At 39.8% G+C, this 72,089-nt stretch overlaps 1 protein-coding gene across 1 annotated transcript; it reads right to left on the bottom strand.

The window, feature by feature from the left end:
- Positions 1 to 28,082: 28,082 nt before the first annotated feature.
- LOC149028947 (E3 ubiquitin-protein ligase MIEL1-like) lies at positions 28,083 to 38,477 on the bottom strand. Its single transcript, XM_089139612.1, has 14 exons — positions 38,364 to 38,477; positions 38,196 to 38,283; positions 38,051 to 38,107; positions 37,918 to 37,950; positions 37,739 to 37,831; positions 37,574 to 37,617; positions 37,413 to 37,453; positions 36,415 to 36,497; positions 36,216 to 36,307; positions 36,043 to 36,111; positions 35,541 to 35,576; positions 33,078 to 33,137; positions 32,911 to 32,958; positions 28,083 to 28,547 (listed from the first exon to the last, which is right to left on the bottom strand). The coding sequence occupies exons 2-14, from the start codon at positions 38,196 to 38,198 to the stop codon at positions 28,484 to 28,486; spliced, it is 723 nt and encodes a 240-aa protein (XP_088995738.1). The 5' UTR covers positions 38,199 to 38,283; positions 38,364 to 38,477; the 3' UTR covers positions 28,083 to 28,483.
- Positions 38,478 to 72,089: the final 33,612 nt, after the last annotated feature.

The following is a 72,089-nucleotide window of genomic DNA, read 5'->3' as shown; positions in this document are numbered from 1 at the left end:
ACATTTGACGCTTTCGTTTTGCAAGTCATCATCAAGGAGATCTAAGGGCTGAGCAGATTGTGGACGCATCAATATCCAACATATATTCCCAACTTTATTTGGAAACTCATATTTGTGCGCTATGGTGGAGCAATTGGAACATAAGGCGCACATCCAAAAAATTTTAAGATGACAAATATTTTGCTTCTGACCATAAGTCAATTGTAATAGGGAGAATTTATGACAATCTTTTGGCCTAATGCGTATAAATGATGCTTTGTTCTCATAAACAATGGTTTAGCTATTAACTGGAGACATTTAATAAATAACTTTACCAAACCATTTTAGATATAAATATAAGCAACAGACTATTCAACTGTGATCTCAGTTGTTATACAATAATCATAAAACCTGAGATGTAAATTCACCAGCATTATCAAGACAAACTGTCTTTATTTTATAATCCATTAATTGTGCTCTCAATTTATTTATTTGAGCAAATAATCTCACAAATACCAAATTGTGAATTCATAATGAACATATATGTGATCATTTTATAGATTCATCTATTAAAATCATATATTATCTGAATGGTCCACATGATGGGTGAATGGGCCCATATATTTTACCATGTATACGTTTCAAAAACGTAGAATGTTCAATCTCAACTTTAGCTAGTGAATATCTAATAATAGGTTTTCCTTGAGAACAAGCAGCACAAGAAAATTCACTTAATTGAAGAATCTTTTGGTTCTTCAATGGATGACAATTGAATTTTCAATAATTTTTCGCATAATATTTGATTCGAGATGGTCCAACCGGTACTGCCAAATAATAAAACTATCGAAATCAATGTTCACTTGATTTACCCAAGCATGTGTTTCAACCATGCGAATATTCATGTAGTACAGATTGGGAGAAAATATCTAACACTTTTGTATAGATATTCACTTTTACCATTACTTGTAGTCTCAATCTGATAATTATTTTGGCAAAGAGCTTCGAAACTTAATAAGTTTCTTTGAGACTTATTACAAAATAATGAATTATTTATAACCAATTTGTATCCCCCAGATAATAATAGATTAGCTTTTCCAGAGCTTCCAATCAATGTTGTACTACCGATTATTATATGAACATTGGCTTCCGCATCATCAAATAAGATATATAAAACATATGCGTTATAACATATAAAAGAATATTCACATTCTTCATCAAAGTGAAATAAAATATATTGAAATATATACGAAAATCAATACAAAAAAATTATAAAGGAAAAGGATTAAATTTATAATAAACAAACATATGAGATGAGATTTGAGTGAAAAAGAATTACAAGAGTAACATAATATTAATTGTATTTTTATTTGAACTCTAGTAACATAATCAAATCTTCAATTCTTATTTTTAAAGGAGTTTGTAGCATGTAGATGTATAGTATCTGTGAGGCCATCAAAATCATCCCTTTTATAGGCAAAAATTGCTCAAGAATCATGATTTTGGAAAATCCAATTTATCTCCACATTATTTTTATTTCTTTAATCAAGGTTTGACAAAGCTAAATTAAATATTGTGGAGTACGACAAATATATGTCAAATGGTTTTCATACCACATCGATAACAAATATTATCTTCACACCTTTAATAGTTATATTGAGAATCCTTATTATTCTCTTATTCATTTCCATAATAATGACTGTAATTATTCTATCTTTTGCCTCATTTTCTTCCACAGTCATGACCATAATTATAATTTAACATTCTTTCAGGCATATCATGAATTGCTGCATTCACTTCAAGGAATGGAGGAGAACCAATAAGACGAGTTTCATGATTTTTCATTAATAGTCCATTATTATACTCAGCCACTAATAGACATGATATCATTTAGAATATTTCTTAAAACTCCTTTTACAATATTGCTATTGTAACAACAGATTTGAAGCTTGAAAATTTACTGACAAGTCTTTATCAATAATATTTTCTCCACATAATTTCAATAGAGAATTAATTTTAAAAACTACAAAACTGTATTTATTTACAGTTTCAAATCTTGCAACTTCATGTGCATCCCTAAAATTGTATTTATTTACAATTTTAAATCTTGTAACTTCATGTGCATCTGTAGAACTGTACTCACTTACAGTTTTAAATCTTACAACTTTATGTGCATTTGTAGAACTGTACTCATTTACAGTTTCAAATCTTGCAACTTCAGGTGCATTTAACAATATTTGTAATGCAAGTTTAACAACCACTATATACAATAAATAAAATCATTATTGGTTAATGACAAACCTTAGTTGTTAAGGTAACCTAATATCTTAAGTGATTCTTAGATTCAATAAAATACATATATTTTTATCACGATGCACTTACATTACAAGATGGACAAGGTAAAATCTATTGTTTACAAGAACACACAAGGAGGTCGATCATTTTTTTCACTTTGGAATAAAAAACATGATGATGTATAGTATGCTGTCTTTTTTCTCAAAACGTAATGCTTTGAGTGGAGTCGTTCATAATTACTTCGAGCAGAATCATGCTGATAACGTGTTATAAAATAAAAATAAAATATAGAATACAAAGAAGAAAGACAAGATCAGTTCAGCACTTCTATTGAGTTAGTCATTACATATTTATAATGGAACTGGTATCTTCTCTGATATGGAAATATCAGAGTCAACAAAGAATATAATATATGATTCTCATACACAATAAGATAATCTTGATATGGAAGGATATATTACCATCCAAGATAGAAGGTGTATAGAATCGAAATATTGGCTGCCAACATTGTGTAATGAGATGGTTGTGATCTTCACCAATATTGCATCCTAATGTAGTTGAGATCTTCAATTGGAAGTACAATCTCTTTGGGAGTAATCGACATCCATAAATAAATATTATTTATAACAAAAATAATAATTTTAATGGGTGTTAACATGTAGATTTTGCAAGTAGTTAATAACCTATCTAATACCAAACATTTATTAAGGGCCTGTTTGGTTACATGAATCTAGAGATTTCAAATCTCTGGATTTACAAATGGGAGATTTATACCCATTTGGTTGTGTGAATCCATGTATTCATGAAATCTAGGTATTCACCTTTTTACACTAAATACGTGAATCTGTAGATTTATGGGTATGAGGTGAAATCAATCCCTTACTATAAAAGCGCTAAACATTTGAACCATGACTTCATAGATGTTTTTTCAAGATGAATCTATAGATTTCATTCCAAATATTCAAGCTAATCAAAAAAGTTAATTTTATGAACCATGACTCCAAAAATTTGAAATCTCTAGATTTTTGAAATCTCTAGATTTTTGAAATCTCTAAACTCAAATAACCAAACAGGCCCTTAAATCATTGCCTGTATCTTGCATGCAAGAAGGTGGGAATAGAAAGAAATAGTAATAATAATGATAAACGAGAAGGATTTAACTTTATAGTGGAAGCGAGGCATTTTTCACGTCCATGCTCTACAAACTTTTATAGAGAAACCTAAATTAAATAAAGTTTTGTTCCCTTTACCAGTGTATATCTCCAGTTATAATAATATATAATTATATCATATCATATATACTATATTATAAAAGCATGAATTGAAGACTTATGACTATTTTTTCACTTTTTTTTATCCATTAATTTTATATTAGTTAAGTAATTTTCAAAATTATAATTCAATATTACTTGTATTTCCTTTTTCTACAAAGTCACATTAATTGGTCACTAAATCCAAAGTAAAATTTCATTGACATTTTCACCATTTTTTTTTTCATTGACATTATTGTACGTAAATTGTATTCTTTTCTCTTTCCTCTCTCTTGAATGCTAGTTTAAATTTAAAATATTTTCTATTAAAAGTTTAATTCGAGAATACTAAAAGTCAATTTTAAATTATTAAATCAATATGTAAACTTGCACTTTACAGTAATGGACCTATTGATCCGAATTATGAATTCAAGCCAACACGTCCATTTACACATGCGTCTATATAATGTTTCTTTAAGACTAATATTTAGTTATTACTTTGAGTTAAATTTAAAATATGATCTAAATCAAACACCGTAGCTATTTTTTAAAGTGGAAAAACTTGTCTCATGATAATGTTGTGTATTTGAGAAAAATTTCTATTTTTTTAGCATATAGAATGATGACATTTCTATAAACCATGGACAAACTATATAGAGATTTAGAAAATCCAATAATATTTAAATATAAAAATAAGTGTCATATTAGTTTTCCCAAAACTAAAATAAAATAGAACACTATCGTGCATAACGAGCAACTAACCTATTCAACTTCAATATATAGAGGGGCATAACAAAAAATTAAAAAATAAAAAAGGTATAACTTTATTAGGAGTAGCTATAAAGAGTTTGTTTTGTCATGCTTAGTTGGTGTTGTAGCCGTATCATGTTAAGTTTGTCACAATCTAAATATAAAAGGTCCATTAAACATGAATTCTTTATTTTTTTACATGAAAAGTATGAAGCTAACCTATAACCAATCTATATGATATACCACCTCACTTCATAACGTGAAAAATATAATATAATAGATTAGTCACATGTCAAATTGATTATTATTAAACTCGTGCCTTCATTGAATAGAACTCCATACATATACATCTCACTTATTCTAACATATTTTATTAAAGAAGCAAGCTATATTTATTTATCAAAGAAGCAAGCTACATTGAAATGCACTCTACATTTTAACGTTTCCCATAACAATGATAATCTATGGTGAAGGTGATGAGGGAAATTGCCACTTCTTATGTCTAAGTCTTTCAATCACAAATGAATAGAAAAGGTGGGAAACTCAACGATTTTTTGCTACCACTTCTTGCTGTGTAGTTTGAAGAATTAGTATCAATATCATATTCTTTTTTCTTTTTTTTCTTTTTTTGGTATCTGAGAATCATCCGAGCTAGCTTGCGCACAACTTGATTACATCCTCAGGGGGGATGATTGTCGTCCGCAAGGGTCAGACCCATGACCTCTCCACTGAGAAGTATGGATCTTACCACTCTACGAACCCTGCATTGACAATATCATATTCATAGTATTGGTGCCGAGCGAGTGATATCAATTCCTAACCCATCTCGTAATAACTACAGAAATAGAAGTTTTCTTTTAATAAAGTAAAATAATTTTCTCCCCCCCCCCCCCCCCCCAGTCTTGCATCAAAACAAAGTGATCCAAATGTCGTCTTTGATTTTATTTAGCTAACCAATACACACTCCGCTGGTCCACAACATTTGGGGAAGTCTCTCTTTTGATCAAATTAAACCTAGAGGTATGGAATCGACTATTGTACTATTGAATTTGATAAGTGAAGATTGGCTTCCCTTTTTTTGGTAAGATATGGAAACACAATCTTTAGCACTAAGTGTCACACGGCTCAAACCCAAATCTTCCTTACTGAAAAATAATGGAACTCAGTTCGATAGCCCTCAATTCGAGCTCTTCTGTAACACTTATATGATGAACCACCGAATGTCGTCAATAGCATATCCTCAGAGTAATGGTCAAGTGGAAGTGACGAACCAAACGTTGTTAGACGGAATCAAGAAACGACTCGAAGACAATAAAGCCTTGTGGACGGAAAAACTACAAAATGTCCTATGGGCATATCGAATGACCGTCTGAACCCCCACTGGAGAAACTCCATTCAGATTAACATATGGTTTGGAAGCGCTAGCACCGGTCAAGATAATGGCGGGAACCATTCGGGAACGAGAGTTCGAAGAACAAGCAAACGAAAAAGGTTTGTTAGAAAGCCTTGAATTATTGGATGAAATTCATGCAAGAGCAATAGCTCGAACTCAACAATATCATCGAAAGATAGCCTTTCATTACAATGCTCGAGTAAAACACCGGCAGTTCCACGTAGGAGATTTGGTTCTAAGGAACACTCTCGCTTCGAATTTATGTCATCAGAGGAAGCTAGACCCAACATGGGAAGGACCGTAAATGGTTATCAAGCAAGTAGGTTCGAGAGCTTACAGACTAAAGAATTTGGCGTCCGACCGCGAATTAGACGGATCGTGGAACGCAAAACATTTGAAGAAATATTTCTCTTGAAGTTAGGTCAACATTTCAAGAAATATTTTTCTAGTCGATCTTCAATTACTCAATGCAAATACAGATTTTTACTACCAAATCTTTTGATTGGGGACCCCTCTATAGCAGAGTACATTTTGAATCAAAAGGCTTCGGGTAACACCATATGAGACCTTCGAACAGCCCAAAATATTCTTAGGAACTTTTGGGTAAAGGCATCGGGTAGCACCGAGTGGGACCTTCGAAAGCCTTGAAAAAATTCTAAAGAAAATTTTCAGGTCTAAGGCATCGGGTAAAACTGAGTGGGACCTTTGAAAGCCTCGATGAAAATTCTAAGGAATTTTCTAAGGTCAAGGGCATCGGATTAATTACGAACAGAACCTTAAAAGCCTAGGAAGTTCAAACACTTTTTAAGGTAAAGGCATCGGGTAGCACCGAGTGGGACCTTCGAACGCCTAGAAAGAATTCTATGGAATTTACTAGGTCAAAGGCATCGGGTAAAATCAAGTGAGACCTTCAAAAATCACGAAAGTTCTTAAGAATTTTTCTGGGGTCGGGTATATCGGATGTACACCGAGTATAACCATCGAACTCTTAGAAAAAATTCCTTAGAATTCTCATGGATCTAAAGCTTCGGATAAACCCGAACGCCACCTTTAAGTGCCTGTCAGTAAGGATGAATCAAATATGGTTCAGTTCGGCCAAGTTAATTCCCCGAAGGATGAACACGCGTTATAATCACAATGATTAACACAAAATTTTCTTTGCATTCATTTAAAGGCCAGTAGGGGCCATCCTTTACAACGTTCGGGATATACAGAGTATTCTAACATTTTGAACAAGGAACATTTCTCTAAAAAGAACAAGAGCTTGACCAACGACTGGGAAGAGCATCCCGAACCTCTCGTCTAGCTTTTCCAGGATCCTTCCCCTCTGTCTGTTGAAAAAACTTCATCTTCAGTTGCTGAGGTAAGAAGGAAAAGAATATTGACGGGGAATCTTAGAGCTTATCTCCCGCAGTCTATTGGATCGTCGCGAAGGAAGGATTGATACCTTCAGGATTGACATTTGGAGCGTCTTCTTCTTCCTTGTTTTTTGTAATCTCTTCCATATTGGAGTTACAGGAGGAGAGTCATCAAGATACAACGTGGATCAGGAGCAGGCAGGTCTTCAACATCTTTAGCCCAATCGGGAGGTGGAAGCTACAATTTCGAGAAGACTTCGGGATGACAAAGAAATTGATGAGGAGCCGTATCAAAATTCGGGTTTCTCCTCGCTCGAAACCACGGATGCGTCCATCGGCAACATCAAGATCTTGGGACAAACGCTCAATCTCAATGTTTCTTACCTTGACCTCCTCCCAAAGTAGGTCCCGAAGACGTGCAGTCTCCCGATCCTTAGCCGAAGATTCTGCCCAAAGCTTGGAAAGGTCAAAATGCATTCTCCCAATCCTGTATCCTGCCTCCGCCTATTTGTGGAAGTTATCCACAGAACTCCTGAAACAAGAAATTCATTCGGGAATCAGAAACATATAAAAAGAAAGAAGAGAGTGATTTCAGTATTGAAGACTTACATCACTAGTGACTTCATGAAGGTATCGTCAGAAACAGAATCGAAAGCTTTGCATTCGGCCGGTGCTTGGGCAAGAGTCACCATTCCAGTGCTCTGTTAAAATCTCCCGTCACACGATCAGACCTTTTCAACTTCCACGAAGGTTTGTAAATCTCCTCAGCAGGTTGTGAGGGCCTCTTTGGTGCAGAAGAGGCTTGCATTTTAGTAGGAAGTTGTTCTGAAGACACTGCAACAAAGAAACAGTGTTAGCCAAATCAAAATCAGAAAGAGATAACCAGGCATAGAGATACCTAAGTTCTAAAGAACTCAGGAAAGGCTAAGGCAATCTGAAACCCTATCTACGAAAATCAAGAAAATGAAGTTCAAAAGCATTAAAGCTAACTCCTTCAAAAGTGTCTCCCTTCAAGATTCCATATGATGAAGCAGAAAACTTAAAGAAATTCTTCTGAAAAAGCGCTTAGTTTTCCAATATCAGAAGAAGACGACTTTCGTATAATAGGAAAGTTTGAAGTAAAGAAATGGATGAAGAAGGAACATTGAAGGGTTTAAATAAGCATGAAGTGGAAGGACGAAAAGACTCGTGCTAAAAGGATCGACGTCATCAAATCAGTGACGATTCGAAATCCGCAAAGATGAATGGCGGTGATTGAGTGACTTTTCAAATTTCGGAACAAGGGTTTTAAACTGGTCACATCCACACATGTGGTGATTACGGCGCCGGTTACGAAGATAGCTGGCTTGGGTAATGAACTGCCAGTTGAAGCATTTAAAGTTAGGTGACGGTTGCACTTCCCAACGAAGATTATGGCGCTAAAGGAAGGACAAAAGCTATGTTCGGGAACAACCGCAAAATTGATGTGAGTTTCCTGATCACGAAGCAGGATTATATTGATGCAAGTTTCCCGATCGCCAAAGCCTATAATTTTTTAATGGGGAACCGTATAAAGAGTGCGAATTCAAAAGACTTCGGCTTGGGCCGATCGAGTCTCAGAAAAGTGCGCCCAATCGGGAATCTTAAAAATCTACGGTTAAGCCAAGTACAACAAGCAATATCAAGACCAAAGAAGACTGTCATTTAGATCAAAGACCCAAAAAGGGATGGTCTACCTTTACCAAAAAAAAGAGAGGGGGCATCTACAAATTCGCAGAAGCATGAGGAACTTGGTCAGTGGCAGCTTCAAGAATCTATTCTTTGAGGTTCTGGGCATGGGGTTGAGCATTATCCGCCACAACTTCTTGGTCGACAGGCATTGGAGGCTCGTCATCCAAATACTCTTTAATGATCGGGCTGGTTAGATTAGCAGGCGGCGGATTGTTCTTCTCAGCAACCCAACTGGGAGTAGGCTGTTGCAGCTCCTCAAAGGTCTCCTCATAGATTATGTCCCTATGCTCTTCGATCGGGAAGGAAGGATCGGCCGTCAGAATACTCTTCCATACGTCATTGATGCCCGCCTGATAAGCAACCAGATTGTATAGGTTGAGCAACTCACTGAACGGAACGCTGTTCAAGTATCTCTGGACACAGGCTTTCCGAACCTCCGGCTTCAGATCTTCGGGGCCCTGGGGAGAAGCAACAGCTTCTAGCTTCTCTTCCTGCTCTTCCTTCTCCCGAATGAGATTTTCAATTTTGGACTCTGAGACAATGGCATTGCTTTTCAACTCCCCCTGCTCCTTTCTCATATCTTCCATTCGGGCCTTGGCAACAACAAGTTCCCCTGCGGAAGTACGAAGTCAGTCTCTCTCCTCCTCCAGTTGGGAAATTTCCCCTAGTCTCTTTTCTGCAATATCGTCACTATGCTTAGCTTTTGCGCGAAGACGACCAACCCTCATATTTGCTTCCATCTCGCGATGGAAACTCTCAATAAGAACCATGTTTCAGCAATACGAAGATAAGTTAGCAAACTACAGGAGGTTCGGCCAAAAGGAAAAGAATCAGGGCGTACCTAATATTAGAGTTCACCAGCTCATCGTCGGACATCTCGCTCAGGGCTTTCCGATCGGATGGAGTTCGAGCATTAACGGCACAGTCAATGGAAGTGTCGGTATCCAAAAGAACTGGGTACCGAAGATTCACCTTCCATTTGGGAACATAGATTTCCCCTTGATCAACTTTGCTCCTCTTAGAGGCGGCATCATCGGTCAGCTCCCTTCTCCTCTTGACAAGATTAGTATCATCATGGGTGGACTCTTCGACCACTACCGGCTCTTTCCCTTTGGCAGCATGATCCTGCCTTGTCGTCAGAAGCCCCTTCGGGGGAGTTACCCCTTTTGGGACAGCAACAGAGGAAGCCCCCTTCGGGGAAGGAGCTCCCTCTGGAACATCTTTTCTCCCCTTTCGGGGAACTCTCTCCTCGGTGGCGGCCTGTGAAATCCAGCCCAAACCTAGCCAGGTCACCCTATCTGTTTTGGGTAAAGTAGGGTTTGTTTAAATGTTGACTTTGAAGTTGGACCGTGATTTCAGTTTTGTTTAATGTTGATTTTGAAGTTTGACCATGATTTCAGTTTTACTATCTTTGAAAATCTTAGGAAGCCATATCAGACTTTTCTCTTAGGGTTGATCCAATGTCCCAAAATGAGGGATGATGTCTTTGTGGGCCATCTCAGTAGAAGATATGGTGTTTGACCCAAAACCCATGGATATTGATGATGGTGTTTCCTTATGGAAACCTTAATTGATTTGGTATTGAACTACTCACTAGTGAAGAAGAACTTGGTTGGTGGACCTAAAGCTTAGTTGGACCTGGTTTGAAGACATCCCTCCATGCTAGGTAAGTAGTATGATGCGTTGAAAGAAGCCCATCCAAAAATATTGAAGTTAGGCCCATTAAATCCCTATTTTTGAACAAGCTGTCTAGGCAGTGGCATTTTGGTAATTTTCTTTTTTGAAGGTTTTTAAAAGCTTTATTTCTTTTAATTTCGTGGTAAACAATCCCACTAGGTTTCTAACTCTCTATGGAACGTGGAAAGGACCTTAGAACTTCCTCTTTGGCAACCAATCAATCAACAGGGTCAGTTTGGTCAGTTTGGTGAAATCCTAGTAATTCTTGGACTCTGTGTGCTATTTAAAGAGGGGGAACTCCATGTTTTCCAATCACAATCTGTTCTAAGCCTTTGGAGAACGTGGGAAGAGCCCTAGATCCTCTCCTTCGAATCCAAGGAAGACCCTCAAGCATCTGTTCAGATTTCTTCATCGGTTTCTCTTCTAAAAGGTTAATATTCAATTCGCTTCTTCTTTAATTCATTCTTTCTTCTCTACTTCTGATATTCTGATTATGAGAAGCGTATTACACTGCTGTAATGACCTCTTCTCTAATTATTTTAGCCCTAGAGTGAATCCCCCAATTCACTCTATGTTCTTGAAGCCATATGGCGATGATTCTTGAATTTGATTCCACCAACAATCTTGATGATACTTTCCATGAATTTTCTACCTATCTTTATGATTGTGGGGAAGGTCTCATACTATTACCATGACCTTCCCTTGTGTCTTCATGATTGAGGAGTTGATCCTTGTTTTTCCTTGGAACAATTGGCAACCCTTCTATTTTCTATTAATTCATTGAATCCTCCTCAAGACTTTCTTTATTATGAATTCTTTATCTTTATTCCCTAGGGTGAATCCTTATTCTCCCTAGTCTTCCCATGAGATATTAGGATTTCTTTCCTTTGAATTTATTTACATTCTTTTCTCTCATTAGTACACCCTTCCTATTTCCATTCTTGATTTTGAAATATTAATGAGATGTTCCTTTATCTCTCTTGAGTTGTTTTTTTTGAGAGTTTATTATGGGTAACTCTCATGGGAGGTAACCAACTCTTATGAGAGGTAACCATATCTGAGACCCTAATGTTCTTTTATCTGTTGGAAACTTCCCAACACCTTTTCAGATTGTGCATTCTTTGTTTCTCTTTTCCTAGGGTGAATCTTGATTACCCCTAGCCTTTCCATGAGAGCCATCAGTTTTGTTCTGAATCTGCGCACCGAAGAGGGGTGAATTAGTTGAAATACCTAATGAACTCCTGTGCTCAATCCGTATATATTTTCCGAAACTAGACTTCTTAATGGACTTCCCAGGAGAAAACCCCACTCAATTTGACCCCATATAGCCCTCGAAATCCCTGTCCGAAGTTACTGAACTATGTCTGTCAAATCCTGCTTGCGCATCAAAGAAGATGAGCTTAGTTTGTGGACCTAATGAACTCCAATTCTTGATCTGAAAGTATTTCTGGAAACTAGACTTCTTGATTGACTCGTAGAAGAAAACCTCACTCAATTTGACCCTGTATAGCCTTCCGAATCCCTGTTTGAACCTTGCTGTTCTGATTGGTCGATTCATTGGTCGATTGGACCAACAGACCAATCAATCGACCAATGGTGTCTGAATTTACCAATTTGGTCCTGTCTCTTCTATTTAAGTCTAATCTCGGGAATACTCCGCCTCCTATGCCTCCTAAGCCTCTGGAATGAGTTAGAACCCTAATCTAATCAATTCCCTTGCATTCCTTGGTGATCTCTCACAAGACTTGAAGTAATCTTCTTCCTCCTGCAGCAGAGGTATGTCTACTCTCTTTTCTTTCTTCTCCATCTCTGATTTTCTTTCTTTAATCTGTTCTTGGCTGAGATCAGAAAGAAGATGATGCACTCTTGCAACCATCCACTCCATGATCTCATCTTGTTCCTTAAGATCTATGATCATCATCATGATCTCAACCCCAGCCAGTTGAATTCTTGAAACCCTAACCTTGTGTGATCATCCGGAGAACCTTTGGTAACCTCCCATGTGAAGGAAACCTCATGGGTAATGTGGAGGTTGATCTAAATTCAATATTCTTTAATTCTTCTTGTTGTAATTGGCCAATCATCAATTCCCTCCCTTCTGTGATCTTAACCTTTTTATGGGAACCATAAGGGTGAAACCCTAATTTCTTGGGTTAGATCAAGAACCCATCTTTTGACCATGATTATCTTCCCATAATGTTTCTATTAACCTAAACAAGATTTTCTTATTATGTTCTTGATTGCAACCGTTCCCTTTCTTCCTGTGATCTTAACCTTTTTATGAGAGCCATAAAGGTTGAAACCCTAATTTCTTGGGTTAAATCAAGAACCCATCTTTTTGCCATGACTTGATGATTTTATCTTCCCATATGATTCTAATACATCCTAGGAAGTTCCCCTTCGAATTTCGGATCAATCCGACTTCAAACGAAGAAGTTATGGCCAAAACAGTTTTCACTATTCCGTACTGACTCGATTGGTCGACTCATTGGTCGACTGGGTCAACAGACCAAGGCAATCGACCAATGAAGTCAGTAGCTTCAATTTTCGCTCGATTTGATTCGTTTTCTCTCTGATCTTTTAGGTATCTTTCCTAATGTTGTATCTATGCTTGTTAGGGGTTCATTTGCCATGTTTGGTGTCTCTCTCTTTGATCTTTGGATTATCTTCAGCGATAATCAGGTAAGGACAGTTAATTCCTTAACTACATAGATTGCTTGTTCTCTGGTTTCTACTTTATGAAACTATGAGATTACCTACTGTTATTGTACTTTAATTCTGATCTCCTACTGTGGGAACAGTAGCACTTGTTTATATTGTCTTTTTATTATTCATGATATATGAGTTACTGATTATTGCCTAATCTGATTTCTGCTTTTACATTCTCTTTTATATGATGAACTACTGGTTGTGTATGTCGTGACTGTTCTGAGAATGTGTTTGCTTAAGTTTGGTTTGGGATTGGGGAGTGTCCTTTTGACACTTCTGTCCTTGGACATTATCGGAAATAGTATGGGATGTTTCCGGGGTTGCCCATCGACGCTTTCCCGAATCAATGATTGTCATACCTAGGGATGTCTAGCAGTGTTTGGCTAGGATACACCCCTGTTATATCAGACCCGATTCGGAAGGGCATTGAGACCGAACGACCCGTGGTAGCAATGGGGATTCACGGGCGCTCAAGACCGGTGAAATGATCCGTGAGGGGACAGGAATCACATTGTGGGGGCCATTTATTGGAGGGTTGCATATGGCTGGACTTGGGCTCATGGGCGCTCGAGACCGGTGAGTTATATCCGTGAGAGGACATGAGAGCTTCCCGTTTACCATATGTGGATAACCAATAGGGTTGATGAGTCCGGTGAGTAATATCCGTGACTCTAGTGTGAAGGATACCGGAAAGGATCCCGAGAGGGGAGGAATGGAAGTATCTGGAACTGACTTGATGTAACTGACTAGATGACTTGCATTGGGCTAGGCTTTTCCCTGACATGCGCCGGTACTTATGCCAAATGGTTGTGAGAGAGTGTGTTGACTTAACCCTCTACCATGGTTTGTCCGAGAGGGATGCCTGGACCCACTACCAACAGGAGCCGTATGCGCGACCTTCCCAAAGAAGTACGGTGCTATGACTTAAAGCATGTCTGCCATAGAGACCAGCATACATAGAGTTTAGATGCATACATACATTACTTGTTTCATATTGCATTGCATCTTGTTATGGTTTGCTTCCATTTTATTTATGTTGTTATGGATTAACTTGCCTTACTGAGTTTCTTTCGAAACTCATTCCTTTTTTTGTACAATCTGTTGTTAGACTTCTCTACAGGTTTGGATTTCTTTGACGGCCCGTATGAGGAAGCGCAAGGTGAAGAAGATGAAGACTGAAGAACAAGAAGAGCTGACTGAAGATGTGGATTAGATTTCCTTTGTTTCTTCTGGACTTATCTTTTACTTTACTTGTATTAGCTTAGAGCTTTATTTAGATTTCGATCTACCTTCCGCATGTGTTTGTAGGGTATATTTCCGCTATACTCTACAATTGTCTTTTGATTTGGTATCTTGTTATTCCGCACTCTGATATTCTATAGTGGTCCTTCTGAGATCCTTTCTTGACTTTTATTATAAATTACTTGAACATTATGATTTGTTCTTGCTTTTGATTATGTTATTGTGCGAAATGGATATGATCGTTCCTAAACTTGATCTTTTGGGTTGTGGATCACTCCCTCGGGTATGCCAGTTAGGGTACCGGCTGGGCGGATGTGACACGGCCAAACTCTTTTGAGCCATCGATCTGATAGCATTATAGTTAAACTTGGGAGGCACTGCAGGTCAGCAGAAGATCAAGGTCATTATAAGGACGATAAGTACATGAACAAATGAAAAGAAATTAAAGCTTGCGGGCGCTCACCATGTCTCAAACCCCAGCGGTGAAGAACAACTTTGTACTCCATGGCATATCCATGGATTTCTGAGCTCCAGGAGATGGCCTTGATGGTTCGAACGGCTTCATTATCGCGGTCGGAAAGAAAGGAATGACAATTTATTTGGGTAAAGGAATCCCGAGTGCTCCATGTCATCGGGAATTTAACTCGGGAACCCTACGAAAAACAAACTTTTCCCGCCATCCTTTGTTATTAGAAGGGCAGGTACCTTCGGCGAGGATTCCTCCTTGCCAGTTCAAGTCAATCTTCGGGCGCTTGGAAAGGAATACCCACCCGGAAGGATTCGACTTTCTTAGGGTACAAAAATGGAAAAAAACATTTAGAGAAGGGATAACCCTAGCTCATGACAGAGCCCCAGGTAACCAATTATATGCCTCTAGCTATTCGGGAGGAGCATACCAGGGCAAATACTCCAGTGGTTGACAATTTTGGCGATTACGGGAGAGAAAAAAGGAAGTCGAACTCCACTTTTGAAAGAATCGAGGTAAAGAGAGAACTCCCCCGGAGGATTGGAGTTGACCCTTTCATCCAAGTTCGGGGCATGGAGAGCACAAGAACGCGGAATTGAATATTCGGAATAAATATTTTCGAGGTGTGCTGAACGAACCTCAGAAATGATGTCTGAGGGACTGATGGAAGGTCTTTTTGACGGACGAGAACTCTCTGTTGTCGTCTTCTTAGGAGCTTTCCTCTTCTTTGAGGAAGACCTTTTTGTGATAGGGGCGTTGCCAGGTGGGTCTCTAGGGCTGGCTGGAACCGATTGCAACTAGTGTTCGGTCACCCTATGGTCCCGATCACCGGAGAGTTCAACAGAAGCCGTAGGAGTTCCCTTTTCGGCATATTCCTCACCCTCTACCAAGCAATCTACAGAATCGCTTTCCTCTGAAGTCTTACCACTACCCACTTTTTGACAGAAAGGGATAGACAGAATAACAAAGGATAAACTGTGTGAATTCAAAAAAGAGAACAGAAAGATGTGACAAAAGAAAGAGAAGTAAAACTTACTTGTAATCTTGAGGAAATTAGGACAGGGCTTGAATCGCACAGGCTGAAACAGAGGACTTGCAAGAACACAAGTTGGAAAGCTTAAAGGCAAATGTTTTCTGACGCAAGAGAGCGGAGAAGTGAAAAAAAGGAAATGAGGCATGAGGAACTTTTTATAGATTCAAAATACGAATGAACAAGCGAGATTGAATTTGATCGACAGACAGGGGCATGCATCGATTCGAGGGAAAAGATATAACGATTTGCAAAACATCAGTGGTCTGTAATCACTGACGGTTCAAAAACCTTCGCCATGATGATAAAAACTCGAGACACGACGGTTTGGACGACAGGATGTGATGTACGCATCTCCCTGACAGCCACGTGGCACATTATGCACAAGCAACGAGGGATCAGAACGGTTCGATGGCACCTCGCTGGAAAAAGATGTTAGGAGCATTAAATACCAAGATATTTCATATTCACTCATGATCGGTGAAGATACCAAACTAGACCAAACATTCCACGGCGTTGCTCGAACGCTTGGCCTGCGAGGCAAATGATACGAGGAAAATTGCACTGAACCTTTGGACTAGGTTCACAATCTTTGTCCTGGTTAGACCATAACTGGGACCCACCAAAACCTAATTTAATAAGCTTATGGGCACCGCACTTCTGTTACCAGTCCGGTACGACCTCCCGAACATTGCGGTAGACGAAGCTAACTTGTAGGAGGCAATTATCGGCAGAGCGATGAGGGAATCGTGCCAAAATTGGTAGCTATTTGCGTCCCCGAATATCTAGGAAGAAACCCTATGATCGGACGGCCACCGAAAGAGATTGAGACTTCACTCAACGGTCGAGAATGGGAGGTAAGGTCTATATAAACAAGTGATCAATTCACTCTAGAGAGATCTGAATCGTTTTCTAATTACATATTCATTCTTATGCTCTGCAACCAACCAGAGCCTTCGTGATCAGTCCAGTTATTGACTTAAGCTTCGGAGGTGACCTCCCGATCCCCACGGTTAGGCCACGTCTAACTCTTTTTTGCAGGCCATAACCAGGAGAGCCGGAGGCTTAACAGAATTTGGACGTATCAATATGAAACAGTTATGCTGGTCTTCTAGTTATCTATCACAAAAGGAATGTTAAGAGCCAACCTCTATCTCATGGAACTATCCCCCACTGACTCTACCGAATTGCTGGTTACCTCTCATGGATTCGGCCCTTGCTTGGAAATCCACAACAAATAGCGTTCTCTCCTAATTACAGTCATCACTCGACCACCACAGCTCACCCAACTTCTTTGCTCCAACCAGATAGGGCCATGACATGAGAAATGCTAGCCAAGAAAGGGTCATCTACTCATCATGCATGCTGCTTAAGTTATTGGACACTAATCCGCATGGAGCACCTCTGAAAACCCTCTTAGATTGAGTACCTTAGGGACGCCTCATGGATTTGACCCTTGCTTTTGAAAACCCCTCAGTAAACATAAATGGTATGTTGGTCCTACCTGCTTGTTGCCCCTAACAGCGTGCATGGCGCCGCTTTGGGAGCACCACACTCATAACTCACACCACTTATTGTCATCTCAAATCACTCATAACGTACACTCATGGAAAGTTATTTCGGCGAAATATCGCCGAAATTCGCTGGTTTCGCCCCCTGGCGAAATGAAACCAGGGGGCAAAACAAGATTGATACTTTCTCGTCGAGATATCGATGACATCTCGTAATTTGGGCGACTTCCGGCAATAATCTATAGATATTCTGGTGCTGAAATTGCTTCTTCTCTTCTCCGGCAACGATGGATCGATGCCATTTATTAACTCCAACACACAAAACAAGAAAGAAAAACAAAACACTATGCTCCAACGATAGGCAGAGGAGAGAATAGAAAGAAGAAGAACAGAAGACGAGAAGAGAAGAAGAGAAAGAGGAACGCAGACTTCAAATTCACCATATTCACCTTAGCCATCGTCATAAACGCCGTTGATGCATCTTATGCCAGTTCCCTTTTCAGATCTTCATCCATGGAGTCTCGAATTGCGAAGCACTCTTGAGGAGTGTGACTGGAGCATAACTGCGTGATGGAGAAGGCAAGAGAAAGTAGAGGTGCAGGTTTTCGTTTTGCCATTTTCCTGTTGTCCTTGATCTGGATGTGGTGTCACCGTCCATGAATCGTCCCTGAACCAATAAACCCTAGTCTTGAGTTTTCACTCTGGCAGGTTAATCTTGAATAGATAAAACGTTTCAGCAAACATTTAATGCTTGAAAAATGACAAACGATGAAATAGCCAAGTGCATGGCCATAAAAGTGCCACATAAACAACTTGCATATCTCAAAAAAAAACCATCTTTTATAGTTGTATGATTTGTATCACTGTATGACTTGTATAATTTAGTGAAATTCTCCACTATATCTACGAATTTTCGGCGAACTTTCGCCGGTTTGCTAGGTTCGCTCCTTAGCGAACCGGCGAAAGTTATCAAACTTTCGTTCCATGCGTACACTCATGCATAAACAGAAATAGAAGTCCGCACTAGCTAGGTTTTCCAACACATAACCCTATTAATTAGTAAGGGTGTCGATTCGGTACGGTATTGGTAATTCGGTATGGTACGGTACGGTACGGTTTTGGGTTTGAAAACCTCATGCCGTTTTTGTACCGTACCGAATTTATACGGTATGGTATGAAAACGATATTTTAAAAACAGTACGGTATGAAAACGATAATAATTCGGTATGAAAAAATGGCACGGTTCGGTATATGGTTCGGTTTTGTTACGGTATGAAAATCGGTATGTTTTTAGGGTTTGGCATAAGAGTCATCTATGGTGGGTTTTTTTTTTCTTTCCTTCACCTGATGAATATTTGACTTATGTCTCAGTCGTTATTACATTATTATAGAGATCAAGATCAAAACTTCTAGTATGAGATTTAAGAGTGTATTGTTCGAATCATCACAATCTTATCACACTGCTGGCAGCAATTTCAGCAAATAGCTTGACTTGAGCCAAACAAAGCTGGGAAAGGTTGAAAATCTGCAATTTGATAAAACAAAACTAATTTCATCACCTGTCATTAATTGCATGTATATATGCTAACATTGAGAGAATTGTAAGAGGATCTATTATTTCCCCCCCTCGGTATTTGCTTGCATTTGTTGAAAGTCATTTGAGCATTCATATTTTCTGATTTCCCAGAAGAAGAAGAAAAGAAAAGAGAGAAGAAACCCTCCAATCAACATAAAAAAGATACCCACTTACAAATAAAAGAAATTTGCAATAAATATTGGCTGCTCCTTGCCAAACAGAAATGAGTACTACTCTATTATCCTTCATCTTGGAAATAACTTCTCCAATCCCACCCTCAATTCTCAAATATATACGGAGTTGAGAGTTTGATTGTATACATATGTACATGCTTTGCATCTTGAGCTTCCTCTCTATGCCTCAGCCTAAAGCCTATACTCCAAAAGAATGAACAATCACAGGGTAAAAGACAAATTTTTTTCATTTCCAATAGAAAAGAAAAGATTATAGCTTTTGGGTACCTTCACTTCCCTAAAATTGATTGCTTACAAATCGGAATGTGCAAACAATAATGATAATAACAGATCAAATAATAGTTTGATCAATGCAAAACCAAAACCAAAAATATTAATTAGCAGGCTACCCAAAAATCATTCAAATAGAAAACATGGGTTACACATAAATTAGGTATGGTATACCAAACACCATGAAACAGAGTATGGCAAAAATATGTTACATGTTAGTAAGAATAATACTTTTTCGGATTAGGCATGGTTGAAACCAATGATCCTACAATCATTTTGCCATAACACACAATTTTCTGTATCAAGAACCGAGTTGTAAACACAATTTCCTGTGGCAAAAACAGAATACAATTACCACCATCAGAGGATTCCTGTGGCAAAAACAGAATACAAGTAACACCACGAAAATCCTCTCAGATATTTCATCAAACGTCTGCCATGCAAGTGAGTCAATCAAAATCGAACACCTCGCAACTGCTTCAAGCCTTCAAAAATTGGCATTCTAAATATCAAATGTGTTAATCAAATACCACATGCTTCAAGCCAGATCACAGGGAAGTTGCTAGACATCAAACAAGTGTTAATTAACGCTGGGAACAATTCATTAACCCAAAAATATTAATTAGCTTACTGCTCTGTTCGTTGAACTCCACTAGTTGCAGGCTTGCTTGCAGTTGCTACTGCTTACGAGATGGAGCTTACCCAGCCAGATGGAGCTTCGAAGAAGGATGAACAAGTGGCGATTTGCTACTGCTTACCCAGGTCCCAGACGCGAGATGGTAAGAACGAAGGAAGAACAGATTTGTAGAAAATAAAAAGAAATCAGAGTAGAAGAAGAAACTAAACAAGAAGGAAGGAAGAACGAGAGAATCAAGAACTAGAGTAGAGTCTCACCTTGCAGGCTCGCACGATCGCACCTCTTGGCTCTTGCTCTCAGTCCCGCCCCCAACGGCTGCTCTCTGCTCTTCGAAGTTCGAATTTTACGACTTACGAACAAAGCAAGTTACAAGCCAATTTTAGGGTTTATCTATTATCATGGGTATACGGTATGCGGTATACGGTTTAACAGTACGGTATACGGTACATACCGTCGGTATGGTACCGTATACCGAAACCGTACCGTACCGAATTACCAAATTTGGTTTCGGTACAAACCGTACCGAATTTGGAAACGGTACGGTGCGGTGCGGTTTAAACGGTTCGGTACGGTGCGGTAATACGGTTTCGGTACCGAATTGACACCCTTATTAATTAGTAGGGTTGTAGCATGTCGGGGTTCACCTAGCCATGCATACCAATTTTGCTTCAGTAGTGCCTCATAAATGTGCTTGACCGTGCAGCCAGCCGTCCGATCTAATCGGACGGTTGGCATCATCCTCTCATTAAAATAATCAATTTATATCAAAACCCACCTCATAAAGCTTGTTTTCTCAGTTCGCTTCGGTCTGGTGCAAACCCAGCGGTCCGTCTGGGCGGTTCGAGTGGGTTAGTATAAGCTGGGTTAATACGTTTTCATAATATACTACACATCCAAACCCTATACGTATATACTACACATCCAAACCCTATACGTATATACTACACATCCAAACCCTATACGTATATACAATCCAAAATAGTATATACGATTTCAAATTTTGAAATCAAAATATACGATTTTTCAAAATATTTTGAAAAACACAAAACCCAAACTATTCAGCTCCAAACCTCATTTCGTGATATCGATAGAAGCTCTAACGCATCTTGGAGAAGAAGAAAAAGAAGAGGTTGAACAAGAATCCAACTCGTTCCAGCATTTTTCGTGTTACACCTGATTTCGATCACCTCTTGAAGAAGAAGAAGCAGTAGCAGTTTGAAGAAGAAAACGCCCTAATTTCGTTTAGGACCCTGATTTCAAAGAAAGCTACGATTCTTGAGGAACTTTGAGTGCTTTTTTTTTTTCCGTTTTCGTTTTCTTTTTCTTGATGGTTGTTGCTTTTCTTGGTAGTATCGATCTCTGATTCTGCATCTCCTTCCTTAGTTAGTTTCCATCACTTTTTTGGTCATCTTCGGTGGTTCTTGCCTTCTCTTTTTTTTTTTTTTTTTTTTTTTCTTTTGGATCCTCTCATGGCTTCCTCACCTACGATCTCTGGTTGTGCATCTCCTTCCTCATCTATGGTGGCTCGGCAGCAACTTGCTGCCGCTTTAACTTCATATTGCAAATTTGGATTGCCAGTGTGTGGAAATAGAACTGAAACATGATTACTTTCCAAATTAAATCAAGATGCTTCGTATCGGAGTGTCAACACCTTTACTTAAGAGCACATACAGTACAACAGAATATTGTAGGAGTCATTACCTCAACGGAGGTTTGGCAGCACCTTGCTGCTTTTATGTTAATGTGTAAATATATTACTCAGTTACTCTACTTAATGATCGGGCAACTAAATTTCTTTTCTATGTTGATTCATCTCCTGGAGGTAGCTGAGTTTCACGAACTTTTATGGCTGGCAGTGTGAAACGGAGCCAGATCAATTTAATACTTACCTGCAAGTTTGATTTTTCATGATTATTGATTTGAGGGCCTCAGTGCTCAAAGACTGATGTTCTTGATGCTTGTTACAGAATATCTGTTTGATTTTTCTACTCATAGCACTCTTTTCGTCTAAAGTTATTGCATATTAACTTGATCTCAACCTATGCAGTTTGGAGCAAGCTAATGGATTAGCTTTCCGTTTTGTCATTGACGATCCAAAGATGCAAAAGAGATAAGCAGATCTTGAGGAGGAGATAAAAAGATACAGTGATTTTCTGCTTATAGATGTTGAAGGAGACTACTTAAATCTGCCAAATAAAACGTGAGACTTGAAACTCTTTGAGACTGCTCTTAGTTTTTCAAATTTGTTACTTGCGATCTTTTTTCTTCTTTTTTTTCTTTTTCTTTTTTTAATATATTTTATTCTAATTTTTCGTCTTCTCATTTTCATATTTATTGTAGATTGGCATTTTTCAAAGCAACCTATGATCAATTTGAAGCAGATTATTATGTCAAAGTTCGTGATGACATCTATTTACGACTAGGTAAGTGCCACTTATGCTTTGCAGATTGCATTTAACTGATTAGTTTGTTCATTAAGTTTTTGTTGAGGTCTATGCCTAGTAAGTTGCATATCTCGAAAGAATCACAGTGGCTTTAACTTCTTTTTCATTTACCCTCACCTAGTCGGTGATAGGCACTGCATATAGGTGTGCAATAATTTGCATGGTGTAAAGAAATAAACATATAGGTGTTACTTTGAAGGAGTATTAGTTGTGCTTACTATACAAGATGCTTAAATTGGTGTAGGATTGGAATGATTGCTTGGCTGATTGAGTAGTAAGTTTTACTTATATTGGAGTATTAATTCCATCTAAAAAATGGGATCCTTTGCTTATAATTGGGGAGTATTAATTCTGTTTTAATGATATTGCTTAGTTGCATCAGTCAAAGAGTAAGGAGCATTTGTTAGTTCTTCTAAGATTTGATCGGTAATGTTGAAGAGTTGATTAGACAGCAGAATGAATACCGAGTTCAATTTGCAGATCTTGGCTGAGAAGCTCTCTAAGCTGAATGAACAACTCTCAGCAGAGCATTGAAAGTATCCTTTACTTCTTTATTATCTTTTCTTCTTGATGTCATAAATGTTAGCACTGCAGGATTTGTTAATCTAGCTATTGATCAGGTGTCTGTAGCTAGGGATATTGGGGCACTTACTAATTGCTTAAAGTTATTGAGTTTATGCAGAGTTAAGCATGTCTTCTTCTTGTCATAACCTGGCTTCTATTTTCAAATAATGCTGAGTATAGTTGCATATAAATGTGCTCCAACTGTTTCTCTTGCTAAACAGCTACTTGTATTTCCAATTTCATATTTGGTATGTTTCTCCAGCTGTTGCACATCTCTCTCTCTCTCTCTCTCTCTCTCTCTCTCTCTCTCTCTCTCTCTCTCTCTCTCTCTCTCTATATATATATATATATATATATATATATATATATATATATATATATATATATATATATATATATATTTACACACACACACTGTATCTAGACCTATTATTGTCGCTTCCCTTGGGCAAGTGTGGAATCTGCATGCAGAAAGACTATATCCTTCATACTTTTTAAAAAAATAAATAAAGGGCAGTCAAGGTATTATGCCTGTGGTAGATTCATAATGCCACAAGGTGATAGTTGTCTGGATGTTTTTGGATGCTTTATGCTGTGCTTTGATGGAAAATGAAGCGTCAAGTTATTGAAGTATAATTTTTCTTCATCTGGTGTTTTGATATGGTTTTTGTTGCCATTTTATTTCTTCGGTGCACTGCCACTGCCAATACATATTACCTGGATGATGAGCTTCACGGAAGTTTTTCTAGTTATGTAATGGTGTTTAAGCTGGAAATGTTAAATTGTAGTGATATGCACATCTGGGGTCATATGTACCCTCCCAGCAACTTCAGTTAGTAGTGTCAAGTAGGGAGGGCTTGATGTAGCCTCCGCTGAACGAGGGACATTAACCAAGATCTCTTAAAACAGAACTAACTCAATTGGGTAACAAGAATAAGGGTTCTTGAAATTTTGGTTTGTGTAGGGCTGAAAAGAAAGGAACTTCAGATAGCTTGTTGGCTTTAGGATTTTTGTAACGTGTAACGTGTGTTGGGTATGTTTAGTGAGCTGGTGTAAGAAGTTTGCGACCAATTCAAATATTTAGGGGATAGGTTTCTTGAACACACAATATCTTTGGGGAAAATTTTTTGGGGGTAAATTTCCTGCTTGATGGATCAGGCGTTCCAGTGGGTGTATGTAGGTAAGACTTGGATTGAACCTACGTGGTGATGCATGGAGATGGCCCCCAAAGTTAATGAGGGATCTGCTGGCTGGATTGAGAGAGATCTAGATCCTTGAAATGGGTTTGTTGATGGTCAAACCCAAGTGGGACCTGCTGATTTTGAGGGTTTTAGTAGGGAAAAAAAAGGCTCAAGTGGGATTTGAGTGTAGGGGGTTTATGGATCCAGGTCAAAACTGATGGTTAACTTGATGAGTAATGCGGTTGCAGCCTGGTTCCATCGCAGGGGTTGTCGGCATCAAGAAACATAAGAAAGGGGTAAGCATGAGCTTGGTCAACAATTAACCTTATTAGTGTATTGGTTAGTTACAGCTTTATACGTGAATCATATTGTTCTATATCATATCAGTGAGGGTCAAAATAGATACATATGAGATCAATGGTTAATACTTATCTGTACTTTTAAGACTCAGCTTATGTCTTCTTTTTTTGTCTCCCCTAAGTTGCTAATGACTAGTGGTCACCTGAAATATTTAGTAATATAATTAAAGAACCACTAACAAATAGCTATTATATCTCTTCATTGCCTTGTTAATTCTTTTCTTGGGTAATACCTTACTCCACAACGGGCTGCTTGTAGATTGGACTCTATTAGGTCTTTTATTACCACAGTACAACCTGTAGGTTTCTCTATCTTCTGACACAGGTTTACTAATGCAAATTCTGTGGGACAGTATTGAGAGATATGTGGTTTTCATTCCCAACGACCTTGGTTATCGCCTATGCCCTCATATTTTTTTTCTTTTTATTTGGATGAAGCCTTCCTTTCATATCGACGGCTATAGTATCAGTGATTTCTGTTAACGCATACCTTCTTATAAGATGCTATCTTTATCATATTATCATATTGACTGTATGCAAAGACTCATTTCAACTGAATTTATTGTGGGCATAAAAAAATTATGCATTTAGTTGCATCTCTGAACTAGTGCTGCTTTCTCCATTTGTTAACATTTTGACTTGAAAAATCATGATTTGATATGCAGATATTCACCGATTATGCATTTGGTTGCATCTCACACAAGTAAGTTTTTCATGCTTGATCATCGTATTTTTTTTCCCTTAAGCAAAAGTTAGATCTCCTTTGTATTTTTCTTTATCCAGTTTTTTGTCTTTCCAACTCGAAAATCTTAAAAACTGGAGTTCTGGCCTTTCGGGGCCTGGTCTAACATGGTTATGTGATAATTTGGATACATGGCAAGATCCTTGTCCAATATTCCTCATGAAAGTTCTGGCTAATCAACTGCAACTGCTAATTAAGTGCAATTTCAATACTGTACAACAACGATATAGACTTACTAGTTATCACAACTAAATGGGCAGTTTGTATATATTCTAGGAGACCCACCAATGAATAATGGCTTCTTCATTTTAAAGTTGTTCTTCATTGAGCTATAATGTTTTAAGCTAGTGCCTGTTTGATCTTGGTCTCTTTTCCTTTTCTATTTTCTCTCCATTCTACAAGTGGTAGAAGATATCCTGTTCAAAGCAATGCATTAGAATGTTTTCAATATACAAGAATTCAGTGGAGTGTCCTAATTCTCATTGGAGCATTTACAATGAGGAGCTTATTTAATAAATTATGAAAACTGAGTATACAAAACATTGATAACATCCATTTTTGGCTAACAAAAATTGGTTTTCCAGCAGGGGAGCAACAGAGGTGGTGAGAATGTTCTTGATGATATTGTGGCATTTAATAATTTGCTTGTGTCACTAAGCAAACATCCTGAAGCTGAAAGTTTTGCTCCAACGAAATGGTTGGACCTATTTCTTTAATATGTAGACATGTTATTTCAGACTTACTGGAGCTTTCTATTCCTTATGTGTACTAACAATTCAGTACTAGTTTCCTTGTTTCTCTGCGATAGGTGGTGCATTTGATGGTGACAGAAATATGGATGACTTGAAGCTCCTTTACAGAGCTTATGTGGTAGAATATTTGTCAAGTGGACAGAAACATTTGGTGGTGCATTCTGTGCCCAGAATCGTCGAGGCGTTGAATGACACTCCATGAAAGGCATCACTGCTGATGCTTCTATGCATTTTGTTGTTAGCCCCTGAGTTGATGTAGGAGCCATATTATGTTCACGAAATCTCCTCACTGACTGATTATATTCTTTTATATCCCGGAATTTATTGTAAATAAATTCGCTTACTTAATATACTCCCTCTTTCCATCCAACTTATTCCATCCAAAAAGAAAAGAAAAAGAGAATCATTTCATTTACCACTTTGGTTGGTTGCGAGGAATTCATCGAATACTACAAAAAGCAACTAGGACTTCCTATTGACCTCCAAATGGTAGGTTCCTGTATGAGATCTACTAAATCCAACTAATTATCAGACAAACTTTATTGTTGTAACTACTTGAACTTTTAAGGATCATATCCAAGGCAAAGCACCCTGCTGGGCCTCCAGAGCTGATTACTTGAATTCAAAGAGTATTAGGATTGCAAAAACACAAAGGGAATTAACCACAGATACATAGGAACAGTGACAAGTCTTAACCTAACATTAAACGTAATGAGATATGGTTGGTTGAGTTTCTCTCCCCAAACGGAATGGAGGAACTACATTTAAGGAGGTTGTGGTTTGTTATAGGTTGAACTGGTGTTTGGAAATTCCTGTGCATGGAAGTGAAGAAATTGTGCAAAAAAGGCCGGTGACTACCTCATCTGATTTCAGAACAGATCACCTTTCTTTTCTATTTTAATTGCAATAAAAATCTGTAAACCAAATAATTGAATCTTGTACTTAGAATGATCACGCAATTTTCTTTCAATGGAAATAAAGTATGAATGCAGTTGTGAAACCGAATTCACGAATGCGGTGTGTTATTGTTTCAAACACATGAACGAGGAAATGGAAAATTTTAAAAACTTGGTAAAACGGAATGCTTCCGTTCTGAAGCCACTTGAAACGGAACCATTCCGTTTCATCAGGTTGATCACATAGAGGAAACGGGTTGGTTCCGTTTAAAAAGGAACCATTCCGTTTCCTCTATGTGATCAGCCTGATGAAACGGAATGGTTCCGTTTCAAAAGGATCCAACCCATTTCTGTTTAAATGATCACTCCGATGAAATGGGTTGGTTCCGTTTAAAAAGGAACCATTCCGCTTCGTCTCTGTGATGACTCAGATGAAACGGGTTGGTTCCGTTTAAAAAGGAACCATTCCGTTTTGTGTCTGTGATCACTCTGATGAAACGGGTTGGTTCCGTTTAAAAAGGAACCAACCCGTTTTGTCTCTATGATGACTCTGATGAAACGGGTTGGTTCCGTTTAAAAAGGAACCATTCCGTTTCGTCTATGTGATCACTCTGAGAAACGGGTTGGTTCCGTTTAAAAATGAACTATTTCGTTTCGTCTCTGTGATGACTCTGATGAAATGGGTTGGTTCCGTTTAAAAAAGAATCATTCCGTTTCGTCTCTGTGATCACTCTGAGAAACGGGTTGGTTCCCTTTAAAAAAGAACCATTCCGTTTCCGTTTAAAAATGAACCATTCCGTTGCATCAGAGCTTGCATACATGTTTGTGCATTCATACATACCAAATCTTCATATCTTTTCCAATTTTGGTAAATTGGAATAACCACTTTACATACCAAGTCTTTCTTTCATCAGACTGTTATGGTCACTGAAATTTTAAAATGAAGACTTACAATAATGTGTATGGGAATTAGTATCACTATCCATATACAAATATTCAATAATGTTTCAATATGAAGCTGATGTTTCAATTATTTATTTCATCAGACTATAATTGACACATGGAAAATAGATATGACAAATTATATAATTGAATGTGTACAATATCATATATTATAGGTAAAATTGTTTTGACAAGTACTTACAACCCTTGAAATACAATGTGATCAGTCTTTCACATAGATACAGTACATTTTGTTAAAATAAAATTTCAATAATACCCAACCACTTTACTCTTGTCCTCTTGTCATGTTACAATACTGACTTTGAACGTAGGGCGTTTACATTGTCCTCTACTATTGACATTGTCATACGACGTTGAAGCTCTACAATGGACGTACGTTGCTGCTTCACTACCACACATCTCATCTACCCAAATAAAAGAATGTGGATGCCTTACACCATTTGGGCACCTATAAAATCTCCGACCTGGATTTTTGTTATGTTTGAAGTCAGCAGCAACATCCTCCCTTGCCCACAGTAGCATAATGGAGTGGGTTGCTTCATACTTGTAGATGACCCGTCTTCACAATAGCATCCACCCATTCCGGATAAATGATCACACAACTGCACCAAATTCACAGGTCCACAGGCACATTATTGAGTCAAATATGGAGATTTACAATTCTAACCCCTTTCTTAAGACAAAGTTTTATGATCAAGTATGTCAAAATAAAACAAAACAAATATGATCAAACAATACAAACTGCCAAAGATCATCGAAAGTCTTCAACCAATATCCTTCAATCAGTGCAATGATACAGATAATGTTGGGATAATTTTTTAATTAAAAAAAAAAAATTGGTTCCAAAAAGCCAAATTCAATTTTACAAATGAAGATCCAATTCCATCAATCCGAGAGCATTAAACAAATATTAACTGATGCTTGTGTTCTAACAATTCTATGGTACTCTGTGTTGTCATGGATATGCATCTTTCTAACAACAATAAAAAATGAATACCTTTATTACAGCATTTCCCACTTCAAAAGGTTCTATTAATGCTCAAACCTTGTGTTCACCAAGATCGTGTGGTTATGTACTCAGTAGGGTCTACAGAATTGGAGAAGAACTATCAAGCAAATCTCCTTATTGAGCTTGCAAATGGTAGGATTCAGGCACATCCCATAGGAAACCTCTTACTGTTGTGGGACATGTAAGAAGTTCTTATATTTGTTGTTGTTAATGATGTCAGTACCCTAGGATGGTTGGGAAATCATCTCTCTACTTTTAATCCTCTGAATATTTAAAGGAGACTATAAGAGGCCATACATGGGGCAGATATGACCATGCAGAAATTGAAAGTAAGGTAAAAGTTGAAACAAGTGAAGTAATCAGACTAGCTAATAACCAATGCTAATGCATTTCTAACTCCATTTTAACTGTTCAAGAGATGGACAAAAGGAAAGGAACTAAATTCACATCTTGAAAGTCCAGTCAAAATTTTTCCCAACAAAACATAAACCAACCAAATGACCAAATCTTAACTCGATATGAAATTGGACAGCTTTCTTTCCTCCTGTATGCAAGCATGTGAATCAGAGAAGCCTGACCTTCTGTCCTGATTTGCCAAGTAAACACCCTCTCACCCCCTTTTTCTATTTTTTCATGAAGTCATCATCAGTTTGCTAGTAACAAGACCCATGTCCATGCTTGTTGATTCATATTGACATTGGAAGGTTAATGTAAGTTTCCTATGGTTTGCCTATAGCTTGGAAGCTCTCCTCAAAGTGACTGTATTATTATTTCCTATTCATTATTGTTACTGTATTGATTAAATGGTATTGTATGAACCTCCTATGCATATCTATTTCTTTTCCCCCAACATCTTCTGAAGGACAACCCCACCCACCCCCAAAGGTCTAGTGAGAAGAAAAAAAAGTGAATAACAAATAAAAAAATCCCAATAGAAATAAAAACTAGGAGACCCTGCATATGAATATTATTATGCATATCATATTTGAGATAGATAACCATGAACATGGACTAGAGCAGAAACTGATTCATTCCTTTTTCATATCAAATATGATATGCATAACAATATTTGTTGTTGCAACCAAGTCTGCCCTGGTTCATTCTTTTTTCCTTTTCTTGTATAGTAGCCAAGTGCCATTGGATGAATGAAAATGGTGTTCCTATTTTATCAATGGATGATTCATGTGATAAATAAAGCAAATTAAACCCTGTTGCTGGGGAAAACTGAGATCTAATTCAATTATTTCTTTCACTGAAGAACAATAGAAGCATTAACCATTGTATTTGTTCAACCCAGCAAATGGTGAAAGATATAGAATAAAAATAATTATACTCAAGCATTTTTTACCTCTGATTTGTAGCAGTTGAACACTGATTGAAAGAAGCTTAATATCCTAACACAATATGAGGTGAAAAACCTAACAAACAGATAAAACTGAAAACAACCGGAAGGTGGATATTCTTCACTACCCTTCTCTGTTCTTCATATAAGGACTAACAAATCATAATATTAACTCCACTAACCCCATACCAAGTTCATAGGTACTCCAGAATTAATGGAATTAAAATAAAAGAAGTTGCAAGCACCTTCCAAGAGAATCAAATTGGGGTACTGGATAATCAGGAAGAAATTATCAAACACAGTGAGACAAGGACAAACGAACTATGAACCAAGGAAGCCCCCCGCAAAATCAGCCTTTCAAAATTATGAAGGAGGAGTTTTCGTAGCTTCACTTTTCTAAAACAATTTAGTTCAGATAACCCTCAATCAGATCTATACCACCACAACATTAGAAAAAACAACTTTTAAGGGTTCGGGATGGGAATGCATCCTAAGAGTCATATACAAGAAATAGCCCTCGAATCTCTTTATAGCTTAGATAGAATCATAGAACCACACTAACCCAATCCAGAAACAGTACGGGTGTTCATATGGGAATGTTGATGGACTAAATTGGCTAAAGAAGTCCAACATCAACCAAGAAAATTTCTTAGGAATATACAATGCCAAGAAAATATAAGGAATAACAGCAAGGAGAAGAAGACAGAGATGAAGCACAGCTTGCACCTCTGATTTGCTCGAGGAAATAACTCGTTTTGTGCCTTCGGCCCAAGGCTTATGCTCCAAAACCCTCCAAGAGAAAATACATCAGATAAATAGAAGACAAAATCTGAAAAATAAAAGATGAAGAACAACACCTTCGGCAAGAAAAATCGAAGATTTTGGGGGAAAAGAAATCACCTTCGACCAACACTTTTGACAAAAAAATGTCGCTCCAAAACCAGAAGAACGAAGCACCTTCCACCAACAACTTCTCCTTCGATCCTCCGAAACTCTATGGTGATAAAAAATAAAAAAAACTCAAACAAAGTAGAAGAAATGTTGAACAACAACATCAAGAACAGAACTCACCTTCAAGAGTCGAGCCGAAGATTGTTCGTGTGCTTGTCAAGAGAGAAGACTATTCGAGAGAGAAGTTGCCTTTCGAGCGTCGTTCGACTCGTTCCGTCAAACGTGAATCCGCTCATCCAAGGGTTTTTATACGCAGACTTCATTCCACTCATTTCACCTCAAACCCAAAGAATCAACTCATTCAAGTTTTTACCTTATATTTTGAAATGGCTGGATTCATGAACCGCCCCATGTTTTCCAACCAAATGGGGACAAAAAACCCATTCATGAATCCATGGATTTGAAATCCCTGGATTCACACAACCAAACAGGCCCTTAATCAATAAATCAAAATATCCCTTGTGTCTGGATCTGATATAGGCATATACCTAAATAGAAAAAAATTAGCAAAAATAAACATTTATAAGACAGTCTAAGCAACTTATGTTCAATTAAGGGAAAAAATTGGCAAGTTATATCCAAAAGTACAATAGCATTAGCACTGGTAATGCAATCTTGAGTTGGCAAACTCTAAGGCCTGAGATGCCTTCTTCTACAGTTAGGCCTTTCCACCAAAATGGCGAAAGCTTTTGGTTTGTATACTTGAACAATGTATCTAAACTAAGGCCAGCTATTCAATCTTACATATGTAAATGGGAGTATGTTCGACCCTGTTCTCTACCCTCAGTCAAAGTTGTGCATGCTGCGTGCAAGCGCTGGAGCCATGTTGTTGTGCCCATTTCCTAACAGCTTGAGCTTCTGAGATAAGCATAGTTGTCAAAAGGCATTTCCTGGACTACCTAGTCAACCAAACACCTTGCCTTGGTGGTGTCAACTTACTTTTTTCCCCTCCCAACACCTTGGTTTGCCTAAGTGTTGTGCAAATGGTTGTCACACAGTATTAGAGCCATTGGACCCACTGTTGAACATGGATCACCCAAAACAAGGGCTACACATGCCATGTGTAGTTGTGTACTCACCTTTAAAGAGGGCAACAAGTGAGAAGTTTTTCCCCGATTGGAAAACTTCGGGAGCTTGAATGACTTCATGCACTAGTTGGACATCTCTACCTCATAGCTTAAGGTCTTGAGTTGGATACTTGAACAATTAGAACCAATAAAAATTCATAGACACACACACACAAAAAGATGTCTATTTAACCAAAGGAGTCTTATGTAAAATTTCTACTCGAAACATTTTAGACCGAAAGACCATAAAAAATAATATGACCTATGTAATCATACATTCAAAGTAGCAGCATAAGGCCACAAGACCTTTAAACAAGGTCTGGAAACTCGTCTCAACTTGCCATCTCAATTAAGTCAGGATTATTAAAATCTTGAGATCTCATCAATGTCTCAAGGAGTTGGTGTCTTTTTTCTTTTTTTTTCCCCTCTCTCTCTTCCTTAGATGCATCAATTAAGTTTATATGTTTTATATAAACTTGTTGATGTTTCAATGATCAACTGGGCATGGCAGGTTATAAAACTTTAAGTGAAGCTTGATCTAATATTAAGAAAGATGTTCTCATCAACCATGTTATCAGTTAAATAGAAAGACTTACAAGCAAAGCGCATATTGCATTTTCCCTTCATCAAGTCCTTGTGGGGCCCTACAGTAATGAGAAATTACTACAAAATGAGAAGATTATTTAAGAGATTTCAATTGTATAGGTCATCAAACCCTATAAGAACCACTGAATTCAGTAATTGTATATGCCTTGTGGATTACCTTGTATAAAAGCAAGAAGCAACATTCAAGCCCAACTTTGCATTAGGATCAAATGAAAACCTGCCACAATGTGAAAGGTCATACAAAAGTTTGGAAACTTCACTGAGATTTATATAAAACATATCCCAAGAAAAGCTGATTAGGAATTAGATGCTTTTCAAGAGGGGAAAAAAAACAGAAGGTTAAAATGATTAGGAACTTATCTTGTACTCTCCAATCACACACTCACATCACAATTGCAGTTTTGTTAGAATGAAACTCTATAAAAGGAAATGTTAGAGAACTACCACAGGAAATAATTTACTCATGATCTACTTTGATTGATTTTCCCTACTTCAATATCTTTTGTTTTAAGGATCATGTCAGCCTCATCAAAGAATTGGAGGAAGATATAATGGAGTTAATCTGGGCCCTGGTTTGACTAGAGAGGAGCATATGATAGATTGAGTATAAGCATGGTTCAGAATCTAGGTTTCTAACAGCCATAAGCTGAGCTCTAGTCATGTACGCTCAGTTGAGAATTCAGTTTAGTTGGATTGGTGTTGTCCAATCATCACCTTGACGATGGGAAGCCTAGAGGGTCCTCAATCAACCAAACTCTTCATTAGTTTGAATAACACTATGTTCAAGTTCAGATTCGATTGTAAGCAATCCAAATTTCTACTTCAAAACCTCCAAATCCCTAAAACTACCCTCCCTTTTACTGTTTTCCTTTTCTGAAATGTTAGTTCACCAAAACCTTATAGCATCCCAAATTCACCAGTAGAATCCATTCAAATCTCAACTTAAACCCATGGAATCAATGACCCTCTCATAAACATTGGGTTTCTTCAGCATCATACAGGCCATGGAGATGGTTTGCCACATATATCTTGGCAAATAAGGTCCAGGTCTCTTTGCATTTGACCTGTGTGTTTGGCCAGCAGGTCACAAGGCTTTCAAAGCAGGGAGAATGCTTGCTAGAAGGTGTGCGCCTCAGGAAGATGCCAGTAGAACAGTTATAGTAGTTTTCATCTTAGTTACTTCCAGAGGAGAAACACTGTTCACATGCATGCGAGTGCCTGGGTTTCTTTTACATCAAAGATAACCATTTTAAATCTGGCTTGGTCAAATTATCTTTTTTTTTTCCTCTACTAACATATTTACACATTTGTTTTCCTTTTCCTAATCTCTGTTTATTTCAGTTATAACACCAATGCTGCAACCCCAGTGACTACCCAACTTCTCATCTTCTCAGTTCACTCTGCCGCACCTCACTCCTTCTGCAAACCCACAACCCTACTGAACCTGCCCTGCCCATGTATTGAGATTGTCTGCTACAAGAAAAGAGGAAGGGAAAAAGAGGGAACAGACAAGCCGGTATCAGCATTCTAGCCTCTGTTTTTCTGCAAACGTTCCCAATCCATTACCATCATCCATGAAAACTTGAATCCTAACATGGGGTAAGGCAGGTAATTGAGGTCATTACAGGTATGGTGTGTAGCAGCAGTAAGGTTTAGGATCATGGGGGTGGAGAAAGGCTATGTAGCCAGATCGAGAGAGGAGTGGGAGTTTGGGGTTGAAGTGGGGCAAAGATCGTAGCAACGGTGGACTGAAGAAGGAAGAAAGGAAGGGTAGACAGAGAGGGTGCGGTGTGGTGTGGGTTGGGTCACAGCAAGGGTTAGGGGAGTTGCGTTCAGTTTGGTACTTAGTTTGTAACAGGGGTGGGTGGCTGAGGTTGAAGGAAGGGCGACCAAGGATGGTGATTAGAGGAAGAAGAAGAAAAGAAAAGAAGAGAAATCTGAAGACTATGATTCATTTTAGATACCCTAAACATAATATGTGAAATGTCAGGTACCTTATGATGCAAACTTAGATTGATAAGGAACCAAGGGCCAATGCTGCAGCACCTCAAATCAGAACCAACTCGAAATTTGGGAACTATGGCTAGGCGTCGTGAGGTTTAAAGTTTTCAGATTTCCAGGTTTAACGATGGAATTGGGGCTGGGTTTGGATTAAATTCTAGGAGAGCGGGAAAGGGTTGTGCTCACTGAAAATCAGCCAAAACTGACAGACAAAATTTAATATCTGAAAATTGGGCCTTCCCAAGAGGCACTTGTAAGATCTGTTCTAACGAAAGTCACTTCTCTTGTTATTACCTGGTATGTGTAAGAAAGCAGAGTAACAAACCTCAGAATTGCCAGTCAAATGAGAAAATGAAAGGAATCAGCATCAGTGCCACTAATCTAGAGTGGTCGTGCTGATTTTCATCCAAAAAAGCCGATTTAATTCAATTCCGACGTTCTAAACCATGTTATAAAGGGTGATGTCTTCAGTGCATCACCATATAAATATAGCACAATATTTTCTTGTTGGTACATCTCTAAATTAAGATGAATAATATATCCATATGGAGCAGGATATCAAGGTATTCAAAACTGGCATCCAAGCTTGCATGATAAAATAATAGCAGGAAGTAGGCACCTTTCTGTTCCGATAATCTTCGGGCATGATGGTAGCCTGAACATGAAAAGGTGGCAATTTTACAGAAAGTTAGTATACACATTAAATTGCGCAACAACCCCAAATATCAAATGCCCCATAAAAGAAACCTTCAGCTAATCTGTTAAGATAATGAACAAGAAAAAAACAGGAGGTTTAACCTACACAACCAGAAGTGAAATATAAATAAACCCTAATCCAGACTAGATGTTTAAAATGTCCTACACTCCACAACAACCATTCCAAACTTCACATTTCCTGAGTACATGATGGATGTTAAATACAATAGCATATCCCTGTTGATTTTTAAAATGAAATGCAACCAAAACTATATATTAATAAAAAGGTTCTAATTGACCACAAGTTTAAAGTTAAATAAGTTTGGAGAAGATTATTAATGATTCTGTCAACCATATACCAACACAGAAAATATGTCTAACCTTCCAATATTTTACAAAAGCTAAAATAATCAAGAAACACATACCTCCCATCCATTTTACTCCAGACACTAGACATGTCAGTGATCGACTTTGAGCATATGGGGCAACAATATCTGGTTGGCAATCACAAAGCTACTTAGAGCCTAATTGTACAAGTCATAATGTCACCATTAATCAGGCGTTCATGAAACTAAATCAAAATATTACTAGAACTTACTGGTTATGCTTTTGCATCTCATAACAACATTCACTGTGCATCGTGTGGCCACACTTCATAACTGTAGTTTCTTTCAGCGAGTCAAAAAGATACTGCCACATAATGCACCACAGCTAAAAGTAAAAATGACTTGAAATTTTCAATCAAGGGGGAAAAAAATTTAATCAAGGGAAAAAAGTGAGTAGATAAGGACTCAAACCTCACAACAGATAGGACACTGGTGTTGCATAGAGTTCTCCAGACACAAGTGATTATCGCGTAGACTAACCGCATAGCAAGAACCTGTTTGTCCAAAATATATTAAGATAGGGAACCTGAAAGTTACATAAGAGGATTACACAATACACAAAGTGAATCCAGGAGTAATGACAATGATTTGTAGTAGCTGGGCTGAACTTGATATACTTGGGCATGGAGAGCCTTGGTCTGTTGTCACTGTCAGCAGACTAACTTTTGCTTAGTCAATGGATAAAAATAACTTGCTGAACCTAGTCAGAGTACCCACAGAAAATGTAAGATGCAAACTTATAGTTCAATTGGAAGTTGAAGACTTGGCAGTTTTGGTCTTAAACCTTGATAAAAGATGAGATTGGTAGGTGTGCTTGATATTTCTATCTATTCTAAACACATGAAAAAAAGTTTGGAAGCATACTAATAGATATAGACTCAGTAGATGTAATTCCTATTAGTAAAGCACAGCACAGAAACAGACGAGCTAAAACTGCTACTGTTTGTTAATCAATCATCCCAAGCTCTAGGGAGCTAGAACTATCACCTAAATAGTCATCAACTTTCAGCAATCCTGAATCCAACAATAAACACTAATGGATAGAACAAACTGTGAAATATTTAGAGAAAGGGAGAGGATGGATGTGCTAGCACCCTATGGATGTGTCACTCTCTTCCTTTGAAATGACTCCTTTTACCCCTCAAAAGGGGGGGGGGGGTTGGGGGAGATGATCATAAATTGGGTGCTACAATGCTGGACACTGCTAAGCTACCCAGCGTTTTCCCTTAGAAAAGTTAAGAAGGGATGCTTTCTTTTGTCTTTAATAGTGCTTTTTCTCAACAGAATCGGTCGAGTTGAGGAAAAAGAAAAACCCATGAAAACTTTATAGCATCCTGACTTTCCATTTACAGTAACAAAGAAAGCTAAGGAAAAAAGTGATGGTTAAGGGAGACTCCAGTGATGCATACCACACTTCTTGCAGTGAAAGAAATTTTCGCGGCCACCAACTCTGTCCAAGTTATCAAAGACATAGATTAGTATCCAACTTGGCTACTGGAAAGAACATCAAAAACTGGAATTGGGAGAGGGTGGAAGAGCAAAAGGTAGTTGGACGTGGCTAGTTATTCACCTGCAAATCCCACATTCATCACAATGGAACTGCTTTTTGCTAGTCTGCCACAAAAGGAAATGAAAATTATCAGATTAGCTAGACAAACACAATGGGTTCTAAGTGAGCCAAAACAGTTAAAAATAGGGAACAAAAATCATAAAGCAGGATAAGAAAACCACTAACTCTCACATCATCATCGAAGAACTTGCAGACTTCACAGAAGTATTCGCCCATATTGACACCAAAGTTAGAACAGACCCTAGCAACCTGAGGCATCTAGAATCTAACTATTAATGTCAGAGAACAACAGAAAAGAACCAGCGTAATGAAACTATAAGCTCAAATGCAACAGCGGACCTCACCTTCTGCTCAGTGTCGCAAACTAGGCAAACAACCTAAAAAAGAATTTACCCACCATTCGTCATCAGCTAAAGCTCCTATTAAACATGAACGCGACAAAATTGAATTAAATGGGACTCGGGAGTCTTTAATTACTTGCTGAACATGTTGCCTAACAAGTTCGTGGCGATCTTGGGGGTCTTTGAGAGTGCTCTGATGAGACCAAAGAGAGAATGTTCGTAACGATTTCGAAGAGCGAAAGATAAGAAGTATAGTAATTACTAATTAAAGAGTTTCTGACCATATCCTCGTTGTGACAGTGACGGCAAGAGAAGACCTTGTTGCAGCAGGGAGCACGAATCTAGCATCTCCTCCGATAATGTTTGCATCTGAATGATCCAAAACCAAAGATATCAATACATGAATCAATAAAATGTTAAAAAGAGCGAGACGGAGAAAGAGAGGGTACCCATATCACATCTTCCCGAAATCCAGACGTTGATTGGGAGTGGCTTGCATTGTTGAGACGGAACGAAGAGCAGAGAGAGAATCTGGGTAAGTAATGGTAATGGTAATTGTGGGAAGGAAGGAAGCAAAGTTGCTTGTGGTAGGTTTTTTATCCAAATCTATATTATCTATATATTAAGTTTCAAAATTAGTTTTTGCATTTCTTTTATTTAATTGTTTTGTTTGTGTGTGGACCCTTGAGGTAAGGGTGGTAATGAGGCACCATGAGGTAAAGGTGGTAATGAGACACCATGAGTAAAGGAGGCCCTTCATAACATTGGTCATGGGTCTTAAAGGTCTTGATCACATGGTGACGAGGTAGGCTTACTTAAATGGTGGAATTACTCAAATTCTACCTCTTGACCTTCATTTCTCATTTCAATTTCATGACCATTCATGGCCATTACCATGAGTGGGGTTAAGGTCTTTGAATGGGTTAAAGCCTATTCATTCCAAAGAAGGGAATATGAGAGTTGCTTCCCCAAGTAGTGGGGAGGTTAGGTCAAGGGGGTTTATTCACATTAGTGGAGGAGGGACAAACCATTGATTCTCCATTAGTGGAGAATTGATTCTCCCCTTGTGAGGAGGTGTGGTTTGGGCTTATATAAACCCAACCCTTCCTTGCATATTGGGTGCAATTGAGACACTCCTCACTCACATTATTTGTTTACAAAGTTCATTTCTTTCTTGAGTTGTCTAAGTGTTGTGCTCTAGCTTTTGGCTACTTGAAGGGATTAGAAGAACTACCTCATCTTCTAGTTGGAGGTTGCTTTATCTTGGAGGTGGTGGTGCGAAGAACCCTTGGTAGTAGGGTGCATCAATTACCTTAAAGACAGCATCAAGGTGTGACTCAACCTCATCGATCGGTGGTTCGTTCGGTTGCAACTACAAGCTCTTCGATTTGCTAAAGATCTTTATCTCTCAATTGTATTGCAATTTCATTTTTGTATGTTTGAAGAATTTGTAATACAATTACCCCCAACAACTTATTTGGGAAGATGGGAGAGGGAAACTCTCAAAAGGGTGGAGGCCCCTAATGTTTCTTCGTCATAAACTCAAGCTTGAGAAGCAGGAACCCTAAAATCGAAGAACTGTTCTAACCGTTTCTTGCACCAACAGCTTCTTCAACCTCCTGGCTCCTGCTTCTTCTTCTTCTTCTCCAGATGCATCAGAGTCGAAATCACGAAATGAGGGTTAGGCGGTTCCAGATTGGATTTTGTGTTTTTCAAAATATTTTGAAAATCTAAACTCAAACCACTGGTTTTTGAATTTATATATACTTGTATTATGTATGTTGTGTTTTTAAAAAGTATTAACTAATTGGTATGTAATACCAATACTTTACTAATCCATTCACTCGAACCGCTGGGTCGTTCATTGAACCGAACCGTCAGCAAAAAACAAGGAATAAAGGTGGGTTTTGAATATTTTAATGGGAGGATGACGGCTGGCTGCACGGTCAAGCGCATTAATGAGGCAATACTGAAGCAAAATTGCATGCATACTACATGAGATGTATGCATTATGCCCAATGTGTAAGGATGTTCATGCCAATGCTTATAGTCACGTCATTATAAATGTGCCAACTATATATGTCAATGTATATTTTAGTTCAATATTAGCTCATATATATATATATATATATATATAATCTCTAGATTTCGTAACTATGATCATGCTTCAAATATGTGCTGAATTACATGAGTAACATAATACGGAATCACACTTAAGTCTTTAAGCCACGCCATGTCCAAACTCTCACCACCATGATTCCAATAAATGTGTGAACATGTTAAGATGATCATTGATCGACTTCAAATCATTCAACTCACAATGCATATCTAATATAGGGATATAAAAGAATGCAAATCTTCAAGTCTAACATACAATCTCCTCCCCTCACCTTGGTATTGGAATGTAACTTACCTGGTTTGGTGTGTGGCTCTCCGGGAAACCCCTCCAATCTAGCTAGTCTGCCAACTCCTAGAAATGACATATAAGTGTTGGACTACATGTTAGGTCCCTTTTCTTTGCTTAATTTGCATCTCCTTTTACAAATTCAGCAATAGCTGCTCATCCATTGGAGGACGCCCAATGGATTGGCGATCAGCCGGACAATCAACTACCATGCCTGCTGCCCATATTTGAATCTAGAAATTGTGGGTTTAGTTCCCTAAGCTCCAATGGGCTTCCCTTTGATTTATACAACACTACTCCTAGTTCTGAACATGTGTTTTCCCCACAATTGAATAAAAATCCATTAGTTTACATGATTGAACACTGATATGGAGAGTTTATGATCAGACCGGGTTCATACCTGGTCCGACCCTCGACCCCGGTCGAGACGGAGAAAACCGAATCGCTCCCGAGCGAACCGGATTCGGAAGATGGCTTGCTGAAGAAGAAAGCTTATTCGGCTGCAAGCGTGCCCTAATCTTACTTATGGATTAGGGTAATCACCCTAATGATGGCAGACTCAAACTGACGGCTGCGGATAATCATTATCGAAGGGAAACGACTTGAAAAGCCATGGTGACTAGATCAGCAGCCGCTGCACAACGCAATTCCGGTGTTCAGATACCTGGAGTGAATAATCCAGATATTCCCCAGGAAAGCCAAAATCCTATCGAAGTGGATGATGGCCAGGGAGGACGTAATCCTCCTCCTGATACAATCCAAGATCAATTGGATCAGGTAAAGATTCAACTCTTGGAGGTGAGCCAAGCACTCCGCATGCTCACCAGACGAGTAGTTTTACCACAAGAGCCTGATCAACGCGATTCAGGGAGACGTGCATTGCCACGTGACCAGAGAATGGCTGAAGACCGGAATGTTGATCAGAATTTCCGTGAAGGAGACCGAGGACTTCGGAGGATCGATGATCAACCGAGGCGAGGCGATCGGTTCGACAGACCGCAAGAGAGTACAACTGATTCAAATACAAGGTTGGATACGGGGGTAAGAACTCACTCACCCACCGTCGAAGAACCGTTCGTGATGATCGAGCGATTCGTGACGAGAGGAATGCTCGGGAAGGACGGGCTGTTCGTGATGATCGAGTAGCACGGGATGATCGTGTTAGTCGAGGTCGTGATCATATTGTCGAAGATCACCCGACCCGGATTGGTCAAGAATTGGCCAACATCAATGAGAAATTAGGGCGATTGGCTAAGGGAAGAATAACTGAGGATATTTACTCAGTCATTCGGAAGACTCCTTTTGCTGAGCCAATTGCGGGATATCGGTTTCCCCATAACTTCCGTTTGCCTACCTTCTCAACATTCGATGGCTCCGGAGATCCAACAGCTCACATCGGCTATTACCAACGAGACCATGGCGCTTTCAAGTGATTCGATGAAATTTTATGCAGGGTTTTTGGTTCATCTCTAACCGGAGCAGCACAAAAGTGGTTTTCTAACCTCCCCTCTGGAAGGATCGTAAACTTTGACGAATTGGCGCCCCAATTCATAGGGCGATTCCAGAGTGGGATACGAGTCAAGAAAACGGAAGAAACCTTGTTTATTGTCAAACAAGGAAAGAACGAATCGATCAAAGAGTTTCTGAAAAGATTCAACAAAGTGACGATGGAGATAGAAAACTTGGATGAACAAGTAGCCAGAACCGCTCTATTCACAGGACTCACTAACCGGAAACTCCTGGAGTTATTACTACAGGATATACCTACGACTTATGCTTGAGTTGGTATAGAGATGCCGAAAGCAGTGGAAGTCATGGAGATTCTAGATGCGCGCCAAGGAGATAATAAAGTCTCCAATAAGGAACAAAAGGCTCCCGAGCGACGAAAGCCAAAGAAAAAGGTTCGCGATCGGGTTGGAAAATCCCAGCCTTGGCGCCAAAGATCCCCTGGTAGAAGTGAGTACACTCCATTGAATGCTCCTTGGGCTGATATTTTGAATATCCTCAAAAGAAAAAATATTTTAAAGTGGCCGCCTAAAATTCTTCTGAAACCCGGAGAACAGCAGGATCGAGAAAAGTATTGCCGATTCCACAAGGATTATGGTCATTATACTAATGACTCGTCGTCATCTCAAGGCGTATATTGAGAGATTGATATCTCAAGGACATCTGTCCGCCTTTGTTAGCGGGAGAAGGGAGGAGCCACGTGGGCCACGTACGGCTGCTCCAAAGAGGGATCGTTCGGTTAGTTCAGAACGATCTAGGGAGGCCCCGAAGTCTAAAAAAGGCAAGGAGGTGATTGAAGCTGCTACTCGGTCACCGATCCTTACCATCTTCGGGGGACCAGAGCCCGAATCATTCCGGAGTCTCGAAAACAAAATCCAAATTTGTTGGAGCCGGAGAGGCGCGAGAAGCGGAAGAAGCTGAATGGTGAAGATTCTATCACCTTTAGCGAGGAAGACGAAAGAGACGTATGTTTACCTCATGATGATGCTATAGTCATCAAGGTAGAGATTGCACGGCGGGAAGTGCATAGAGTTTTGATTGATACGAGGTCTCAGCAGCTGACCTAATTTCCTACGAAGTGTATCAAAAATTGAAGGTGGATCGGGACTTGATGAAACCTTCATCTACACACCTATATGGCTTTGCGGGGTCATCTCGTAGTAGCGGAAGGATCGGTTCAAGAGGGATTTATCCATTGGAAGTTTTCCTAAGGAAACAACTGTCCGAATCAATTTTTTGGTGGTTCGAGAAATACCAGCCTATAATATGATTCTCGGGTGACCATCTTTATCCAAGATAGGTGCTATTGTTTCGACAAAACACTCGAAGATAAAATTCCCGATCGATATGGGAATTGGTCAAGTCTCCTCCGACCGAGAAGATCTCTCGGCAGTGTTATGTTGCCTACTTAAAAGACAAGGAGGGTCCGAGGAAGGTTACTGCCCTCCCCATAGAAGTTCGAGATGATCGGGAAGAGACAGAGATGCAAAGGCCCGAACCAATGGAGAAACTGGAGCAAATCCAGCCGTGTACCGAAGATAAGAAAAAGATTACTTATATCGGGTCCGAACAGTGGAAGAGTTTAAAGATGAGTTGAAGTTTTTTCTTCAACGAATAAGGATGTATTCGCATGGTCTCCGAGGACATGCCGGGGATCGATCGGGCCATTGCAGAGCACAAACTCGGATAGACCCTAAGGCGAAACCAAGTGATACAGAAAAGGAGAAATTTCTCTATTGAAAAATATGAAGCCGTTCGGAGCGAAGTTGAAAAACTTAAGAATTCTGGTTTCATAGAACCAATCGAGTGCCCAACTTGGTTGGCCAACGTGGTGATGGTGAAAAAGGCGAATGGGAAGTGGAGGATGTGTACGACTACACAGATCTAAACAAAGCTTGCCCAAAAGATTGCTACCCGTTGCCTCGGATTGACCTCTTGATAGATGCGATCGCATGATATGAAACTTTAAGTTTCATGGATGCCTACTCGGGGTATAATCGGATCCTTATGAATAAGGAGGATGAGAAGTATACGGCTTTCATGACTGATCGTGAGAGCTATTATTACAAGGTCATGCCTTTTGGCCTGAAGAATGCAGGAGCAACATATCAGAGGGCCGTCAACAAGATTTTCAAAGAGCTGATAGGAAAGAATGTTGAAGCTTATGTTGACGACATGCTAGTGAAAAGCTTTACAAAAGCAAATCATATTGCAGATTTGATCGAGGTTTTCTCAGATCTGAGGAAGAATCAAATGAAGTTAAACCCCGGAAAAATGTGCCTTTGGAGTCTCCTCGGGCAAATTTTTGGGTTTCATGGTATCACGAGAGGGGAATTGAGGCTAATCCCGCCAAAATACAAGCTCGATTGATATGGAGGCTCCCAAAACCGTTCGGGATGTACAATGTTTGACAGGGAGAGTTCTTGCTTTAAATCGATTTATCTCCAAGTCCGGAGAAAAATGTTTGCCTTTCTTCAAGGCACTTAAAGACCCGAAGGGCGAGAAGGAAGCAAAGTGGATCGAAGAATGCCGAAAGCTTTCGAGGAATTAAAAGAAGCACTTGGACAACCACCGATCCTGTCCGAGCCAGAGAAGGGGGAAATATTACAGCTATATCTAGCGACATCCCTTTCGACGGTCGGTGCAAGACTTGTTCGGGAGAAAGATAAGAAACAAGTGGCCGATTTACTATGTAAGCCACGTGTTGCTAGATGCGAGAGACGAGATATTCGCAGATTGAGAAGCGGGCTCTGGCTCTCATGATGGCCGCCAGGAAGCTAAGGCCATATTTTCGGGCTCATCCAATTGAGGTATTTACAACTTTTCCTCTTAGTAAAGTTCTTAACAAACCTGATTTGTCCGGAAGGATGGTGTCCTGGTCGGTTGAGCTCGATGAGTTCCAAGTGAGCTTTAAGCCCGGAACTCGCAATCAAGGCTCGGGCATTAGCCGACTTTGTAGTAGAAACTACTGCACCGGTGGAACCCACCATTGAGGATCCCATTATACCAACCACTTGGGAGGTATATGTAGATGGTTCGAGTAATAAAGATGGAGCAGTATTGGAGTTCTATTAAAAAGTCCAGCAGGATTTATTATTCGATATGCTTTGAGATTCGCATTTGATGCAAGTAATAACGAAGCGAGAATATGAGGCCTCGATAGCGGGACTTCGGTTGTCAAAAGCATTAGCTATTGCAGATGTTACTATTTATAGTGACTCTCGGCTTATAGTCAACCAAGTCCAGGGGGAGTATGGCATTAAAGAACCACGCTTGCAAAAATATCGGGAGATAGTGCAGGCATTTCAAAACCAATTTCGGAATTTGAAGATATCTCAGATTTCGAGGAATGAAAATTCAGTGGCAGATGAGCTATCCCGACTAGCCAATGCCAAGGAAAAGAATCTAGACCCTTCGGTCTACATTGAAGAGATAACTTTTCCAAGTTATCATGAGAAAGAAATTTCTTATATTAAAGCGAACGTTCTTTGGATGGATCCAATAATCGAATATCTAAGGGATGACAAACTACCCGAGGATCCAAAGTAGAGGCAAGGTCGATCAAGATTCGATCAGCTAGATTTGTCATTCGGAATGGGAGACTATACAAAAGATCTTATGCTGGACCCCTTATGAGATGTATAGGCCCCGAAGGAGGAAAATCAGCTTTGGCTGAAGTTCATGAAGGAATTTGTGGAGCTCACATGGGTGGCAGAGCCCTGACCCACAAAATTCTAAGACTTGGGTTATATTGACCTAAGATCCAAGAGGCTGCTATGGACTACGTTCATCGATGTAGTAACTCATCAAATTCATGCTACAGATGTCGAAGCGCCCGGCGGAAACTATGACTTCAATTCTAAATCCCATTCCCTTTGCAATGTGGGGAATTGATATCATGGGCAAATTCACCAAGGCATCAAAGGGACGGGAATATCCGATAGTAGCAATTGATTACTTCACAAAATGGGTAGAAGCCGGTTACACTCGGCGACAATTACTGAGAAAAAAGTGGAGAAATTTGTGCTTGAATCAATCATATATCGCTTTGGGATTCCAAAGATTATTGTCACCGACCATGGTACTCGGTTCACTGTCCACAATTTGAGCAATTCCGTGGAACATATATGATCGAGCATCGTATGTCCTCGGTGGCATACCCCCAAAGCAATGGCCAGGTAGAGGTTACTAACCGAACGCTACTGGAAGGAATAAAGAGAAGACTCGAAGCTGACAAAGCTTCTTGGGTCGAAGAACTACATAATGTACTGTGGGCTTATAGAACTACGGTTCGAACACCTACAGGAGAAACTCCATTCAGGTTGGCATATGGATCCGAAGCATTAGCACCAGTGGAGATAATGGCAAGGACATTACGGGATCGTGAGTTCGAGGAAAAAGCAAATGAACAAGGACTGCTTGATAGTCTTGATTTGTTGGACGAAGTTCGGGCAAAGGCAATAGCACGAACTCAACATTATCAAAGAAGGATAGCGTCCCATTATAATACTCGAGTAAAGAATCGTCGGTACTTAGCCAGAGATCTGGTGTTGAGAAACACCCTAGCTTCCGACCCGCGTCACCAAAGAAAGTTGGACCCTTCCTGGGAAGGACCTTATATGGTTGTGAAACCGGTCGGTTCAGAAGCTTACAGGCTGAAGAACATCGATTCCCAGAAAGAGTTGGATCGTTCGTGGAATGCTAGGCATCTCAAAAAGTTTTATCCTTGAGGATGATTTTGTTCGCGATGTAATCATTTTCAACTCAATCAATGCAATTTTTGGCTTTCAACAAACTATCTTTTGATTGGGGGGCATCATACACCACATTCAAGAACAAGATCCAACTATAAGGCATCGGATGAAAATTCGTATGGGTCCTTCAACACTTCAACTCTTATGGAAAATTTTCGAACTTTCTTAAGTCGGGGCATCGGATGAAAATCCGAGTGAGTTCCTTTTGCAAGGCGTCCGTTTGAAACCCGAGTGAGTTCCTTCGAGACTTATTGAATTTTTGAATTATCCTTAAGTAAAGGCATCGGTTTAAAACCCGAGTGAGTTCCTTCTCAGACTTATTGTATTTCTCCGGAAATCCTTAAGTAAAGGCTTTGGTTTAAAACCCGAGTGAGTTCCTTCTCAGACTTATTGTATTTCTCCGGAAATCCTTAAGTAAAGGCATCGGTTTAAAACCCGAGTGAGTTCCTTCTCAGACTTATTGTATTTCAACGGAAATCCTTAAGTAAAGGCATCGGTTTAAAACCCGAGTGAGTTCCTTCTCAGACTTATTGTATTTCTCCGGAAATCCTTAAGTAAAGGCATTGTTTCAGACAACTAAGACCTAATACAACGGCGATTCAAGTGGCTAGCAAAGTTCAAGATAAAGTAATTTCTTATTTCTTCAAAAGATCCAAAGAGGCCAGTATTAAGACAATTATAAGAGCTGGATACAATCTTCGATCAAAGAAGAAAGTCATTGCAGGTGACTTTTAACAAGTTATACAAGATCGACGCGACTTTGCTAGAACAAACATATGAGTCAACCATTGGTGGGGATACAAGGAAAAGAAGAGAAGAAATGAGGATTACAAAAATATTTCGGTATACATAAAATCCTCCGCAATTTCATACTCTTTGTCCAGCTTGTCCAGGAGAAGAATGGTCCTCGACCAAACTCGCATTCAGTACAAGCTCGTCATAATTGACTTCTTCTAGCGGAGAATAAACAGGAGAATCTTCCAGATATTGCATAATATCTGGATCGGAAGGTGGAAGATTAATCTTATCCTTGGTCCAGTCGGGAGGAGGAATACCCAGGTCGGTAAATACTTCAGGATGGCAAACAGCACTGTAGGGAGTCGTATCAAAATGAGGATCTTTCCTTAATATTGATTCCCATACTTCGTTCTCACCATCCCGGTACGCCTGCAAGTTATAAGCATTCAGCATATCAACAAAGGGCTTACTGTGTAAATACTTGAAGACACAGGCTCTGCGAACATCAGTTGGAAGGGATTCGGGCAAAGGAACGACAGCTTGCCTTTCGGGTAATGTTTCGGATCCTTTGGCTCCCGACTTTCCAACTGTTCGCTCCAGTCGCCGGATCTTCTCCCCGGCATCATCCAAGTCCGACCGAAGACGACCAATCATCGAATTTTTTTCTCTCCCGCCACCTCCTAAGCTAGATTCCGAAGGCGAGCAATCTCAACATCTTTAGCTTCAGAGATTTCCCGAAGCCTAGAAACTTCATTGCTCAACCTATCGAGTCTAGTAACTTGCTTCCACTTGGTTGTGGAAGTTACCAAGAAGACTCCTGCAAACAACTTCCGAGTTAGCGAGGAGCAGAAAAGTAATTTTTCAGAATCGAGAGGATAATGAAGAAAGACTTACATCACCAGTGACTTCGTAAAGACTTCATCCGGAAGTTTGGAAAGAACTGCGCTCTCGAAGTCATTCGAGCAGCAGTACACCATTCCAACGCTCTGTCAAACTCGTTTGACACTAATTCAGGCGAAGGATGAGAAGGATGAACTACACCAAGAGAAGGATGAGCTTCATCACTTGTCACCCAACGGCGCTTCCTAGTGGCAAAATCCTCCAACTCAGAAGGAGAGAAGGAGGATGCCAAACAAGCACTAGAGTTAGAAATAGGAGCAGCACCTGCTGGGACCACACCTTCATCAAACGCCAACATAGTTGCCTCAGATGCCCGAAAAGTCTCCTTCGGGGGTGCACCAACAGGCTCACCAACAGGCTCACCAGCAAGAGCGCCAGCAGCACCATCGGCAACGGAGTGATCAAGATCTTCCTGGGAAAGATGAGCGATCACTTCGGGCAAAGGAGGCGCAGGAACGGCATCAATAGAAACTGCGGGAATCTGACTTGAAGATTCACCGCCAGCAGTCGCCTTACGCTTGGAGGATTCACTAGCTGAAACCACCACCGCACTGGCCCCAACCACCACCGACGGAATGATTTTCTTGCAAGATTTTGCTCTGATAAAGTTCGGTTTGATCTTGGGAGCCACTATGCAAAACAAAAAAAAAACCAGCCGTATCAGTACAGAAATAAACGACAGCAACAACGTTGAAACCCTAGTTTTCTACAGCTTCTGACAAACCAACAAACTAAACCCCAAGTATAACTACTGTGTAGTTTACTCAGGGGGAAGTGGGGAAAGAGATGTGTAATCAAAAAACTCACTTGTTCAGAAGTGGATAGAGCTGTTGTTGGAGTACGAGGAATACGGAAGCAGGCCGAAGGACGAAAGGTTGCTTTGGCACTTTAGCAAATCTAACTTGCAGAAGTCAGGATAGATGGAGAGTACCCATGAAGGCTTTAAATAGCCTAAGGTATAAGACGACGGTTGAAGGCTAAGGACAACCGACGACCCAGATCGAAATGACGCTTCGAAATCCGCAAAAAGCAAGATCAACGGTCGAAGGGATGCCACATGGAAACATGTGGAAGCGAGCACCGATGCGAGAGATACCTCCAATCGTCGCACCGCCATTAAAATAATGGATGTATTTCCGATTCATTGGAAGCAGTGAATGGTATACAAAAGCAGGAAAACGTTTGAACTTCGCAGAAGGGAAACGTGCGGACTTTGCAATAAATGAAGTAGTGGGGAAGATTAATGCATCTTCCCGAAACGCATCTTCACAATATTTCTACAAGATTATTATTCGGCGAGGAATGAAAAGTTAAGTGATAAGTTTTATCATACTTTGATAGTCAAGGCAAGATTTCGGCAGGAGACGGGGAAATTTAGAGGCCAACATGAAAAAAGAAATGTCTATTCATTAAACTGAGGGTAAATCTTTACAAAAGAACAACTCCCTAAGCCTTTTTTTCATTGTTGCCCGAGGGACCCTGGTCGGGAGGACTTTTCTCAGGACCATGAGAAGAGCCTTCCTCAAGAGTGGCATCGGCTGAGTCCTCTACAGCAACAACTTGAGACTCGACTTGTGATTTCTCCTCTGGAAGTGCCGGCTCGTCATTCAGGTATGCCTCATATTGAGGGTCAGCTGGAAAAGGATCATCTTCTCCCTGAGCCTAGTCCGGGAGATCCATACCAACTTTCCTGAAGACCTCTTGGTGGCATACCTCACGAAAAGGAGCAGTGTCGAAGTCAGGGATCGTTCCAAGGATTTGCTCCCAAACGTCGTTCTGCCCCATGTGATAAGCTTGAATGTTGTAGAGACCTAGCAACTCGGAGAAAGGTACGCTGTTCAGGTATTTCCGAATGCACTCCTTCCGAAGCTCTGGCTTTATATGCTCAGGCTTGCTAGGGATCGCCAACTTCAGATGTTCTTCGAGCTCCCTACTTTTGATTTCAAGGCTGTCACCAAACAACGTGGCAGCTGCCTTTTGCTTCCTGGCCTCGCGCTCGGCAGCAGAGACACGAGTTTTCGAAGCTTCGAGGGCTTCCTTGAGGGAGATCACTTCTTCCTCATGCTTTTTCTGCAGCTCCATGGTAGCTGCAGTCAGCTGGTCTATTTCAGAATTGGCCTTGGCCAATTTCTCTTCACAAGTTTGCAGCAAGGAGCTGGTGCGACCAACCCGGCTCAATGCTTCCATGTGTTGATAAAAGCTCAACACAGCATTCTTGGGAAGGTGGAAGATATCAGAAGAAGTCATAAGAAATTATGAAAACATAAGTAATCAAGAAGACCGGTACCTTGTAGATTGACTAACAAGGGAGGTGTCATCCAGGGCTTCAAACTCTTGGCGATCAGAGGGAGCAAGACTGAGGGAGCTCCATTCTGCAACTTTCTCAGGATCCCGAGTAACCCTGTCGGTCATTTTCAGGGTCCACTGGGGGATGAAGACCTCCTCACCATCCGTCGAAGCTTTGGATTTTTTATTTGAGGGAGCATCAATTGTGTCATGCCTCCTCTGGGTTCGGGCGGAGGAAGAGACATTAGCCCTCTCCACCATTGGTTTCTTCCCTTTACCCGAAGCATCGGCTACAAGCCTGATATTCTTGATACCCCTATAAGAGGGGTCGGGAGAGGGAAGAGAAGCCTCTTGATCTATGGTCAAGACCCTGGGCGATCGTTGCTCGGCTATCACAACGGCCCTAACGGCCTTCACCAGCAGGCTTTCAGGGTTCATTCTGGGAGGCACTGCAAAGAAGAAGGACAAGAATCAGAATTCAAAACATATCACTTCAGTCAAATCAAAGGATGATGGTTAGAAGCTCACAATGAGCCAAGCCCCAGTACTGAAGGATGGAGTTATACTCCACTTCATATCCATGTATCTCTTGATACCACGGAATGGATTTGATCTTCCTAATGGCCGCCTCGTCTTCTCTGGATAAGGGAAGGCCCCGGTTACTCTCGGACGAAGAAGTAAACCTCCTCCAAGTGGTTGGGAAGTTAAGATCTGATGGAGGCGCTCGACAGAAAAAGTATCGTTCGCGCCATCTTTTGTGGTTAGAAGGGCAAGTTCCTTTGACAAGGATGCTGCCCCTCCAATCAAGTTCAGCCTTATTGCGTTTGGAAAGAAAGACCCATCCGGGAGGATGGGAGATAGAAAGAACATGAAAATGTACAAAAAGAGAAAGAGATGGCGTAATGCCAAGCTCAAAACACAAACCCAAGAAGCCGATGATGAGACACCAGCTATTGGGGAGGAGCATTCCGGGACAAATGTTCTAGTGATTCAAAACTGCAGAGAACAAAGGATTAAAAAAGGGAAAGCGAACCCCGCTTTCCAGTGCATCTATATACAGAGAAAATTCACCCGAAAGGGATGAATCAACCCTCTCATCAGGGTGGGGAGCCCTAACCTGATATGAGGAAGGAAGATCAAAATCTTGGACAACTGAAAGAAGGGTTTCTCCATTGTAAATGGAGGGAACAGAGCCAGGCCCACCATTGGACCCGGAGGTTTGAGGCTGCCTAGAAGACTCGACAATCTTGGAAGATCCAGACTCGAGAAGGACAGGAGAAGTTTCGATTTTTCTTTCAAAACCTTTTTGAGAAACTTCAGCAAACTCCTGCCAGAGGAGGGTTAGGGTTTTGTTATCACTATCCGACTGTTCGGGAGCAGGAGAAGCAAAAGCATCACTGCTATTACCAACATGGGGTACTAAAGAAGCCCTATCGTCCGCCATTACTCGTTTCAGTAAACTACAAAAAGAAAAGACCAAGAAACTTACCGATTCAAGTGAGACGGAAGCTTGAGAGCGGGAAGGCGCGAAGCGGACAACAAAGGTTCAAATTCCAGACAGGGAAGAATGAAACCTACGAAGACAACGAACCGCTTTTAAAACTCCTGCACGAGTGTTCGGGAATCTGAACGATCGAGATTGATTCAAAATCAACGATCAAGATTGAAAGACGTTTTGAAAGTTTGAACTCACGAATCCGAAATAGGCGTTCGGAAACCGTCGCTTGGATGACGTGAGCCACGACAGATCAACTACAACGAGATATGTGGCCTTACACTCACAACGCTCGAGGAAAAGTGACCACCGCATTAAATGTGATATGACATTTAATGAAGCATGCAGAGATCATCACCTGACGACGAACCCAGTTAAAAACCAAGCCCTCGGGATCAACCGAACGCTTGGTCTGGGGGGCTCGTGATATGGAGAGTTTATGATCAGACCAAGTTCATACCTGGTCCGACCCTCGACCCCGGTCGAGACGGAGAAAACCGAATCGCTCCCGAGCGAACCGGATCCGGAAGATGGCTTGCTGAAGAAGAAAGCTTATTCGGCTGCAAGCGTGCCCTAATCTTACTTATGGATTAGGGTAATCACCCTAATGATGGCAGACTCAAACTAACGGCTGCGGATAATCATTAACGAAGGGATAACCATCGCATAACCTAAAGGTTATCTCAGGAGTCCTCTACTAGCCCAAACTAGTAGAAGTCTATCACTCAACGGATCTCACTGTTAAGATCCAACGACTACCCGAAGAAGGCTCAAGTGCATCCAACGAAGGAGATTCGAAGGTACACTCTATATAAACCTCACTACCATACAAGGTGAGGGACGGATCAATCGATCAAAAAGAATACTATCTGATACTCAGGTTTAGATACATACTGATAGACCTAAACTATCAGCGTTCTGCTATCTAGATCACCTTTCCCGTTTCTTCATTCATTAGCTCTGTGCTTCTAGCAGAGCCGTTTGTGATTAAGTTCATCAACTGACTTAGCCTTCGGAGGTGGACTCCAGACCCCAGCGGTCGGGCCACATCTGACGCTTTCGTTTTGCAGGACATCACGTGGAGATCCAAGGGCTGAGCAGATTTTGGACGCATCAAACACCATTTCTAGCAATATGCCTACGGATAGGAGTTTAGAATTAAGTCACCAAACCTATGGTATTTAGGGCTTATCATACTCCTATTGATGAGTAGATTGCAGACCAAACTTCCTTTCATAAAAGCCCTATGGTTTCCCCCTGTTTCTTGGCTTGGTCACTTAGGTTCCATTGCTAAGATCCTCCAAATGCTGTAAAATTGGTATGAGGTTATAGAGAATAGCATGGATTACCTGAACCCAACGTTTGATGATGGATTACATCAGCTCTTGATGCTTTTCCATAAAAATCTTGCCCCCTTACTTTCCTTCTTTGTTTAGTCCCAAATCTAAAATTACAATGAGGGTATAGGGAGGGCTTAGTCTTTAGAGGGGCAATAGTTCTAAGTCTTTTCTACACTCACACTTCTCTACCAACTGGTGGGTGGGTAATATGGTTGGCCAATCCCCCTGACTGCTCTGTCCTTCATGCATTGGTTAGTCCATATTTTCCTCAACACTACCTCAATTTGATTTGATTCTTTTTGAATTCTTTCCTAGACTTAAAGGCTTGATTTCATGTAAAGGACTTGGGGTCCAACTCTAACTCTATCCTACCCAAAATTATTTGGGAACTTGAACGGTTTGAAGCTAGTAATGTCTATGGTGCCAAAACCCTCCCCCTCTTGGACTCAATCACGGCAGCCTCGGTGGGATCCCGTCCATTTTTTGGAAGTCAAACCCGCATGCCGCCCATCTAGGTGGTCCATTGTCACATCTACCCAGCCTACCCTATCTGGCATACCCGAGTGTGTGATCTACTGCCTCAAAGATTAGTATCAAGGAAACTAACCTCCTACATTTACAATAACATAATCAAGAACAAGATTGAATCAGTGTTATATTACATTAACAAAGAGATCAAGATAAGATTCAGAGAATAACAATAATTAGAGTGCAAAAAATGGTACCAATATAATAATCAAATGTAGAGTGTCGCGGAAAAATCACTTCACAGTCATAGTGGAAAAGTAGATCGAGAGTCAAAAGAAAGATTACAACCGATTCCAAAAATAAAAGGAATAGAAAAGAAATAATCAAAACTAGACTAGTGTCTCTTCAAGCCTATAGAGAACACTTCTAAAGTAAAAGCATTAGAATCCAAATAACGTGTAACAAGCACATGGGTATGATTAATCCTGACGCAATACGTTTTCACCCAAGAATTCTTCACTTTTGTATCACCATAGCCAACACCTTAGGAGTAGCATGCATTATCCACTTGTGGTTCATAGTACTGGCCTTTATAGTCGTCAGTACCTGCAGCATAGTCTAACAAAGATATTTACAAAAAGGAGTGAGTTCAAAAGAACTCAGCAAGGCAGTTCATTTCATAATAATGTAGTAAACATGATAGCATAGCATAACAGATGCAATATGATATGAGACAGACATGCATGTATGAATCTAACTCTATGTATGCTAGTCTTTATTGGCAGACATGCTTTAAGTCATAGCACCATACTCCTTTGGGTAGGTCTCAAATCACTCTCCCTCAACCATCTCGGTATCTCGGTATCTTGGGTTTTTTGGTGGTAATTGGGTCCTGCATCCCTCTCAGACATTCCTTAGTTGGGGTTTAGGTCACCGCTTTCTCACGCCACCATTTGGTCTGAGTATTGATGCATGTCAGGGTTAAACCTAGCCCAATGCAAGTCTTCTACTTAGTTATATTAAATAAGAGTCAGATACTTCCATTCCTCGACTCTCGCGATCCTTTCCGGTATCTTTCTCACTAGAGTCGGCGTATCTTATGGCTACAACCAACTCAGACTACGGACTCATCAACCCTACTGGTCATCTACAAATAGTAAACAGGAAGCTCTCATGTCTTCTCATGGGTTGGATACCGGTCTTGAACGCCCATGAGCCCAAGTCTACTACTGCAACCCTACCAACGAATGGCCCCTCACAATGTGATCCATGTCCTCTCACGGGTTGACTACCGGTCTTGAGTGCCCACAAACCCACATTGCTACCATGGGTTACTCGGTCTCAATACCCTTCCAAATTGGGTATGATATAATAGGGACATCCTAGCCAAGCACCGCTAGACAAGCCCTAGGTATGACAACCAATAATCCGGGAAAGAGTCAAAGGGCACCATAGGAAATGTCCCATACCACTTCCATTGATGTCCAAGGACAGAAACGTTAAAAGGACATTCCCCGTTCCCAAATCATACATATACAATCACATTCCCAATTCAGTCACAACATACACAACTAATATTTCAATATATACAAGAATAAATATTCATACATGATCAATGTAATAAGAGAAATACATGAACAAGGTCCTACTGTACTTAAAGTGCTTACAACAGTAATATCATGATAAGAAACTATAAGAACAATAGTGATCTTATGAAATTCCCAAATTAGAAACTAAGATCATGCAATCTAGGTTATTATGGAAATAACTGTCCTTACCTTAAATAGCTTCAAAGAAAATCCAAAGGAACAAGAGAATAAGTCCAAAGTTAGCAAACAAACCCTAAACAAGCATAAATACATTATTAGGAATAAGCCCTAGAAGATTAGAGGTCCAACGGATCAAATCGGACGAAGAGATCCATTACTGTCAGCTTGGACAGCTTGGTCCATCGACCCACCAATCAACCCAATGACCAGTACACAGCAGAAATCAGAATTTTGATCCGAAACTCATCTTCCGGGATTCAAAACACTCCGAAAATTCAAAGGAATATTAGGAATAGTAATCTAAGACTAACTAGTATAGATTAGACACCAACAAATGATCAAAATCATGACTTCCTAAATTAATCAAGAATAGGGTTTTTATAGAAAACAATCCATAGATTTCAATGGAGAGAGACTAGAGAGAACAAGGTTTCACTCTAGATGATTATTAGTAGATCAGAGATAAGAACTAACATGAGAATGGATCTAACATGATAGAGAAATCAAAATAATAAGATTAATCATACATTCATGAAGATATCAATGATCTCTTCTATAATCAATTGTAGAGATCATAGAAACATTGGAACAAATGGAGATTCATTCAAAACTGTAGAGATTGAAGAAGAGGTGTTTGCAAGGATGCATAACCATTCTTCACAATCACAGATATGAGAGGAGATCATAGTAAGAGTAAATCAAAAGAGTATATGAGAGAGTACAATTATGAAGCCCAGCCCTATCCTAACCCTAACCCTGACCCGGATCCTTTGATGTTTGTAGGTCCGAAGACCTAGAGTGGTGGAAGAAGAGAATTGTGGGCCCTCATAGTTGAAGACTTGGTGTATGATTCAGAGCCCATGGACATTGACAGTGATGCCCCTTACTTGGATGCATTGTCAGTGTTCAGTGAAAAACTGCACCTAAAAGAAGGGAAGCTTAGTTGAAGTACTTGGTGCGCTTCCGGTCTTGTTTTGAAGGTATTTCTCTAATCTAGACTTGTTAATTGACTTGTAGGAGAAAACCCAACTCAATTCGGATCAATCTAGCCCTTCAACTCCCTGGATCAAGCATGTTGTCCATGCTTGGTCGACTGGGCCAGTCGACCAAAGGATGCCCAAATCCGAGAATTAGATGCTTTTTGGATATTCTCTTCTCTACTTAAAGGAACCTCATGTCTTGAACCCTATTTCGCATTCCTAGCTTGTTGAGAATGAGGGGAGAGCTTCCCAAAGCACTTCCTTGGTAGTGGTGAAGATTATTCCATTCAAATCATTGCCAATCATTGCCTCTTGTCTCCATTAGCACCTACAAGGTATGATTTCTCTCTCTTGCTCTCTATTCTACTCTTTTCTCTTCTTCTTCTTGCTGTGTAACCTTGGAGTTGGTGCTGCAACCTTGCAACCATCACTCCAAGTGTTCATTCCTTGCTAATGCATGATTTCATTTCATTTCTACCTATGCTATGCTCTCATTTTGATTCTTGCATATGCATTGCTATGATTCTCTTCTTAACTTCTTGTATTCTTGTCCTAAATTGAAGTTTGCAGTATTCTAAGTCTAATTTCTATGCTAGCATATGATCCTAATCCATTGTATATCAATTCCCCTAGCTAATTCCTTCAATTCCATTGCAATTTCATTTGATTTCAATTCATGCAATGATTCTTGTATTTAGAACATAGGGTTTCAATTCGGGGATTCCTATTTAGACCATTAGATTATGTTAATTACTTGCTAGATAGTGTTCTTAGTACTGTTACAATCAATCCCTCCAAGTTTTGGATCGATCCGAGCCCGGAAGCTAGGTTTCGGATAAAAAATCACTATTCAGCCCCGCACTATTCACTTGGTCGACTGGGTCAGTCGACCAAGTCAGTCAACCAATTGGTTGCTGAATTGTGTGCTTCGCCAATTTGACCCGTTCGACCTCTTATTTTCCCGATTTATTTTCTAATATTTCATTTATGTTTGTCTAGGGTCTTAAAACCATCTTTGGATCATTCTTTTGAGATTATTGGATTATCATCATTGTAACTTAAGGTAAGGACGGTTATACCCATATAACATAGACTATGTGATTATTACACTGATGTTGACAACTTAGTAGGCTTAGCTTATTGGTTGTATTTGGACATCATATGACTACTGTAGATACCTTGTGACAGTAGCATCATGTTTATTTACTCTTGTTTATCATGTCTGTTCATCCTTGTTATTTACTTATACACGTGATCATGTGATGTTATGATGTATCTTTCAATATGATGATGTATCATGTATGTATGATATGATGAGACTAAGAATGTGATTGGATAAGTATGATTTGGGATTGGGGAATGTCCTTTTGACATTTCTATCCTTGGACATTAGAGGGAATAGTATGCGATGTTCTCCGAAGATGCCCATGGACGCTTTCCCGAATTATTGGATGACATACATAGGACTTGTCTAGATGTGTTGGCTAGGATGTCCTTGTTGTATCAGACCCGAATCGAAAGGACACTGAGATTGAACGACCCGTGGTAGTAGTCTGATTTGATGGGCGTTCAAGACCGGTGAGTTATATCCGTGAGAGGACATAAATCACATTGCGGATACCCGAAAGGGGCCATTTATTGGTAGGGTTGCAAATAGCTAGACTTGGGCTCACGGGCGCTCGAGACCGGTGAGTTATATCCGTGAGAGGACGTGAGAGCTTCCCGTCTACTATTTGTAGATGACCAATAGGGTTGGTGAGTCCGGTGAGTTATCCGTTGACTCTAGTGTGAAGGATATCGGAAAGGATCCCGAGATGGGAGGAATGGACTTATCCAGATCTGACATGATATGACTGAGTAGATGACTTGCATTGGGCTAGGCTTTACCTTGACATGCACCAATACTTAGACCAAATGGAGGTGTGTGAGAGCGGTGACCGAAACCTCATCCATGGATTGTCCGAGATGGATGCAGGACCCAATTCCCACCGGTACTAAGTGATTAAGACTTACCCAAAGAAGTATGGTGCTATGACTTAAAGTATGTCTACCATAGAGACTAGCATATGTAGAGTTAAAATCATATTTGCATCATCTATTTCATATCATTTTGCACCATGTTATGTTTTGAATCATATGACTTATGTATTATGGAAAAACTGTAATATCTAGCCCTATTCTAACCCTAACCCTAACCCAGATCCACTGTTGTATTTAGGTCCGAAGACCCAAAGCGGTGGTAGAAGAGACTTATGGACCCTTTTGATTGATAACTATGATTCGGAGACTGAGCCCATGGACATTGACGATGATAGCCCTTGCTTGAATACATTGTCAGTGTTTAAGGAAAGTCTGTGCATCGGAGAAGATTGATTTAATTGAAGTACTTAATGACCCCCCGTGCACAATCCGAAGGTATTCCCCGAAACTAGACTTCTTGATTGAATTGTAGAAGAAAACCTCACTCAATTTGACCTTGTATAGCCTTTCAAAACCCTACTTGAAGTTGCTAAACTAAACCTGTTTTTCTGCTGAGAAATATTTTGATCGATCCTCTTTGGTCGATGCCATCGACCAAGGACCATCGACCAAAGTTTCCCAGTCAGCCAAGTTAATGATTCTATGGAATATTCCCTATTCTATTTATAATAGCCTCGAGCCTTGAGCCCTATTGCAATCATTTTCACTCCTGAGAATGTGGGGGGAGCTTCCCAAAGCAACTCCTAGGCTTATGTGAAGGTTACTCCACCAAAACTCATTGTTAATCATTGATTCTTGTCTCCATCTACAACTACAAGGTATGATTCATCATTCCACTCTATTCTACCTTTTTCTATTCTTTTCTATTACTCTCTTGCTGTTGTGACATTGGAGATGGTGCTGCAACCTTGCAACCATCACTCCAAGTGTCCACTCATGCTTAACCTATGATCTTCTTAGCCATCTATTGATGTTATGCCCCATCTCAAGCCTAGCATATGTATTCCTTGATTTTCCTCTTAACATCATGCCATTTTGTACAAAACTGAGTTGTATGGTATGCTATGTTCATGTTTATCACTATTATATGATTCCAATCGAATTTCTATAAGTTCCCCTAGTTAATGCATGCCTTTTCTATGTCAATGCAATCAATTCCAATTCATGCCATGATGCTTGTCTCTTGAACTTGATAGCTCAATTTGGGGCTTTCTATTTAGACCATTGGATTATGTTATTTTCTTGATTTATAGTGTCCTCATACTATTCTTAAGCATTCCTCTAAGTTCCAAATTGATCCGAACTCCGGAAAACCAATTTTGGATCAAAACTCCCAAAATCCACTATTCTGTCCTGAAGAGATTTTGGTCGATCCTCTTTGGTCGATGCCATCGACCAAAGACCATCGACCAAAGTTGTTGCTGACAGCAACCTTAGCCAGTTTTGACCCGTTTAACATCCGATCTTCCCGATTTCTTCTCTAACTTATTATTGATGTTTGTTTAGGGTCTTAACAATTCTTTTGGACCATTTCTTGGTATTCTCAATTCATCAACTCAACCTAGGGTAAGGATGGTTATCTCCATAAACATATAGCCATCAACTTATGAATTTTGCTCATGCTTAAAGAATAGAATCTCTTGATTGCTTTTAATTATTATAAGACTGTTATACATGTGTTAGGACAGTAGTATCACAATTCATATACTCTTGTCATGTTAAATTATTATTCTTGATTACTTATGTCTATGATGATTGATTTCATTATCATGATTTAACTTTTATTATGAAGATGTATTGGATGCATGAGAAGTGATGAACTTGAATATGTGATTGCCTACGTATAACTTGGGATTGGGGAGTGTCCTACTGACCCTTCTGTCCTTGGGCATCGGAGGGAATAGTATGGGATGTTCTCCGAAGGTGCCTATCGACACTTTCCCAGGTTATTGGATGACATACATAGGATTGTCTAGTTGTGTGGCTAGGATTGTCCTTGTCGTGTCAGACTCGAATCGGAAGGGCATTGAGACCGAACGACTTGTGGTAGTGTATGGTTTGATGGGCGCTCTAGGCCGGTAACCAATCCGGTAGGGGACATAAACCATGCTACGGATACCCGAAAGGGGCCATTTATTGGTAGGGTTGCAAATAGCTAGACTTGGGCTCACAGGCGCTCAAGACCGATAACCAACCCGTGAGGGAACGTGAGAGCTTCCCGTTTACTATTTGTGGATGACCAATAGGGTTGATGAGTCCGTAATCTGGGATTACGCTGACTCTAGTGTGAAGGATACCGGAAAGGATCGCCAGGGGTGAGGAATGGACGTATCTGGATCTGACTTGATACGACTGAGTAGATGACTTGCATTGGGCTAGGCTTTACTGTGACATGCACCTGTACTTATACCAAACGGTGATGTGAGAGAGCGGTGACCAAATCCCCTACCATGGTTTGAGATGACCTTACCTAATTACCCTGGCAGACCCAAGATATCTTGTATGATTGAGGGGGAGTGGCTGACAACTCAAAGAAGTATGGTGCTATGACTTAAAGCATGTCTACCATAGAGACTAGCATTCATAGAGTTAGAATCATATTTGCATCATATGTTTAATATCATATTGCATTATGTTATGTTTTGTATATGTATGATTTTAATTATGGAATAACTACCTTGCTGAGTTCTTCGAACTCATTCCTTTTGTACAAATGTTTTTAGATTATCCTACAGGTACTGAAGATTATGATGGCACCTCCTTCGAGACGGACTTTGATCCCGCATACTACCCTCGCACCAGGGTGGTATCTTCAGTGAAGATCAGAGTGTTGGTGCCGAAGAGGATTACAATTTGCACCAGGGTTAGCCCCACGATAGTGCGGGAGCGGCAGAGCTGGGCTTTCTTCATCCACACCATTGAGGAGACGATCATTAGGATAGAAGAAACCCTAGTCTAGTGCCCCATTTCCCTGGTTTATTTATGGAACATTTGGACATGTAATTAACTTGCCTTGGATTATCTTTTGATACTTGGAGTTGTGACTAACTTAATTATACTTCACTTCCGCTACTTTGAGAGAGTGATTTTCACTTATTCTCTCATCTTTGTGATCACACTTATACGTTGACATTAACTGTTTTCCGCATTCTGATTTATTGAATCTTATCTTATTCATGTTATTTAGTATTAGTTGCTTTTACCTTGATTATTATTGTTCATGATTATGTTATCGTGTATGTGGGAGGCATGGTCCCTTGATTCTTGATCCTTGGACTGTGATCACATTCCCGGGTATGCCATATAGGGTACCAGCTGGGTGGATGTGACAATAACTGCCTTGCTGAGTTCTTTCAAACTCATTCCTTTCTGTGCAATTGTTTTGCTAGATTTCTCTACAGGTATTGAAGAAGCTGATGGCTCCTTTCTTAAGACGGACCAGGATCCCTCATACTACTCTGAAGGTCTTGGCCACTATGAAGGTTACGGTGAAGATCCCGAGGGTGGTTACCCTCCGTACTAAGATTAGCCCGACCTTAGTTTGGGAAAGGTCGTGTTTGGTCTCTTATGTGTACACATATGAAGATATCTTGTATAAAACCGAGGAGACCTTAGTTTAGACCTTTATACCGTTATTTCTTTGGAACATGGATCTGTAACTATAACTTTCACTGATTTACTTTCTGCTGTGTACTAAGGGAGTGATTTCCGCACACTTCCTTCTTTTGGATTATATATTTGGTATCTTTTATTCTACACTCTGATTATCTTGTTTTTATCTTATTCAGGATTCCTTTTATTATATGCTTTAACCTTGATTATTATTGTTCATGATTGTGTTATCGCATATGTGGGAGGCATGGTTGCTCAATACTTGATCCTTGGGACTATGGATCACATACCCGGGTATGCCAGGTAGGGTACCGGCTAGGTGGATGTGACAACAATACCTGAATTGAAGAGCAATCAATGAAGAACTTGAGAAATTGCAAGAGTTTTTTAACAACACCAAGGAGAAGCTTTGAGAGAGGCTTCCCACGTTCACCAGAGGTTTTAGAAACTAAAGTGGATGAAAATCACGTAGTCCTCATTAAATAGAGCATCAAAACCCTAAACAGAAGATCTTAGCCAGATTCTGTCACTGTGGGTCGATTGGCCTAGTCAACCCACTAGTCGACCCAGGTTGATAGTAAGCTTAAGTCAGGGAAATAAAGGTCCAATCCTCATCAAATTCAAATAGGCTTCTCCCAACTCAACAAATAGCTCACTTAGCATAGAGGAATGCCTTCAAACCATGTCCAACTAGGCTTTAAGCCCACCAACCAAGATCTTCTTCATCAAGGTGCAGTTTTTTCTCCAACTCTGCCAAAGTTTTCAAGTATGGAACACCATCATCAATTTCAATGGGTTATGGGTCAAACACTATGTCTTCTACTGAGATGACCCATAATTGCCTTCTTCCTTCACTTCGGGTTTTCGGACCTACAACCAACAGGGTTTCCGGGTTAAGGTTAGGGTTGGATTTCACATCCATAGTACATGCGGGCTTGACTTCTTGAATTCGGACCTTTAGACATGATATCTAGTTTCTGTGTGGGGTATTAAAGCCATCGATTCATTTTCAAATGCATTGGCAATGCTCCCACGTAGAAAACCATGTTTTATGTTGACACGCAGCCTGTCACATCCACCCAGCCGGTACCCCATCGGGCATACCAGGGTATGTGATCCACAGTCCCGAAGATCAAGTATCGAGCAACCATGCCACCCACATACGCAATAACACAATCATGAACGATAATAATCATGGTTTAAGCATATGATAAATAATCATGAATAAGATAAAACAGATAATCAGAGTGCGGAATAAAGATGATACCAATATATATAGAATCCAAAAGGAAAGCGAGAGAGAGTGATCAGAAGTCACTTCCTCACATAGCAGCTGAAAGTAGCAATTTAAGTTAAGTTTACAAATCACATCTAATGAGTATATCAAAGAAAGTTAAATTACAGATCCGGTTTTAAAGGAGAATCCAAAATGTAACATCAACCAAATGTTTCATCAGTCATATAAAACACATCCTCATAAGAGTAAATATCCGAAGTCCAAAACAGCTGCTCCAACACCAGTGTCGGGCTAATCCTGGTGTGTAGCATAGTCCTCTTCGGTAATCTTCATAGTAGCCACTACCCTGAGGGTAGTGTGGCTCATCATAGGGTGTTTCGAAGGACGTGCCATCGGACTCTTCAAAACCTGTAGGATAGTCTAACAAAGCAAATGCACAAAAAGGAATGAGTTCAAAGGAACTCAGCAAGGCAGTTAATCCATAATACATAAACCATATGATTCAAGTCATAACATGATGCAAATGATATGAGACAAAGGATGCAATTATGATTCTAACTCTACATATGCTAGTCTCTATGGTAGACATGCTTTAAGTCATAGCACCATACTTCCTTGGGTAGGTCTCAAATCACTCTTCCCTCAACCATCCAGGTATCTTGGGTTCTCTGGTGTGAATTCGGTCCTGCATCCATCTCGGACAATTCCATGGTTGGGGTTTAGGTCACCACACTCTCACATCACCATTGGTATAAGTATTGGCGCATGTCACGGTAAAGCCTAGCCCAATGCAAGTCATCTACTCAATCATGCCATGTCAGATCCAGATATGTCCATTCCTTGCCCCTGGCGATCCTTTCCGATATCCTTCACACTAGAGTCCCGGATATTACTCACCGGACTCTTCAACCCCATTGGTCATCCACAAATAGTAGACAGGAAGCTCTCACGTCCCCTCACGGATATGACTCACCAATCTTCGAGCGCTCGTGAGCCCAAGTCTGACTATTTGCAACCCTACCACCAATGGGCCCTTTTGGGTATCCGTAATATGATCTATGTCCTCTCACGGGTTGGTTACCAGTCTTGAGCGCCCATCAAACCATATTACTACCACGGGTCGTTCAGTCTCAATACCCTTCCGATTCGGGTCTGATATGACAAGGACATCCTAGCCATACACCTAGACAAGTCCTATATATGTCATCCAATAATCCGGGAAAGCGTCGATGGACACCTTCGGAGAACATCCCATACTATTCCCTCCGATGTCCAAGGACGGGAATGTTCGTAGGACATTCCTCAATCCCAAATTATACTTATCCAATCACATTCTCAATTCATCATATTACACATACATGATACATCATCATATTGAAAGTCATATCATAACATCGCATAATTCAAGTGTAATGTAAATGACAATAATTAAATAGACATGATATACAAGAGTAACTAAACATGTTACTACTGTTAAAAGACAACTACAGTAGTCATATGATGTCTAGATAGAATTGATAAGCAAAATATATCGAGTTGCCAATCATCATTTAATAAACACATAGTCCATGTCATATGGGTATAACTGTCCTTACCTTAATCAAATTGAGAATAATAGCAAATACCACTTAGAATAGTCCCCAACTTAGTGCTTGAACCCTAGATAACATATAAGTAACATTAGAGAAGGAAACAATCAAATCGGAGATCAAACGAAGCGAAACGAGCAAGAGTTGAGTTGCTGTTTTCCTTTGGTCGACTGATTGGTCAATTGACTAGTCGGCCAAGCAGTCGACCAAGAAGATCAGTAATGGGCAGCATAGGGAAATTGGGCCCGAAACTGATCTTCCGCGTCTTGGATCCATCTGAAATTTGGAGGGAATGATCATAGCAATATAGGGACACTATACAACGAAAATTATCATGATCCAACAGTCCAATTAGGAATACCCAAATTGAAACCCTATGTTCTCTATGCTAACATCAAGAATTGAAATGGGGTTTGTTGCAATGGCAAGGAATGATGGGGAATTAGCTAAGGAAATGATAAGAACTATACTAGAATCATTAACCAATAGTAAATCAGACCTAGCATACATCTATACATCAGTTTAGCTCAATAAGACAAGTTGGAATGACAAGAATCATGGAAATGCAATGCTATTGATTGTATTGAATGCATAACATAGCAAGAATGAAAAGAAATTAATGGAGATGAAAGGGAAACACATGGCTAAGTGTTTGCAAGGTTGCAGCACTTCAGCCATAGTCTCAATAGTGAGAAAGAGTGGAGGAAAGAGTAGATTAGAGGATGAGAGAGAGGAATCATACCTTAAGGAAGTGAATGAAGAGGGAATGCAATGATTGAGACCAAGAATCTTCACCAACTTCAAGAGAGGGCTTTGGGAAGATCACTCCTTGAGCTCTGGAGTGCCAATGATTAGGTTTGGCTTCTATTCACGAGTTCCCAAGAAGTAGGGTTAAAATAATAGAGAATTTTGTAATTTTCGAATTTACTATTCTGTTGGTCGACCAAGCCTGAACAACAACTTCAGTTAGGGAAATGGAAGGCCAGACTGATCCAAATTGAGTTGGGTTTTCTCCTACAAGTCAATCAACAAGTCTAGAATAGAAAAATACCTTTGGAACGAGATCGGAAGTGCATCACGTACTTCAACTACGCTCTCCCCCTTCTAAGTGCAGTTTCTTAATGAACACTGACAGTGTATCCAAGTAAGGGGCATCACTGTCAATATCCATAGGCTCTAAGTCATACACCGAATCTTCTACTATGAGGGCCCACAAGTCTCTTTTTCCACTACTCTGCGTCTTCGGACCTACAAACACCAATGGATCCAGGTTAGGGTCAGGGTTAGGAAAGGGCTGGATTTCACACAGCCCGTGCTTAAGGTTTTCACACAAGCTATGTTGATACCTTGACCTCAGGTTACGACTATGGTCCATCGACTATTGCACCAAGGTCCATCCCTACAATATGGAATTCTCATATACATCCAAAAATTACATGCTTATTATAGAGAGCTTGTGCAAAGGCCTTGCATCCACAATCGACTTGAACCTAGGCCAAATCCAAGTGGAGCTAGCAATAGAAGATGTGGAATGCAACAAGAGTATAATGACCATATCCTCTCACATTGCCCTTGCTATGAAATCCAGCCCTATCCTTACCCTAACCCTGACCCGGAAACCCGGTTGTTTTTAGGTCTGAAGATCCGGAGTAAAGGAAGAAGCCAACTATGGACCATCTCAGTAGAAGACATGGTGTTTGACTCTGAACCCATGGATGTGGATGATGGAGTCCCATACTTGGAAGTCTGTGTAGAGCTAGAAAGAAAGTTGCACCTATCTGAAGATGAGATTAGTTGAAGGACTTGGAGTATTATCTGACTTGATTTGAAGGCATTTCTACATACTAGGTATGTCATTTGATATGTGTGCAAAAGCCCTTGAGGTTTACTGTCCATTTGATCCTTCATTTCCCTGTTTGAACTTTGCTGACTTGATTGGTCGACTGGGACAGTAGACCAATCAATCGATCAATGGTGTGTTAAATCCGAGAAACTCCAATTTTAGGGTTTTTCACTCTCTATTTAAACACACTTCGTAATTCTTAGTATCCTCTGCCTCCAGAACACTTTGAGAACGTGGGAAGACTCGTTTGAAACTCTTTTCGGTGATTTCGAAGATTCCTTTGAAGATCTGAAGCCTCTCATCTCTGATCTGTCAGTCTAAGGTTAGTATCTCTTCTATATTGTAATTTATTCTTTCTTCGATCTTGTTCTTGATTAAGATTGGGAAGAAGATGCTGCATTCTTGCAACCATCTCTTCCGTAATCTTATTCTTTTCTTGAGGGTCTATGATCATCATCGTGATCTTAACCCTAACCTTGAATATTCTTCTTGAAACCCTAATCCTTGTAAGATCTTTTTGGAACCCTTGGGTAACCTCCCATGTGAGGGTAACCACATAGGTTATATTTATGTTAATCTAAACTCTTTCAATGACTTTCTTGTTATCTAATTGCTAAGCAACTATTCCCTTTCATCTTGTGACCCTAGCCTTTCCATGAGAGCTATAAGATTGAAAACCTAACTTCTTCGTTTAAATCAAGAACCTATCTTTTGACCTTGACTTGATGCTTTGACCTTCCTAGATAGTTCTAATATGTTCTAGGAAGCTCCCCTTCGAATTTCAGATCAATCGGACTTCAAACGAAGAAGTTATGACCGATTTAGTTTTTGCAGTTCCGGTCTGACTCGGTTGGTCGACTGATTGGTCGACTGGGTTAGTAGACCAATCAATCGACCAATGATGTTAGTGGCTTCGTTTTTCGCTCAGTTTGATTCGTTTGCTCTCTGATCTTTTAGGCATCTTTCCTAATGTTGTATCTATGATTGTTAGGAGTTTAATTGCTAAGTTTGGAGCCTCTCTCTTTGATCTTTGGATTATCTTCGGTGATAATCAAGGTAAGAACAGTTATTTCATAATAACATAGATCGCATACTCTTGGGTTTCTACTTTAAGAAACTCTGAGTTTATTTACTGTTCTTGTATTTTATACTTCTGATGTACTACTGTAAGTACAGTAGCACTTCACTTATGTTTTCTTTTTCATTATTCAAGCTTATATGAATTGCTTATTACTATATTGTTTAATGATTAGATTATGCTTTTATATTCTCTTTTGTATGATGAAGTGTTGATTGTATATGACATGACTGATCTGAGAATGTGTTTAATTAGGTATGGTTTGGGATTGAGGGGTGTCCTTTTGACACTTCTGTCCTTGGACAATACCGGAAATAGTATGGGATGTTTCCGGGGTTGCCCATTGACGCTTTCCCGAACATTGGTTGTCATAAGTAGGACTGTCTAGCAGTGTTTGGCTAGGATGTCCCTGTTATATCAGACCCTAGTCGGAGGGGTATTGAGACCGAACAACCTGTAGTAGCAATGTGATTCGTGGGTGCTCAAGACCGATAACCAACCTGTGAGAGGACAGGAATCATATTGTGGTGGCCATTTATTGGGAGGGTTGCATATGGATAGACTTGGGCTCATGGGCGCTCAAGACCGGTAACTAACCCGTGAGGAGACATGAGAGCTTCCCGTTTACCATACGTGGATAACCGATAGGGTTGATGAGTCCGTAGTCCGAGTTGGTTGTAGCCATAGGATACGCTGACTCTAGTGGAAAGGATACTGGAAAGGATTGCCAATGGCGAGGAATGGACGTATCTGGACCTAAGTTGATGTAACTGAGTAGATGACTTGCATTGGGCTAGGCTTAACCCTGACATGTGCCAGTACTTAGACCAATGGTGATGTGAGAGAGCGGTGACTTAACCCCCAGCCATGAAATGTCCCGAGGGATGTCGGACCCATTACCAACTAATGATGAGTGATTTGAGAGTTACCCAAAGAAGTATGGTGCTATGACTTAAAGCATATCTGCCTATAGAGACCAGCATACATAGAATTTAGATGCATACATAAATTATCTGTTTCATGCTGCATTGCATCTTGTTATGTTCTAATATATGTTATTTATGTTGTTATGAGTTAAATTGCCTAGCTGAGTTCATTGAACTCACTCCTTTTTGTACAATCTTTTTGTTATATTATTCTACAGGTATTGACTATTATGAAGGACAATACGATGAAGCGCAAGCCGAAGAAGCGTACTACACGCAAGGTACTGGCAACTATGAAGATACCCCTGATGATCCCTCGAGTGATCAAGTTGCGTACTACGATTAGACGTAACATAGAGTTGGAACATCTATGTTGGATTGATGAAGTCCACTATTTTGAAGATGTTATCTATAGGATAGAAAACTCGTAGTTCAGTTTGACTTTCTTTCTTTGCTTTCCTTTAGACTCAGTTGTAATTCTTTCTAGAGTTACATACTACATTTCCACTGTAGCTGTGGAATGAGTTTCTACCTCACTCTACTTCTTTTTGATGTCATTACATCTGGTATTATTCTCGCACTCTGATTATACTGATATTCATTTCCTGATTAGATCTTTTGTTTATAATATTATACCTAATTTTATCTGTTCATGATTATGTTATTGCATATGTGGGAGGATGATTTACTCAATACTTGATCTTCGAGGCTGTGGATCACACACCCGGGTATGCCAGTTAGGGTATCGGCTGGGGGGATGTGACACTTGCACAAGCTACAGTATGTGGCTTTCGAAGAGTGTGTTGATCTGAAGGAATTTACCAGTTAGCAGTCGAAGTGCTAACCGGAATATCTTTTTCTACTTGCAATCGCTATGCAAGGATTGAGAGTTTGTAGTTAGATATATGGCTGTGGATACTGAACATCTTTCCTTTACTCCAGGCTAGGGCTGCAACTAGGCTGGGCTGGGCCAGGCTTTTGCAATCCCAAGCCCAGCCCTATATGTTCTAATCTGAGCCCATTCCCGCCTTGACCCTAGTTCAAGGCCAAAGATTATTGTCCCTGGCCCTAAGCCCTACAGGGCCAAGCCAAGCCCATTCCCGCCCTAATTGGCCCTAATTGGGTCGGGTCGGAATGGGTTGGCCCTGATTGGCCCCGTCCCTGATTAGCCCTAATTGGCCTTGGCCCTGGCCCTGGCCCTGACCCTGATTGGCCCTGTCCCTAGCCCTAATTAGCCGTGATTGGCCTTGTCCCTGGCCCTAATCAGCCCTAACCCTGATTAGCCTTGTCCCTAGCCCTAATTGACCTTATCTTGGCCCTAGCCTTAATTGGTCCTATCCTTGGACCTAAAATATCAAATGTAAATTCATAAAAAAGATATAATAATAATACAAATAAAAGTATCATAAATAAACTAAAAATAAATTCATAGAAATATAAGATAATTCAAGCTCATACAAAATGATAAAATAGTCAATAAGTTGATAGTGTTGCTTTAAACATAAATAAATTCATACTCCATAATTTTATATTGATCTCAAAGTCTCTCATTGCTTTGATGATGGAAACTGAAAACCTCTCCCATTACTTTGGTGATGGAAATTGAAAACCCCTTCCATTGATATCCTTATTCAACAAAAAAAAAAAATCATATTCAAAACTTTGTTAACAAGTAAATCAATGATAATTTAGTATTGATATTTTTTTCGTAGTTAAAGAAATTATATTTTAGTTACAAATATAGCTATCTGTCCTTAATAAGTTTTGTTTTTGTTTTTGTTTTTGTTTTTTTTATTTTGTTTTTTTTTTTTTTTGGTTTTCTTGGTTTTTTTGGTTTTTTTTTGGTTTTTTTGCTTTTTTTTTTTTTTTTTTTTTTTTTTTTTTTTTTTTTTTTCTGAAATATCACATTGGAGGCAAAAGAAAGATGTCAATATTCATGATGATAAGTTAGGGGTGTAGATTTGTTAGATATTAATTCTCTATGTACTAGCTTTTATTATTTATGATATATTATCTCGCCTTAGTAAAATAAAAATCAATGATTTTTTGGAACTAAAAATGACTTAGTTCGAAAAATAAAAATTATCTTAAAAATAATATAAAAAGTAAACTCATAGTCTAATATGATAAAAATGACTGAAGGTAAAAGTCGAGACTTAGAATTATATCAATGTTAATGTGAAGATTAAGGTAAAAATCTAATACATGATCAGGGTCAAATTAACATTAAGACTAGAGCCAAAATTAGGGTCAGGATCGGGCCAAAATTTGGTGAATGCTTACTACATTGGTAATGAAGATATAATTTATTTTTATTAATTTTTTACAAAACATCCAGACTCAAATCAGGGCCAAATCATGGGCCTAGATCAAGGCCAAGATTAGGGCCAGGATTAGGGCCAAGATCAGGGCCAAGATCAGGGTCAGAATCAGGGCCAAGATCAGGGCTAGAATCAGGGTCAAGATTATGGCCAGAATCAAGGTCAAAATCAGGGCCAAAATCAAGTACGGGCCGAAATGGGTTGAGCGGGCCAGAGAGTAATCTCAGGCCCGCCCTTGGCCCTAGTTCAGGGCCAGAATATTTTGGCCGTAGCTCGTCCTTAGGGCCAAAATCTTTAACCCAAGCTCTATTCGGGCTCAGGGCGGGCTTAGGGGTCAGGGCCGCTAGGGCCAAACTTGCACCCCTATTCCAAGCGCTACTTACTGAACAGATTGTAGATTCTCTAGCCAAGAGGGCACTGCCTATCACAGATAGGACAGTTTGACCAAATTTTGATCTTCATCTATCTGCTAAGCTGAAATATATGCTGTAGACGTGTAATTTTTTATGTTTACCAATAAACAAAAAGTTGTGTTGATCAATAGATTTGCCTTCTTCCCGAAAAAAATTGCACCCCCCAGCTGTGACACTTCGGGGGGAAATAACTAGTTTAGTTAAAAAATATTATAAAACGATTGGCTTCAATTCATTCATGAGTTTCGAAAGCATCACCTTCAATTACTACACGAATATCAATCCATAAGACTAATGAGAGAGAGTCTTTATGGGTGGATCATCACCAGCTTCTGTCTGGTAACTTGCAATTTGTTAGTTTTTTAATACTTAATCCAACTAACCAAGCTATGCATGTGGACGAGTAGCTCTCTCTCTCTCTCTCTCTCTCTCTCTCTCTCTAGCTTGTTTGTGTTGATCTGCCGGAATATCAGCCTAGAGTTAGGTCATTTATCATTAAAGCACGCTTTCAGAAAAGGTTAATCTCTTCAAGAAAG

Source organism: Hakea prostrata, chromosome 1, assembly GCF_041222555.1.
Source record: "Hakea prostrata isolate BN-2017 chromosome 1, UWA_Hpros_2, whole genome shotgun sequence".
Lineage (NCBI taxonomy): Eukaryota > Viridiplantae > Streptophyta > Magnoliopsida > Proteales > Proteaceae > Hakea > Hakea prostrata.
The sequence above is the reverse complement of the archived record's forward strand: the minus strand, read 5'-3'. Positions and strand labels throughout refer to the sequence as shown.

Coding starts and splice junctions, on each gene's coding strand:
- LOC149028947 (XM_089139612.1), bottom strand. Junction 37,618..37,738: donor TCTTCGATGATGATGTGAGA/GTTAGTGGTTTT, acceptor CTTTTGTGGCAG/ACTAGCAAAAAGCAGTTCCA. Junction 28,548..32,910: donor ATGCAATATGCGCTTTGCTT/GTAAGTCTTTCT, acceptor AATTTGGTGCAG/TTGTGTGATCATTTATCCGG.